Genomic DNA, 71,666 nt, shown 5'->3' with positions numbered 1-71,666 from the left:
AAAGGAGAAAAGGTGACCTTTGGGCAGGTAAAGAGCCCCACTGTACTTTTGCAAAAGCCACTCAGTGTGGATTTAATCTCACAATGGTTGCAACGAAGCTGAAGTTAGAGCGAATACACAAATGGATTTTTCTACAGGACTCTGCCTGTTCTTAGCCATGGGTTTCCCCCCACCCCTCCCTGACATGGCTTCCCTTCTTTTTTTTGCTCTTGAAACGAAAGGAGGAAAAAACTGCAGGAATAGACCAAGTCTGAAAAGCACAGCATGAAACGATGTGGGTCACTAGAGAAGCGGTAACCAACCACCAGCTTCTATAGAGAAGTGCTGAATTGGTTCGTGTACCTCTTGTCAGTTCTGACTTCCCCTTTGACTCACTGGCTACTGTGTGTTCTGTGAAGGACCCGAGTGAATGTTACCTATGCGATTCAGGTATATTTAGCACAACGAAAGGTCTGTCGTCCTGAAGAGGCCGAATTCCCCACAGAGCCAGTGTCTTCTAGCAGCTAGAATGTTACACTAGGCAGACCTGAGGTAAAATTCTTGTCCAGGCCCAAACTAGATGTGACAGGATTCCCAAGTTCACCAGGGGAATGCTGGCACCATTTAGGGAAGAAATTCCCTCTGTTTACACAAGCTGAGGGGCCCAATCCTGATTCAGACTGCAGCAGGTGCTCCTGCCCAACCCCCCCCCCCCCCGCCCCGGCCAGTGTTTGGCTCTCCCCAGTGTTTGGCTCTTGAAAGTGAGACTTGTGGGAGAGAAACAGGAGCCCCTCCTTTCCCTGCACCTAAGGTTGCTGATTCTGGGTCAGGAAATTTCTGGAGATTCGAGGATGACCTCTGTGTGGTATAATGCTATAGAGTCCCATGGTGGGGTTTGCGGAGGGACCTCGGCGTGGTGTAATGCTGTAGAGTCCACCTTCCAATTTCCAAAGCAGCCATTTTGTCCAGGGGAACTGATCTCTGTTACCTGGAGACCAGCTGGGGTTCTGGGCGGTCTCCAGGCCTCACCTGGCTAGAGTTTGGCAACGCTAGCTGAGGGGTCCTGATCAGGATTGTGCACCCTGTGCCTTTTGTAAACAGAGGGAATTTCATTCCTAAAATGGTGCTGGCAGCCCCTCAGTGGATTGAGAACACTGCCACGTCCAGTTTGGCTATCAGCCTTGAAGCGCACTGGGTGGTGGTGCGGCTGGGCCAATCATTCTTTTCTAGCCAGACTACCTCACAGGGGATGGAGTCACACACGCTAAATAATGCACTTTCAGTCCACTTTCCAACTGGATTTTGCCAGTTCACACAGCAAAATCTAGCTGAAAAGTGCTTCGAAAGTGGATTGATAGTGCATTGTGTGTGTGACTGCACCCAGGGTTTTCAGAACAAAATGGAGGAGGAGGAACTGCATGTGCCACCTTTAACTTCCAGGGGGAAATATGAGGTAAAAGCAGATTTAGTCTCTGTTTACCAGGAATAGCCTCAGTGGCCTGACTATGGTTGCCAGCTCCAGGTCAGGAAATACCTGGAGATAAGGGAGGTGGAGCCTGAGGAAGACAGGGTTTGGGGAGGGGAGGAGCTTCAATGGAGTCCAATGCCAGGGGGTACCAAAGCGGCCATTTTCTCCAGGTGAACTGATCTCTGTAACCTGAAGATCAGTTTTAATCTGATGAGATCTCCAGCCACCACCTGGAGGTTGGAAACCCAAGGCCGGATTCATGCTCATCACATGTTGAGCAGGGGTTTTTTTTGTTTGTTTTAATTTTAAGATACTTATAACCCACAGTTTTTAATGCAACAGGTGGCTGACAATAATTGCAAAACCATTAAAATAATAAAATACATAAGAACAGTGAAGGACTGTAAGGTTAGGGCAGAAGTTCAGTGTAAGTTCCAAATATCTATATCACACCACTTGGCACCTTGCCTTAGAGGCATTTTCCAAGAAGTGTGAAAATAAATGAAAAGTTGGTTAAAACCAAAAATAGAATCAAACTAAATACAAACCAGAAATAAAATCTGAGATTTTTGGCTATCATAAAACCTGCTGTTGAATGCAAGCATAAGGGAGAAATGGGAGGGGGGGGGTATCCAAGTGCATTGGACATCATGGGTGGGGGGAGATGTTCTCAGCTTGCACTCAAGTTCAGAAGGGTTAGCATCAAGTGAATTTGGGCAAAGAGAAGAGAGAAAGGTTGCCAGCAGTGCTTTTTTTCTAGGAAAAACAGGCACCTGAACTCTCAAGAGGGAAATCATAGAGTTGGAAGGGACCTCATCTAGTCCAACCCCCTGCACAATGCAGGAAACTCACAAAGACCTCCCCCTAAATTCACAGATCAGCATTGCTGTCAGATGGTCCTCTAGCCTCTGTTTTAAAGCCCCCAAGGAAGGAGAGCCCACCACCTCCCAAGGAAATGAAGGAGAAACACATTGAGTTGGGTGCCCCTCATGAACTTTTATTAAACATTTTTTTTATACTTTTGTTTCCACAAAGAGGTTCCGGAACTCAGTTCCACCACATTCCCCCAGAACAAAGCCCTGGTTGCCAGCCTCCAGGTGGGGCCTGGAGATCTGCTTTTACAACTGATTTCCAGCTGGCAGAGATCAGCTCATCTGGAGAAATGGCTGCTTTGAAGGGTGGGCTCCATGGCATTGTCCCATGCTGAGGCCCCTCCCCTCCCCAAACCCAACCCTCTCCACCCCAAAGTCTCCAGGTATTTTCTAACACAGACCTGGTAACCCTAGCCTGGGTAGAGTTACCAGCCTCCAGATGGGGAAGTAGATATCGCCTAGAATTACAAGAACTCATTTGCATATCAGGCCACACCCCTGATGCCAAGCCTGTCAAGCATGGTAAAATTCCATTGGTAATTGATTATTTTAGGGTCCTCCATAAAGCTGCTCTGTGAAATACCATGGAGGACCAAGGTCTGTTAGTTCTGTTATTCTTTCCCCCTCCCCCTTCTTACTTTATTGCTTGCAAAGTAGAAGTAGAGAGAAACAAAACTAACTTGAGAAAGAGTAATCAGTACCTTCCCATACATTCCTGTTAGGGAGTGTGACATATCTGGGGAAAGCAAGGACGGAGTCCTGATAACGCCATGAGAATGTAGACATTTATGATAGTTTGTGTGTGAGAATGCATCCCTCGCCCCCACCTTTTGGAATCCTTTTGAAGTAAGCCTTAAAAGTATTGTATCAATGTATCTTTAGCATCACTCCCAAGAATCTGTTACACTGAAAGTATCAGTCTATCAATAAACGTAGTTTTGTATCAAACTCGACTCATCATTGAAACCGCATGCTTGACAAAGCCAGCCTGAACTGCTTTCCTGAGCTTTCCTGCTCATAAAGGCCTTGCAAATAAATATATTATATTGCAGGGCTTTTTTTTTTTTTTTTAGCAGGAACGCACAGGAATGCAGTTCCAGCTGCTTGGTGTCAGGGGTGTGGCCTAATATGCAAATGAGTTTCTGCTGGGCTTTTTCTACATAAAAAGCTGTGTGAAATAATAGCGATGTCAAAGAGTGTGGCCAAATATGCAAATGAGTTCCTGCTGGGCTTTTCTACCAACCCCTCCCCTAGTTAAATGGTTTAGTATGCTGCAGTCAATAACTAATAACTCAGAATACCAACAAACTTTTGCTCTGACCATGTAAGCCACTGTTGGACCAGGTTGCTAGTGAGGTGAGTGTGGTGGACTAGTACCTAGGATACCCATAAAAGCATAAGAGAAGCCATGACGGATCATGTCAATGGCCCATCCAGACCAACATTCTGTGTCACACAGTGGCCAGAAAACCAGGTACCATCAGGAGGTTCATCAAGTGGGGCCAGAATACTAGAATCCCTCCCACTGTTGCCCCCCCACAAGCACCAAGAATACAGAGCGTCATTGCCCCACACAGAGTTCCCTCAGTAGCCTGTGGTTCATAGCCACTGATGGACCCAGATTCGAATCCCCAATGAAGGCTTGCTGGGTGACCTTGGGCCAATCATACTCTCAGCCTGATCTACTTCACAGGGTTGTTGTGAGCATTAAAGGAAAAGGAGAACAGTGTAAGCCACTCTGAGTTCCCATTACAGTGAAAGGCAAGGTAAAAATGAAATAAATAGATGAACAAACTCTAGGGAGGTCTTGGTAATTTAGAGTTTTGGAAGGGGAGGGAGCTTCTAGGGGGAAATATGAGGTAAAGGGAGATATATAGTGCAAACCTAATAACCTTTTTCCGGGGAGTCAACACCAATGAACAGACCTCAATAGGATTCTGAGTAGGGTTGCCAAGTCCAATTCAAAAAATCTCTAGGGACTTTGGGGGTGGAGCCAGGAGACTTTAGGGGTAGATCCAGGAGACTTTGGGGGTGGAGCCAGTAGCAAGGGTGTGACAAGCATCATTGAACTCCAATGGGAGTTCTGGCCATCACATTTAAAGGGACCACACACCTTTTAAATGCCTTCTCTCCAATGGAAATAGTGAAGGATAGGGGCACCTTCTTCGGGGGCTCAAAGAATGGGACCCCCTGGTTTAATCCTTTTGAAACTGGGAGGGTATTTTGAGGAGAGGCACTGGATGCTATACTGAACATTTGGTGCCTCTACCTCAAAAAACAGCACCCCTAGACCCCCAGATACCTGTGGATCAATTCTCCATTATTTCCATAAGAAATAATGGAGTTCCCAGCAGACATTTCCCTCCCCTCCTCCCGCTTTCTGATGACCCTGAACGGGGGGAGGGCCTCCAAACCGGGGGATCCCCTGCCCCCACCTGGGGATTGGCAACCCTAATTCTGAGCATTCTAGCAGAACCGATTCGGATTCTTCTCATTGCCTCTCTTTACTAGAAGAAGCCCCAGGGCCTAATCCCTGAAACCCCTCGGTCAGCATTTTGCTTTATTTTAAGATATTAAAACCCATAACACTTAATGCGTAAGGTGGCTGACAATAATTAGGAAACTGTTAAAATAATACAAAAACACTTTCGGGCCCTTAGAGAAGAGTAAAGAACCATAAAGGAAGAAGGTTAAGGCAGAAGTTTAAGGGTGGTACTTCTTTGAAGTATTTTTGCCGCTCCACTTGGCACCTTGCCCTAGATGCATTTTCCAAGAAGCGTAAAAATAAATGAAGAGACACTGGTTAAAACCAGAAATAGAGTCAAATGAAATACAAACCAGAAATAAAATCTGAGATTTTGGCCATAATAAAACCTGCAGTAGAATGCAAGCATAAGGGAGAAACAAGGGTGGGGGAGAGAAATCCAAGGAAAGTGATGGTATTGCTTTACTCTGCTCTGGTTAGACCTCTCCTGGAGTACTGTGTTCAGTTTTGGGCACCACATTCTAAGAAGGATACAGGCAAGTTGGAACCTCCAGAGGAGGGCAACAAACATGGTAAGGGGTCTGCAGAGCAAGTCCTATGAGGAACGGTTGAAGAAGCAGGATATATTTACCCTAGAGAGGAGACGACTGAGAGGTATGATCATCACCATCTTCAAGTACTTGAAGGGTTGTCATAGAGAGGAAGGTGAAGAATTGTTTTTCGTTGCCCCAGAAGGTCAGACCAGAACGAAAGAGTTGAAATTATATCAGAAGAGTTTCCAGCTAAATATTAGGAGGAATTTCCTAACAGAGCAGTTCCTTAGTGGAACAGGCTTCATTGGTGGTGGTGGGCTCTCCTTCCTCGGAGGTTGTTAAACAGAGGCTAGATGGCCATCTGACAGCAATGCTGATCCTGTGAATTAGGCAGATCGCAAAGAAGGAGGGCAGAAAGGGTTGCATCAGTGCTTAGTTATCTTAGTTACTTAAACATCCAGGGAAAGGCTGATTGCCACTTTGGGTTCAGTCAGCAATTTTTCTCCATTCCAGTTTGTCCATGGATCCTGGAGGGTTTTTTTTTTTATTATTGTTGCCATCTTCTGGGCATGGAACAGGGGTCACTGGGTATGTATGTGTGTGTGTGGGGGGGCTATTTGTGAAGTTCCTGCATTGTGCAGGGGGTTGGACTAGATGACCCTGAAGGTCCCTTCCAACTCTTTGATTCCTGGTGGCTCAAGAATTCCAGGCTCTACCTGGAGACTGTGGCACCACATTATGGAAACTCTTCCGCACATCAGTATACTCAGAGGTGAAGAAAGATCAGGCAAACTGGCCCAGGAACCCACAAGGATAAGGGCTCTCCTTGTATTTGATTTTCTCCTTGCACTTGGTTTTTTGAGGGGGCCACTGTGTGACACAGAGTGTTGGGCTGGATGGGCCATTGGCCTGATCCAACATGGCTTCTCTTATGTCCTTATGTATTGGTTCATGTTGCTAAATAAGTCTGTATCCCTCCGCCACCTTTGACTATCAGTTTATACATACATTTACATATAAATTGCAATTTATATAAATTGCAAACAAAAAATGCAACGGAACACCAAGTTAAACAAAACTATTAAAAAGAATTCAAAACCTGTTATCAATAAAAATGCAAATCTCATTTCAGTTGTGCGTTAAGATTTTTCCAACCCACGTTCCCTCCTGCCTCCCCCAAAAAGAAAATAATTAAAGGAATTACCTGATTGGATTGCACAAGACAACCATTGTATATTTATGTAAATTCCTTTCTTTTTCATCAGTTGTTAAGCAGGCTATTTAGTGAAGAGAGGCAAGTCAGGAAGAGTATGTCTGATAAATCAACCATTCAGTCAGGTCGAGGTGAATGTTTTGATCTAAACAATTGGGCTGGGCTGGGAAAAGACTCAAGATAATATCCAGCTCAACCGATTGATCAAATCAATCAACTCTATCTTGATGGATTGAATCTATCTTGCCCCAAAGATGCAGTCAATGGAAAGGAAAAAAAAGACCATAGAGGTATACCCGTCCTTCACTCTGAATCAGTGTCTCAGAGCAGCTCACAATCTCCTTTATCTTCCTCCCCCACAACAAACACCCTGTGAGGTAGGTGGGGCTGAGAGGCTCTCTCAGAAACTGCCCTTTCAAGGACAACCTCTGTGAGGAGCTATGGCTGACCCAAGGCCATTCCAGCAAGTGCCAGTGGAGGAGTGGGGAATCAAACCCGGTTCTCCCAGATAAGAGTCCGTACACTTAACACTATGCCAAAAGTTGCTTCTGTATATTTGTCAATTTTTTTTTTTAAAAAATGTCTTTTCGTAGGAATCAATCCATGCGACGCCATATGCTGGCTGACCCCCTCGCGATATTCGGAGCCAAGCATCATCTGTGAAGTTTAGCTCCCAAGACAGGCGTCAATGATCCTGTGTTGCCACTGCTGAGCAAGCGTATCAGTCTGGCGTTGGCCACAATGCTACCTATCAGTCCTATTGTTCTCCCTGCCTCCTTTTGGCCTCACAGTGGTCCTGTGACTTAAGTGAGGCTGAGAGATACACTGCCATCCTAAATGGAGTTAGACCTTTCTAAGCCCATTGCTAGCGGTAGCCAAAAGTCTCTGTATCACTTTGAGGACCAAGTGAGAGGTTCAACCTCATTTGAGTCTGCCACTTTAACCCTTATTATTTTTTTAAATAATAAATTATCATAATTACTTTATTTATTTATTCGGGATTTATATCCCGCCCTTCCCACAAGTGGCTCAGGGCATTTGTTTGCTGGTTTTCTCCCTGTTGGGATCCAAAGTGGCTACAAATATAACCAACAGTGACAATGGAGGGGGGGGGCTTCTGGAGTTCTGGCCCAGCTGGTGGACCTCCTGAGGGCACCGGGGTTTTAATCGCTATGTGCGACAGAGCATTGGACTGGATGGGCTGGCCTGATCCAACATGGCTTCTCTTTTGTTTGGGGCAGTGATACTCTCTATATTTGGTGCTTGGGGAAGAACAGTGGGAGGGCTTCTGTAGTTCTGGCCTCCGTAGTAGCCCTCCTGATGACATCTGGTTTTTGGCCACTGTGTGACACAGTGTTGGACTAGATGGGCCATTGGTCTGATCCAACATGGCTTCTGTTATGTTTGGGGCAGTGATGCTCTTTATTTTTGGTACTTGGGGAACAACCGTGGGAGGGCTTCTAGTGTCCTGGCCCCACTAATGGACCTCCTGGTGGAACCTGGGTTTTGGACACTGCATGACCCAGAGTGTTGGACTGGATGGGCCATTGGCCTGATCTAACAGAGCTTATGTTCTTAACTTCAAAAACCAAATAAAGACAATAATACAAAGAAAATGAACAAAAAGCATTCATCCTAGGGCAGTGCTAAATATTAGGGCTGCCAAGTACCAGGTGGGGCCTGGAGAGCCCCCAGAATATAAAACTGATCTCCAAACTCAATGGCATTGTGCCACACTGAGGTCCCTGTCCTCCCCAAGCTCCACCCCCAAATCTCCAGGAATTTCCCAACCAGCATCTGGCCATTCCCACATCCCCCGCCGGTGGCCAGGAGTGACCTGGCACTAGGGTTGCCAATCCCCCGGGGGGGGGGGGGGGTTGCAGGGGATCTCCTGCTTTGGAGGCCCTCCCTCTGCTTCAGGGTCATCAGAAAGCGTGAGGGGTGGGGGAAGGAAGTGTCTGCAGGGCACTCCATTAATCCCTACGAAGACGAATTCCCATAGGGTAGAATGGAGAATTGGGTATCTGGGGCTCTGGGGGGCTGTTTTTGAGATAAAGTCACCAAATTTTCAGCATAATGTCCAGTACCTTTCTCCAAAATGCCCTCCCAGTTTCAAAAGGATTGGACCAGGGGGTCCCATTCTTTGAACCCCCAAAGAAGGTGCCCCTGTCCTTCACTATTTCCATTGGAGAGAAGGCATTTAAAATGTGTGTGGTCTTTTTAAATGTGATGGCCAGAACTCCCTTTGGAGTTCAATTATGCTTGTCTCAACCTTGCTCCTGGCCCCACCCCCATGTCTTTTGGCTCCACCCTCAAAGTCTCCTGGCTCCACCCCCAAAGTCCCCAGATATTTCTTGAATTGGACTTGGCAACCCTACATGGCACCCCTAATTTGGGGGGGGGGGCACACAAATTCTCTCTCTGCCTTAAAGCTTACCCGGTATATTTGGGGCAGTGACTCTCTCCATCTAACCTACCTCACAGGATTGTTGTGGGGATAAAACAGGTGGGAGGGAAGCTTATGCCACTGTATACCACCGTAGGGTTTAAAATAGGGATTAATTTCTTGAGGTTCCGGATCCAACTCACTTCCCCTGCAGCCAGATATCAGCTTAGAACACTACAACAGTCCAAATCAGAGTGGTACCAGAGCATTGGAGAGAGGAGTCTTCAGTCTCTTCCCCCCTTCCCAGCGCCATTTTCCAAATCCAAAATGGCCCCTGAGAGGGATGTAATTTGCCCTATTTTGGAGTTGCATGCACTGTTCCCTCTAAGCTGATTTAGTGTGAGCTAGCTCACATTTTTTAAGCCTCCAGTTCAAACATTTTTGTCTCCACAGTTTAGAGGGAGTATTGGTTGCATGTAGAGTATTCAGTGGACATGTTTACCCAAAGTGGGACAGATAACACCCCCCATGGCACTGAGGATAGGGTGAAGACCATCCCTTCCCTGTGCCACTTAGGGTTGCCAACCTCTAGGTCAGGGGTGGGGAACCTCTGTCCCGAGGGCCATATGCGGCCCTAGAGGTCACTTGGTGTGGCCCTCGGGGATTGCTGGACAGATACATAGATTGCCATGTGGCAGCCTCCCTGGGGCCTGGCTGGCCAGCAAGGATCGTGGGGCCCAGCCGCGCTGTGCAGCAGCCTCCCCAGGGCCAGGCAGGGATCACAGGGCCCAGATGCACCGTGCGGCAGCCTCCCTGTGGCCTGGCTGACCGGCCAGAATTGCTGCAGGGCCTGGAAAAGTTACTGTCACCATTCAGTTTGCACTTGATTATCCCAGATGGTGTGGCCTAATATGCTAATATTAGGGGATGTGGTCTAATACGCTACTGAGTCCTGCTGGGCTTTTTCTACAAAAAAAGCCCTGGACCTATGCATTTGCCTAGGGTGGCGGGCCGGGTGTGTGTGCCAGATTAGGCTCTCCCCACATGACTTCAAATAGAAAAAAAACCCAATTATTTGCATTAATTTTGCTGACCTGAATGATTGTCCCTCGGCAGAGCGTTGTTTAAGTTGATAATTTTTTATGGCCCGCGAATGATGTTATAAATATCCATATGGCCCTTGGCAGAAAAAAGGTTCCCCACCCCTGCTCTAGGTGGTAGCTAAAGATCTCCTGGGGTTGCACCTAATCTCCAGGCGACAGAGACCAGTTCATCTGGAGAAAAGGACCACTTGGAAGGTGGGCTCTGTGAAATTATATTCAATTGAAGTACCTGCCATCTTCAGGCACCCACCCCCAAAGTACCTGCCCTCCTCAGGCTCCACCCCACATCTCCAGGCTTTTCCCAACCAGAGTTGACAACCCTAGGCTACAGACCTGATCCAAATTAAGCTCTACTGCACTTAAAATTTCCCCACAGATCCTTTATAGAGGAGGAGGAGGAGGAGAATTGGATTTATACCCCACCCTTCACTCAGTGTCTCAGAGTGGCTTACAATTTCCTTTCCCTTCTCCTCCCTACCAGAGACAGCCTTTGTAGGTAGGGCCGAGAGAGCTTTCAAGAACTGCTCTTGAGAGAACAGTTCTGAGAGAACTTGTGACTGAGAGACCCAAGGGCACTCCAGCAGTTGCATGTGCAGAAATGGGGAATCAAACCCCAGTTCTCCTGGATAAGAGTCCACGCACTTAACCACTATCCCGAACTGACTCTCAGCATACTGACTCTCAGTATGGGGGGAAGCATTTGTCCCCTCTAGTTTAGCCCTAAGGGGGAAGGGAGGGAGACGATCAATAAATAGGGTGGCTCTTAAAGACTCAGAGCCCTCTGATGTTAACATTTGCTCAACAGAAATCAGGAGATTGACTTTTTAAAAAGGAACTAATGAAAACCAATGTTCTTTAAATATGCAGCAACGTTTTAAATAATTCAATACAGAGGTATGTGGCCGTTAATGCAAAACCAGTCCTGAAGCCCCAAAAGAGGAGGGGATGAAACATGATTTTTACCTTTCGGGTAACGTTTTATTGATGTACAAAGAACATCGGAGCACGACCTTTGGAGGAGAGAATTAAAATTCATCTGAAAGCCTGGCCAGCCTGTGCCGTCCTTATCAGAATGTTCAAGAAACGGTTGAAGCCAGGAAACATCACTCATCTCATGTGCGGGGCATTAATCATGCTTTGGTGGATGTTTGGAATTTTAGAAAGGCGCTCACATGACATTGGGTGGCGTAGCACAGTTCTGCATAGCTCAGGGGGCGAGCGCACAATCTTCGCATGCAGAAGGGCCCAGATTCAATCCTTTTAGAAGGACCTCGGGGCAGCAGGCGCTGGGAGTGACCGTGTTCAACATGAGACCGCAGAGAACCTGTTTCTCAGAGACTGTACGTAGTAGTCAGACCTTAGTAAAAGACAGCTTTATAGGAGAGCGTTCTACTTTTTCTGGAACAAGCTTGCTAGAATCTATCCAGGGGAATGTTCCATGGGAAGCATGGAAGACAACAATCTCAGATTAGGTAATCAGGGTGCCAACTCTGGATTGGGAAATTCCTGGAGATTTGGGAGTGGAGCGTGGGGAGAGCAGGGTTTGGGTGGGGGGGAGGGACCTCAGTGGGATATAATCAGGGCCAGATTAACAATTAGGCCAAGTAGGCACTTGGGGCGCTGGGCTGACTCTTCCCTTTGGCTTTTCCCCTGCTTGCAGCCCTCCCAGCCTCCACACGCAGCCAGCAACTGTGCTGCTCTTTGCCCGACTTGCCTGGTGCGGCTGCTGCTGGCGTTGTCGCCAAGTTTGCCTCTCTCTGCCTCTCCCCCGCAGCTTTGTCAAAGGGGCTTTTAGGAAAAGCTGCAGGGGAGGCCACAGGCGGCAGGGCAGGTGCTCCAACTCAGACAATTTGCAAGGGGACCCCCAAGATTTTGACTTACCTAGGGGCCTCCACAGGGTTTAATCCAGTACTGGGTATAATGTCATAGAGTCTACCCTCCAGAGGAAGAAGAGGAGGAGGAGGAGGAGATTGGGTTTATACCCCACCCTTTGCTACCCAAAGGAGTCTCAGAGAGGCTTACAGTCTCCTTTCCCTTCCCCTCCCCACAACAGACACCCTGTGGTGTCTGATCGTTGGATCGTTGGCCTGATCCAACATGGCTTCTCTTATGTTCTTATAGCAGACAGGTTAAAACGGATAAAAGGAAGTGCTTCTTCACCCAAAGGGTGATTAACATGTGGAATTCACTGCCACAGGAGGTGGTGGCGGCCACAAGTATAGCCACCTTCAAGAAGGGTTTAGATAAAAATATGGAGCACAGGTCCATCAGTGGCTATTAGCCACAGTGTATGTGTGTATATAAAATTTTTTGCCACTGTGTGACACAGAGTGTTGGACTTGATGGGCCGTTGGCCTGATGCAACATGGCTTCTCTTATGTTCTTATGTTATGTTCTGTGAGATAGGTGGGGCTGAGAGAGCTCTCCCAGAACTGCTCTCGAGCAGAACAGCCTTGAGAGAACTTGTAGCTGACCCAAGGTCACATCAGCGGGTGCATGTATAGTGGGGAATCAAACCTGGTTCTCCCAGATAATAGTCTGCACATTTAACCACTACACCAAACTGGCTCCAGGGGGACAGGTCCCTGTTGTTTGTAGAACCACCACAATTTGGGGAGATCAGCCCCCACCTGGAGCTAAGCAACCCTGGCCTTCACATGCGAGTCCCAGAGACCACCATATCCCGATCTACCCATCCAGATTCAAAACTGGTACAACCAGGAGCTGTCCATTTAGTGGCTAATCGTATTATACCAGCTGTTTCCAGCTTAGGGTTGCCAACTACCAATTGGGGCCTAGAGAGGCCCAAAAACTGCAACTCATATCTAGACTACAGAGATCAGTTCCCCTGGAGAAAGTGGCTGTTTTGGAGGTTGGACTCTATGGCAGGGGTGGCCAACGATAGCCCTCCAGATGTTTTGCCTACAATTCCCATCAGCCTCAGTCATTGGCCATGCTGGCTGGGGCTGATGGGAGTTGTAGGCAAAAAAACATCCGAAGAGCTACTGACGGCCACCCCTGCTCTATGGCATTATACCTTGCTGAGGTCCTTTATTCACGCATGCAAGCTGTCGCCCGATTTCGCAAGTCATCAAGGCTGAGTGTGTGTCTCCTGAACCTGCGCCTGGACTTCATTGTGGTCAGCTCAGCATCACAGAAAAAAAGTGCATTTTGGAATAGATGTCCTATTCTAACCTCTCCCTGACCATTATGGAGGAGGAAGAAGTGATTGGATTAACACCCTGCCCGTCACTCGGAGTCTCAGACTGGCTCTCCCCACAATAGACACCCTGTGAGGTAGATGGGGCTGAGAGAGCTCTTGAGAGAACAGCTCTGAGACAACTGTGGTTTGCCCAAGGTCACCCAGCTGGCTGCATGTGGAGGAGTGGGGAATCAAACCCAGTTCTCCCAGAGTATAATAATAATAATTTTTATTTATACCCCGCCCTCCCCGCCAAACCAGGCTCAGGGCGGCTAGCAGGACATGGTATAAACCATGTTATAACAATAAAAACAAGATAATACAGTTAAAATACAATTCATAGGTTAAATATATTAAATAAATAGTCTAAAACCAGTATAACTTAATAGTGCCAGACTAGAGTAGAGCCACAGGAGGTGGTGGTGGCCACTATAGCCACCTTCAAGAGGGGTTTAGATAAAAATATGGAGCACAGGTCCATCAGTGGCTATTAGCCACAGTGTATGTGTGTATATAATTTTTTTTTTTGCCACTGTGTGACACAGAGTGTTGGACTTGATGGGCCGTTGGCCTGATCCAACATGGCTTCTCTTATGTTCTTTAGAGTCTGTACACTTAACCGGTACACCAAATGGCCTCTCAGAAGGCAAGATTTGCTTGCTTGTTTTTAAAATCTTACTTGTTATCTTTATGGGGCACTAGATTACTGCTTCCAGGAGCTATTTCAGAAGATCAGCATTGTTGCCTGGGAGGTTGAAAAAAATGGTAACAAAATAAAAGGAGAGCTTTATACCTGCTGAGCTGAGGCCTTTGATATCCCCCACACAAACCCTTCTGCGCTGCGGAACAGACAGCAATTGAGTGCACTTTAATTTAGACATATTTTCCTTGTTAAACAAAGATAACCTTTCCCTCCTCAGGTCTGTTCTGGGAACAGATTCACATTGCATTCGCTAGCAGAGAGCGCATTCCGGGGGAAGTGAGGAGGCTTCTTAAGGTTTTTCACTCTTCCTCGGTGGTGGTGAAGTTGAACCACCCAATTGCATCAAGAGACAATTTGTTTGGATGCGCATTATACTCCCCACCACAGGGGTTCTGCAGAAAGCCAGGGGGTGTAGGAAGGAGAAGCTGCAAACCTCGAATCGCTCGATACAGTTTGAATCCCAAATGCCATCCTAGATGGTTATGTTAAAAATGTTTGCGGCCCACCAAGCCTACATGCAGAACTTCCTCTTATACACCTTGTAGCATTGGAACAAAAGGGTAAAGGTAGGTAAAAGTAGTCCCCTGTGCAAGCACCAGTCATTTCCGACTCTGGGGTGAGGTCGCATCATGACGTTTTCATGGCAGACTTTTTAATAGGGTGGTTTTTATGGGATGGTTTGCCATATGAACATATGAAGCTGCTTTCTACTGAATCAGACCCTTGGTCCATCAAAGTCAGTATTGTCTTCTCAGACTGGCAGCGGCTCTCCAGGCTCTCAAGCTGAGGTTTTTCACACCTATTTGCCTGGACCCTTTTTTGGAGATGCCGGGGATTGAACCTGGGACCTTCTGCTTCCCAAGCAGATGCTCTACCCCTGAGCCACCGTCCCTCCCATATCCCTGCCATTGCCTTTCCCCAGTCATCTACACCAGGGGTGGCCAACGGTAGCTCTCCAGATGTTTTTTTTGCCTACAACTCCCATCAGCCCCAGTTAGCATGGCCAATGGCTGGGGCTGATGGGAGTTGTAGGGAAAAAAAACATCTGGAGAGCTACCGTTGGCCACCCCTGATCTACACTTTTCACTCAGGTCATGAGCAGAGCTTAGGACTGTAGTACTGTAGCTTTACCACTCTGTGCCATGGGGCTGTTCTCTTCAAAGGTAAAGGTAGTCCCCTGCGCAAGCATCAGTCGTCTCCGACTCTGGGGTGACATCTTAACCAGGGTTGGGTTTTTTTTGCAACAGGAACCGATTTACATATTAGGACACACACACACACGATGCAGCCAATCCTCCCAAGAGCTTACAGAGCTCTTAGTACAGGGCCTGCTGTAAGCTCCAGGACGATTGGCTACATCAGGGGTGTGTGGCCTAACATGCAAAAAAATTCCTGCAACTCAAAAGCCCTGTTCTTAATAAATACTTTTTTTTTATTGTTCTCCTCCTGCATATTCCATTATCATTTGGAAGAATAAAAACCCCATTCCCTTCCCTTTTACATCTAGCGAGACAGGCTGTAACACTTGCAAATAATTAATCTGTTTCTCCCCAAGGCTCGCATCCAAACCTGCCCAGACGACAGATAAAGCCGTTGAGGAGAAAGACAGTGCCATCTCTCCTAAATTTTATCCTCCCTCTGTTGGGCTGAATATTTGTGATTTAGCCTTCCAGCCAATTTTCTGTAATTGTTTTCCTCTCCACAACTGGATGCCCTTGCTCGCTATTATCATTTTGCTTGAAATTTAAACACAGGCGCATAAATCTCGAGGTTACCGCAAGGCCCTGAGTAGAGGAGAATCGTAATTGATTATACATAAAATTCACCGGTAGCTTTACTGGAAGACTTGGCAGAGAGAAATCTTGGTGCAACAGAAACACCGGGGGGGGGGGGGGCGGGGAGAGCCTGATTTAGAAACAGCCGGTTCACACACTACGAAGTCCCTATACCCCTCACCAATGTTCCCACCAAGCTGCAGAGTCTTGTGAACAAATATTCTACTTTGTGAGCTACTGGTATTAAAGTGCTGAGCTACTAGCATAAACATTGTGAGCTACTGCATACATCATTGTGCTCTGGGACCATTTTTCCTGAGCTAAGACTAAAATGTGTGAGCTGGAGGCTAAAAATCTGTGAGCTAACTCACACTAACGCAGCTTAGAGGGAACATCCCCCATCCCCCAATGCGTCCACCATGTGTCTTGCTGCTTAAACAGGATTCAAATCGAGACCATCGTGAGTGGGCAGAGAAAGATTAAGGCCTGCACCCCCCCTGCCCAATTTTGCCAACTCGAAACAGCTCCTGGGGCTGCAATATATCTTAATGAGGAAATATGCATGTGCCAGTGGCTACATGTAAATTGTCCCGTTAAAGCAAATAGCAGTTGGAATAACAATCTTCCTCTCCCCACAACACACCCCCTGTGAGGTACGGTAATTGGGGCTGAGGAAGCTCTTGAGAGTACAGCTCTGAGAGGACTGGGACTGACCGAATGTCACCCAGCTGGCTTCATGTGAAGGAGTGGGGAATCAAACCCGATTCTCCCGGATTAGAGTCGACGCCCCTAACCACTACACCAAGACGGCTTTCCACTGTGGAAGTGATTTTAATGAAAGTGATTTTAATGGTTTTAAAGTGTGATTTTATCGTGTATGTTTTAAAAGGTTTGTCAGTGCCCTTGGTGGTCCTTGTGAGTGCAGAAAAGTAAGATGTAAATTGTGTAGACAATTTTTTTAAAAACCCAGACATTTAGAGGTGGTTTGCTGTTGCCTGCCTCTACGTAGCTACCCTAGGCCTCCTCGGTGGTCTTCCATCCAAGTAATTGGCATCCAAATATCAGTGTGATGTATGGCCATTTTTAAAATATATATATATGCCAGGTTCCATCAAGGGGACGAGAAAGGAACAGTGCAAATGCATTGAGGCACAAGGCAACGGTGACAAACACCCTGCCCTTAGAATTCATGATTAATTTGAGAACATATGAAGCTGCCTTATACTGAATCAGACCCTCAGTCCATCGAAGTCAGTATTGTCTTCTCAGACTGGCAGCGGCTCTCCAGGGTCTCAAGCTGAGGTTTTTCACACCTATTTGCCTGGACCCTTTTTTGGAGATGCCAGGGATTGAACCTGGGACCTTCTGCTTCCCAAGCAGATGCTCTACCACTGAGCCACCGTCCCTCCCCAAATTCTTCTTGTTAATCAAAAATCTACGTGTCGTTGCTCGTAAGGTCAAGGAGATGCTAGAATAGCAATCGCAATTTTTGCCCCACCGTCTCAGGACTGCATACATGCTTTTCACCTCTTTCATTTTGCTCCGACGACAACCCTGTGAGGTAGGTTAGGCTGAGAAGAAAGCCCCTCCCGCAAGTGACCGGATGAACCACATTTCAGAGAATAGTCTACTGCATTGAGCTACAGTTGAAGAGCAAGATCTGAGTCCTTAAGAGATCAAGAGATCCTTCCTCCTGTTTCATGGTTTGAACTGGACCTCCCCGATGTGAACGACTACACTCCACAGGTTCATAGAATCATAGAGTTGGAAAAGGCCTCCAGCAGGGTCATCTAGCCCACCCCCTTGCACAATGCAGGAAACTCACAAAGACCTCCCCCTAAACTCACCGGATCCTCCTTGCTGTCAGATGGCCATCTAGCCTCTGTTTAAAAACCTCCAAGAAAGGAGAGCCCACCACCTCCTGAGAAAGCCTGTTCCATTGAGGAACCGCTCTAAATTCACAGATACCTCCCCCTGAATTCACAGGATCCTCCTTGCTGTCAGATGGTCATCTAGCCTCTGTTTAAAAACCTCCAAGGAAGGAGAGCCCACCACCTCCCGAGGAAGCCTGTTCCACTGAGGAACCGCTCTAAACTCACAGATGCCTCCCCCTAAATTCACCGGATCCTCCTTGCTGTGAGATGGCCATCTAGCCTCTGTTTAAAAACCTCCAAGGAAGGAGAGCCCACCACCTCCTGAGGAAGCCTGTTCCACTGAGGAACCGCTCTAAACTCACAGATACCTCCCCCTAAATTCACAGGATCCTCCTTGCTGTGAGATGGCCATCTAGCCTCTGTTTAAAAACCTCCAAGGAAGGAGAGCCCACCACCTCCCAATGAAGCCTGTTCCACTGAGGAACCGCTCTAACGGTCAGGAAGTTCTTCCTAATGTTGAGCCGGAAACTCTGCCTTCACCCTCGACCCCCAAAATGCATTGCTAAAACCCAAAGTTGAACTGTGTGGGAAGCAACATATTTTGTGACACCCCCTCCCACATTGCAGAAACTTGCAGCAGATACCCCCCCGAAAGTGTTATTTCCTCCACCTCTGTAGCATCAAAGCACCCCAGCTTTACTTTGCTGCTCCAAACTCGCTCGGCCCAGCCTGCTTCACCAGGTGGCAGTGTTGCGCACTGTTCACCATCGAGTCCTGCGGGAGCACCACGTCCAAACCCTTCAAGCACAACTGAATTTAAAAAACCAGGCCAGCCGTCAGCAAAGAGTTGAGCTAGAGCCCTGCAAAGATGTTACTAGAGAGGCCCCGTCAACTTTCATGTGCCTCCATCTCTGGAGCTTAATTTCATTAGCAGATCAAAGCAATTGACCCCGCTCAAGTGATTAGAAATGGAGACGTTTGAATGTTAATGTCGCTTTCCCCCAATAGAAACAGACAGTTCCATTTACGGCCCAGGGCAGCCATTTCAGGCCTGTCAGCCAGCCAAGCTCCCAATGGCAGTATTGGCCCTCCTGTCATTTTAAAATCTAACTGCGGGGGGAGGGATTTCATGGTGGCCTATTTTGAGAAATATCCTCTTTTCACACAAGTGGTAGAGTGAGTGCCTTGCAGGAAAAAAGGTAAAGGTAGTCCCTTGTGCAAGCACCAGTCGTTTCTGACTCTGGGGTGACATCGCATCATGACGTTTTCACGGTAGACTTTTTACGGGGTGGTTTGCCATCGCCTTCCCCTGTCATCTACACTCCCCCCCCCCCCCAGCAAGCTGGGGACTAATTTTACCAACCTCGACAGGATGGAAGGCTGAGTCAACCTTGAGCTGGCTACCTGAACCCAGCTTCTGCCGGGATCGAACTCAGGTTGTGAGCAGAGAGCTCGGACTGCAGTACTGCAGCTTTACCACTCTGCACCACAGAGCTCTCGCCCTTGCAGAACTTTCCCACAAATATCCCATTCCCCCCTCTAAATTAGAGCTGCCTGCTCAGGGTTAGGAAATACCGGTGGACTTTGCAGGTGAATCCAGGAAAGGGTGGGGTTTGGTGAGGAATTTCAACAGAGCTGAATGCAGGGGCGGCCAAACTGTGGCTCAGGAACCACATGTGGCTCTTTCACACATATTGTGTGGCTCTCAAAGTCCCATCAGCCAGCTTGGAGAATGCATTCAAAGTTAAAATAGCTTTCTTTCCACCTTTTTTCTCCCTCCTCCATCCCCATCTATCTGCCTTCCTTCTGGCTCTCAAACATCTGACACTCATTTTCTCGCAGCTCTCAAGCATTAGACCAGGGGTGTCAGACATGCGGCCTGGGGGCCAAATCAGGCCCCACAGCAACTGGCTGTTGTCTGCTTCCTTCTCCCTCCATCTTGCTTCCTTTTGCATCACAGCTTGCCTTGCCAGGTTTGCTGAGCAAAGCCCATTTCCTCCACTGGCTGAGGCTCCTCCCTTGGGGAGGAAGGGTAGAGGATTGTTTTGTTAGGTTCTCTCAATTACACAGCAGAGTTACTGAGCCAAGCCTCTCTTCCTTTTATTGGCAGAGAGTCCATCCCTCCTGATCTCCTGGGGAAGGAAGAAAAGAGCCAAAGCTTCCTTTGCCCAGTTCCCTGGATTACACAGGAGAGATACAAAGAAAGCACCATTATTAAGACCAACAACTGCTAAAGTTTTAAGCATGTTTTAAGTTCAACCCCCCACCCCCACAAAACTTCAATTGTTTTTCTATGTCCTTTATAAAGTTTATCTCTCTGCTACCTGGCATTACATTTTATGACATACATGACCGGGCCCAACAAGGTCTCATTTATTTCAGATCTGGCCCGCAAAACATGATTTCGACACCCCTGCACTGGACGTTGATTCTATGAGGAAAGGCTGAAGGAGCTGGACATGTTTATCCTGCAGAGGAGGCGGCTGAGAGGTGATACGATCACCCTCTTCAAGTACTTGAAGGGCTGTCATTTTGAGGATGGGGTGGAATTGTTTTCTGTGGCCCCAGAAGGTTGGACCAGCACCAATGGGTTGAAATTAAATCAAAAGAGTTTCCGGTTCAACATTAGGAAGAACTTCCTGACTGTTAGAGCCATTCCTCAGTGGAACAGGCTTCCTCGGAGGTGTTTAAATAGAGGTTAGATGGCCATCTGACAGCAATGAAGATCCTGTGAACTTAGGGGGAGGTTTGCTTGTGAGTTTCCAGCAGCGGGATGGACTAGACTCTGGAGTTTCCTTCCAACTCCTGTGATTCTATGAATTCCAATGATGTCACTGCCCCAAGGGAAGACGGAAAGGAGGCAGGAAGAGGAGGGAGTGCCAGTAGGATGGTACCCTTCGTTGTCCTCAATCAAAAGCCTGGTGCAACATCTCTGCCTTGCAAACTCCCCAAATCTCCAGGAGTTTCCCCAACTCAGATCTGGCAATTCCCCCCAGCTCCGCAATGCCCTTTTTGAGATGCAGTTACGAGAACGGTACACGCTACAAAGCCGGGCTTTTTCTGTAGCAGGAACTCTTTTGCATATTAGGCCACACCTCCCTGATGTAGTCAATCCTCCAAGAGCTTACAGTAGGTTCTGTAGTAAGAGCCCTGGAAGCTCTTGGAGGACTGGCTACATCAGGGAGGTGTGGCCTAATATGCAACGGAGTTCCTGCTACAGAAAAAGCCCTGCTTACACAGTATTCCTAATGAGGCTGCACCAGAGATCAATACAGGGGCATCAGAGCAACAAGATTTCCAGGGAAGAAGCTTTCGAGAATCAAAGCATTTGACGGAGGGATCTTGGATTCTTGAAAGCTTCTACCCTGGAAATCTTGCTAGTCTTTAATGAGCTACCAGGACTGAAGCTTGTCCCACCAAATTCAAGTGTCCCTGGGATTTGGTTTGCTCCAAGCATCTCTGGCCAAGAACAACCCCCTCCCCACATTCAGCTCACACAATGGGATCATTACAGATAGTGGGTGAATTTTGGGGCACTTGAGCCCCCAAGGGTGCCCAATGCCTGCTTTGGAACGTGCTCCCAAGTAACGTGCTCCCAAGTCACTCCCTTAAGAGTAGCCGTGTTAGATCAGGTCAATGACCCATCTAGTCCAACACTCTGTGTCACACAGTGGTCAAAACCCAGGAGCTATCAGGAGATCCACCAGCAGGTCCAAAGCTCCAGAAGCCCTCTCACTGTTGCCTCCTATGCACCAAGAATACAGAGCATCTGCCCCAGACATTAGAACATAAGAGAAGCCACGGTGGATCAGGGCAATGGCCCATCCAATCCAACACTCTGTGTCACATAGTGGCCAAAACCCCAGGTGCCATCAGGAGGTCCAACAGCAGGGCCAGAACTCCAGATGCCTTCCCATGGTTGCCCCGTCCCAGCCACCAAGAATACAGAGCATCACTGCCCCAAACATAAGAGAAGCCATGTTGGATCAGGCCAATGGCCCATCCAGTCCAACACTCTGTCACAGTGTGGCCAAAGAAACCAAGTGCCATCAGGAGGTCCACCGGTGGGGCCAGGACACTAGAAGCCTTCCCACTGTCCCCCCCCCCCCCACTCCAAGCACCAAGAATACAGAGCATCACTGCCCCAAACATAAGAGAAGCCATGTTGGATCAGGTCAATGGCCCATCCAGTCCAATACTCTGTTACACAGTGGTCAAACCAGGTGCCATCAGGAGGTCCACTAGTGGGGCCAGGACACCAGAAGCCCTCCCACTGTTGCCCCCCCAGCACCCGTCAACTCCCCCCACCACCCACTTTTTAAAAGAGTTCGAGACAAACTGCCTTTAAAAAACCCTCACACAGTAACAGGATTTTATTTCAAAATTATAACCCACAAAATAAGAGGGTATCATTTTCAGAAAAAAAGGAAGCACCAAGTCACATTCCTGAACACAAAAGATTTGACTTTCCCTTTTAAAAAAATGTAAAGTACAATGATTTTGTGCAGAGTACACTCACAGTATAGGCTGTTTTCAGACAGTGATTTCTTCGTTTCCCTTCCTGTAAGGCACAATGATTAACTTTTAAAATCTGTCAGTATTTTTAAGCCTGTATTTCCTTTGGCAGTCAGAAGTTTAAAAAAAACCCCACACAAATCTGTTCAGCAAAGAAATGGGAGATAAGAGATATTAACTACTGGAGAATTCAGAGCTAGATTTCTAAGCAAAGACATCTCTCTCTCTGCCCTTGAGAAGAAGAGAGATTGGATTTATACCCCGCCCTTCACTACCCAAAGGAGTCTCAGATTGGCTTACAAATCTCCATTCCCTTCCCCTCCCCACAACAGACACTCTGTGAGGTAGGTGGGGCTGAGAGAGCCCTGACAAAAACTGCTCTTGAGCAGAACAGCTCTGAGAGAACTTGTGGCTGACCCAAGGTCACATCAGCAACTGCAAGTGGAGGAGTGGGGAATGAAACCCTGTGCTCCAAGGTAAGAGTCCACACACTTAACCACTACACCACTGACAGGGAGCAAAAGGGTGCCTCCATGGGGGCCATTTTAATCTTAAACAAGCCTGTTAAGTTGGGTCCTGAACTCAAATGATAAGGGGTGGAAGGTTTGCACCACTTTTAGGCAGCAGATGAGAAGAGACAAATTTGAATTCTCTCCCCACCAAAAAAAGCCCACATTCATCTTTCACATGCCAGCCTGCCAGGGTGAATGGGCTGGCCTAGCCTTCTCCCTTAACAGCTATTTTTCTACATGTGTGGAACTTCACAAAACGAATTAAACCAATTCTCGGTATGATAAGGCCAATGCAATGAAGAAGAACAGGTTTTTATTCCCTCTCTTCTCTACCTGAAGGAGTCTCAAAGCAACTGACAATCGCCTTCTCTTCCTCTCGGCACAATAGGCACCGTGTGAGGCAGGTGGGGTTGAGAGAGTTCTGAGAGGACTGTGACTAGCCCAAGGTCACCAAGCAGGCTTCATGGGGGGGGAGGAGTGGGGAATCAAATCTGGCTCTCCAGATTGGAGTCTGCCACTCTTAACCATTACCCCATGCTGGCTTTCCAAAATAATCTCTAAAGTAGGCCCAGGGGTGGAATTCTAGCAGGAGCTCCTTTGCATATCAGGCCACACACCCCTGATGTAGCCAATCATCCTGTAGCTTACAGTAGGCCCTGTACTAAAAGCCCTGTATGCTCTTGGAAGATTGGCTACAGCAGGGTGTGGGTGGCCTAATATACAAATGCGTTCCTGCTTTAAAGAAAAAAAGAAGCCCTAACAAAGCTTCTTCAGTTACGGCTTAGTGTGATGTCTTAGCGGAGCTAATGCAAGAAGCCAAGGACACCAAATAAGGTTCGTAACAGACCAATTGTTCTCAACCCAAAGCCTGCCTTCAACAAACTCAACGCTCTACCCAGTTCACCGCACTGCCCCTTCAACAGAAGCACCAAACTCTCGTATCCCTTCCAGCGATGCAAGCCTTGCCAGACTGGTTTTTTTAAAAAATTAAGGCTAATTCTTGTAAGGCAAATAACGTTTTCCATCATTTCTTATGATTCGGGGAGGAGAGGGGGAGATGCGATCTCGCTTCCTGGGAAGGCACTGCCTAAAACTCCACCGCTGCTACACTCTAGTTATGGGAGAAGCGGCCACAGCGATACTCTCGACAGCGCACTCGTCGGAGCCTCTGCGGATCCGGAAGTAGCCGTCTTCACCCCAGGAGGCTCCCCAACTGTTCTTCACGATCCAAAAGGGCGCGCCGGTATGCGGGTCGCTGCCGTACCCCACGAGCAGGACGGCGTGGTTGGCCTCTTCGAAGGGGTTGAAAGGATCCATCAGCCCCGTGTGGTGATAGATCCCTCCGCGGTAAGTAAGGAAGTCCGGATACACCTGGAAACTGATGGCCATCGGCCCGTTTTTAACAAGTTCAAGTTTCATCCGCGCTTCGTTGCACCCGCCGTAGAACCCTCCGACGTAGTGGTAGTCCGAAGTGTAGTAGCGGTAACAGTTCTTCTTGAGGGAGCAGGCGGAAGAAGCAGCGGTGTAAGGCAAGCACGCCTCCTCCACCATGCCGAAATCTTGAGCGTATTTCCCGACGAGGTAGGGGAATCCTCCATCGCAACCTGCGGAGGGAGGGGGAGAGGAACCAGAAGACCGCTTTAGAGCACGGCTCTGAAAGACAATATATCAAGTCCAGGGGTCAATTTGTAGAAAAAAAGGTGCCGGAGCTCATTAGCACAACTCGTTCGCATACGCCACACACTCTTGACATCCCTGGAAGGTGTACTAAATTTTATCAGCTCAGCATCTACCTTCAAATGCTTCTTGAATTAGAATTGTTCTAATAAAACCTCACTCCCGTCATACCTTCAAAAATCACTTTCTCCTATGTGGCCACAGTAGCACGCATGATGAATATTTCCACCTGTCTACTTTATATGTTTTGGTTGTTTTCCCATTTTTTGTGTGTGTGTGTGTGGGGGGGAATATTAGTGTGTGTCACATCTTAAGACTGCGGAAGGACCCACCCCGTAAAAAGTCTGCCGCAAAAACGTCGTGAAAGCAACGTCACCCCAGAGTCAGAAACGACTGGTGCTTGCACAGGGGACCTTTCCTTTCCACATCTTAAGAGTTCAGAAAAATTCTCACAGGGATTTTGAACAACGGAGCCCAGAAGCAATTACTGTGGGGGGGATTAAGAAAGAAAGAGAACAATAAAATTTAGAGGTTCCGAAGCTCCGCTCCTGTGAGATCCTGCCCAAAATGAGGCCTGATCAAGATGGGTAGCCATGTTAGTCTGTCTGCAGCAGCAGAAGAGAATTAAGAGTCCAGTAGCACAGTGGCCCCCAACCTTTTTGGCACCAGAGATGAGCGCCAGGGCCAGCAGGGTGGGAGCACCGAATTCGGCCTCCCCTCACCCCACCTTCTGTGGCACCTTCTCCTCCCTCCGTTTTCACAAGTTTAAGACCTGGGAAGGGGCCGTGAAGCACCTCCCGGGCTCTTTAAAGGCCACCCCACCCCCCCCCCCCGGTGATCAGCTGATGGGCAGGGAAAACCACAGCTGCAAGCGACCTGCTGAAAAAGCGCCACTGCCCTTGTCTCCTCCCCACTTCCTTCCTGGGCAAGTGGTTTAGGTTTTATTAAATTTATACCACGCCCTCCCTGCTAAGGCAGGCTCAAGGCGGCTTACAGCAATCATCTTATTACAATCAGTTAGATTTAAAACACTTTAAAGACAGTTGGCACTAGTAACATTCTGATGTTGTTCAGATCTGGTGGCGTCAGCATCCCCTGGATTCCTCCTGCTGTTAAAATCTCAAAGTCAGCTGGAAGAGTTATGGTCTTGCGGAATTGGGCGAGGTCCCGCAAGGCCCTAACCTCTTTTGCCAGCTGGTTCATTGAACATATGAAGCTGCCTTCTACTGAATCTTCTGAATCAGACCCTCGGCCCATCCAAGTCAGTATTGTCTTCTCAGACTGCAGTGGCTCTCCAGGGTCTCAAGCTGAGGTTTTTCACACCTATTTGTCTGGACCCTTTTTTGGAGATGCCGGGGATTGAACCTGGAACCTTCTGCTTCCCAAGCAGATGCTCTACCACCGAGCCACCGTCCCTCCCCTAGTTCCACTAGTGGGGAGCTGCTACTGAGAAGGTGTGATCCCTGGTAGCCGCCAGTCTCGCGTCTCTCGGCCCAGGGATCACTAAAAGATACTGAGTTCCTGAACTTAGTGCCCTCTGGGGAACGTGTGGGGACAGACGGTCCCTCAGGCATGCAGGTCCTCGGCCATAAAGGGCTTTGAAGGTAATAACCAGCGCCTTGTAGCGAATCTGGTATATTATCGGCAGCCAGTGCAGTTCTTGCAGTGCCGGCTGTATGTGCTCCCACCTGGGCAGCCCCATTAATAGCCTGGTCACCGCATTCTTCACTAGCTGCAGTTACATGGGCAGCCCCATGTAGAGGTCATTACAGTAGTCCAATCTTGAGGTGACCATTGCCAGGTCGTTACGGTCAAGGAAAGGAGTCAACTGTTTCACCCGGCTAAGGTGGAAAAAGGTGGATTTCGCAATTGCTGCTATCTGGGCCTCCATTGTCAGGGAGGACTCCAGTAGCACCCCCAAACTTCTGATCTTGTGAGCCATTGTTAGTGGCGCACCGTCAAAAGTTGGTAGGGGAATTCCCCTACCCAGACTGCCATGACTCAAGCAAAGGATTTCGGTCTTCATCGGATTCAGCTTCACCTTCTTCTCCCTCCGTTTTCATGGCAGGGACCACCCAGCTGCGTACCTGATCTTTTGGAAACAGCCTCACCCTGTCCAGGACAAACTGACACCCAGGGCTTTTTTTTGTAGCAGGAACTCCTCTGCATATTAGGCCACACACCCCTGTAGCCAATCCTAAAAGAATTTACAGGGCTCTTCGTAAAGGGCCTACTGTAAGCTCCAGGAGGACTGGCTACATCAGGCGTGGTGTGGCCTAATATGCAAAGGGGACTCCCTGCTACAAAAAAAATAGCCCTGCACACAATAGAGGTTAACGCTTGACACTGCCTCCCACAGGAAGCAGTCTTGCGGCTTTGAAGCTGTTCTTGTCTGCCTCCAGTTAAAATTAGCCATTTGCAAAACTCCCAGTAGTACATAGGATCAGTTGTGTACAAGTGAAGAGATTTTGTACGCTTTGTCTCTCCCCCACTCCACAAAAAGCACCGCATGTTTCTTCATTTCAACCACAACTGTATATTAAGGGGAACTTTGGAACGGCAAAGTGGTTCAGAGAGATACAAGGAAAAAAAAATACAAAACGGGGTGGGGCGGGGGGAGAGAAGAAGCATCTTGAGTACCAAGTAGTGATGGTTGTGGTATCAGGAGCGGCTGCCTTGCCACTAACAGTCAACCTGAGAAAGCATCTTAAAGGCTCCTGTTTCCCACAGTTCTTATGACCTTCGCTACACCTCCTTCTTCGGAGGTTTTTCAGCAGAGGCTATCTGACAGCAATGCTGATTCTGCAAATTTAGGCAGATCGTGAGAGGCAAGGCAGGAGGCGATGAGTCCATGGTTTGGCTCTTGGGGCTCTTTCTTAACACGCCAATCGGCAATTTGGGGTCAGGAAGGAATCTGGCCAGGGATCCTGGAGGTTGTTTGCCTTCCTCTGGCCACGGAGCAGCGGTCACTGGGAGAATTGGGGAAGGTCGTTGTGAATTTCCTTATGATCTGCAGTGGGTTGGACTAGATGCCCAGCTTTACGTTTCCACGCCTGTTTCCATCTCTCCCTGCTTACCCGAATCTCCTATTTCCTGTGTCCGTCATTATTCCCGACTCTTATCAAAATCCAAAAGCAAAGGTCTTGCAGGCCATCTGCTTCTGCTTCCAGCTCAGGGTGGAAAATTCAGCGCTTGAACACTCTCGACTGATGGCTGCCCGGTCTGTGCCCAAATAATAGCACAAAACCTTCCTTGGAGGTTTTTAAACAGGCTAGATGACCATCTGACAGTAATGAGGATCCTGTGAATTCAGGGGGAGGTATTTGTGAGTTTAGAGCAGTTCCTCAGTGGAACAGGCTTCCTCGGGAGGTGGTGGGCCCTCCTTCCTTGGAGGTTTTTAAACAGAGGCTAGATGGCCATCTGACAGCAATGAGGATCCTGTGAATTCAGGGGGAGGTATCTGTGAGTTTAGAGCGGTTCCTCAGTGGAACAGGCTTCCTCGGGAGGTCGTGGGCTCTCCTTCCTTGGAGGTTTTTAAACACAGAGGCTAAATGGCCATCTGACAGCAATGAAGATCCTGTGAATTTAGGGGGAGGTGTTTGTGAGTTTCCTTTGTTGTGCAGGGGGTTGGACTAGATGACCCTGGAGGTCCCTTCTACCTCTAGGATTCTATAACTCAGCCTGGAAAACCCACCCTGACACCAGTGCCCCCTCCTATTTTGCCAAGGCCATCTCAAAAAGCAGGAAATGCTTTCACTCCAGCTTATAGTAGCTCTTTTTCTCCAGGCTATGGGACATACGGAAATTCCTTTTATGGGAGCTGCAGCCGCCCCTCAGGCAATAGTCCCTTCTAAGCTGTGAAGTCTTGCGAGCAAAAATTCTACTTGGTGAACGAGTGGCGTTAAAGTCGTGAGCGACTGCATAAATTAGTTTGCTCTGGGGCCATTTTTCCTGAGCCAAAACAAAAACGTGTGAGCCAGAGGCTAAAAAAACCCTGTGAGCTAGCTCACGCTAACTCAGCTTAGAGGGAACACTGCCCCTCAGGTAATTTGTTCCACTGTTCTCTGCTGCTTCTAGATGTAATCTTTGCCTCTTTCTAAGGAAACAGCTCAAGCACTCTCTCATCCAACACACTGCTAGAAAAGTCAGCCACTTTTCCCACAAGCCGAACTGTGTGGTGAAAGGTTCTTTAACCTCCTTTCTCCCCCTAGTAGGAACAGACTGACAGCATTTTCCACCTCCAGGAGTACCTTTGCTCCTGCCCACCCCGGAACAAGCCTATGCCTCAGCTCAAATTTTAGTTCCCCTTAGAGGCTGCATGCCACATCTCAGCATGAGACCCTGTCCTGAAGGACGGTGTCCATCTCCAGCTGTCCACCTCCACCTCCTGCCCACCCTGGAACGAGCCTGTGTCTCTTGCTCAAATTTTAATCCTCCTTAGAGGCTGCATGCCGCATCTCAGCATGAGTCCCTGTCCTGAAGGCGGCTGGCTTCTCAGCCCTTGCGTGACTCAAAATTAAGCAGTAGTTAACCACGGTTTCTCTCGTAGCCTCCCTGATTACCTTGAGCATACTCCGCACAGGAAACAATCTGCTGGGGACTCAGAATTGGAGCCTGCGTATTGTTGGAGAGGATGCGAATCCGTGCTTCCAGCATGCCCATGGTGGCGAAGGCATAGCAGCTTCCGCAGCTCCCTGACAACAACAGAAAGTAGTACCGGTGGTTAGTCAACCATTATGTCTGAGATCAGCAATTCCCAAACGGTATGCTGGGGCAACTGTGAGTGCGCTAAAGAACTATTAGTGCACTGTGAGAAAAGGTAAGATAGTTAAGAAGATTACTGCCCCCCTTGTTGCAAATCCGGAGAGGAAGCTGGCCACTGCATCTCTGCATGATGTACTGTTCTGGCCTTGACTGTGTCCAATGCCAGGACCAGATATGGGTTTCTCTGCTTTGAGATCACCAGAATGGGATATACTAGGTATGCAGTGTAGAAAGGCACACGTTTTGTGCATAGATAACTCCAGGTTCGGTCTCCAGCAACATGTGCTCCGTTTGCTTCCCGTTCTTTGATGCCTCGTCAGTTTGACAGCCTGCAAGGCACTTGGTTGCCCTGCTTGGCTTTGCAGACATGCAGAGAGCCAACCCATAGTAATTGCTTTCCTTAATACCAACAAAAAAATAAATTGGTTATTCAGCTCAGCGGCACATTCATTTGCTAACTAGGCAATATCGACGTCTCGGGGAGTGGGGAAGAAAACCCTGACCCAAACCAACCCGGGTTATCAAATGCAATCTAAGCTAATTTATAAAAGCAACTGCTTTCCCGATGTTCTCCAAATTCAATTTTAACAGAGTTTAAATTGCATTACAGACCTCTTGATCCATGGCCGATGGGATCACTTAAAACAAAAAAAGGCTGATTAACAGGCAGAAAGCACTCTTTAGAAAGTGATCATTCAGGAGGACGGTTCTCTTTTTAAGGCTGCTATTTTTTCCCCAGCTGGTTCTTCAAGGCAAAAGAAAGGATAATTCCTAAATAAGGGTTTTCAACAGCAGTTCAGTGTTAAGTTAGTAAGAATTCAGTCTCCTCCACCCCAAAGAACCTTGTCCCACCTTTACAGTGGTGGCTTTCAACCATTAGAACATAATAACGTAAGAGAAGCCGTGTTGGATCAGGCCAAAGGCCCATCCAGTCTGACACTCTGTCACAGTGGCCAAAAAAAACCCAGGTGCCATCAGGAGGTCCATCAGTGGGGCCAGAACTCCAGAAGCCTTCACACTGTTCCCCCTCACCCCCCCCCCCCCCACCATGCACCAAGAATACAGAGCATCACTTGCTCCAGACAGAGAGTTCCAACAATATGCTGTGGCTAATAGCCACTGATGTACCTCTGCTCCATATGTTTATCTAATCCCCTCTTGAAGCTGGCTATGCTTGTAGCTGCCAGCACTTCCTGTGGCAGTGAATTCCATGTGTTAATCACCCTTTGGGTGAAGAAGTACTTCCTTTTATCTGTTCTAACCTGACTGCTCAGCAATTTCATTGAATGCCCACAAGTTCTCATATTGTGAGAAAGGGAGAAAAGTTCTTCTTTCTCTACTTTCTCCATCCCATGCATAATCTTGTAAACATCTATCATGTCACCCCTCAGTCAATTTTTCTCCAAGCTAAAGAGCCCCAAGCATTTTAACCAATCCAGATGCAGGCCCCACTGAATGTATCCCACTGAGCTGTAAGCACCCATACTGAGACATCAATCATGTGACAGGAAGAAGGGGAGACAGGGCTATGCTCTGGGCAGGAGACCAATTGGGGTCATTATTTATGTTCCGTGTTTCTTTCTGAGACTCAAGGCAGATTTTGGACTAGAGGAACCACTGGTCTGATCCAGCAGGCCTCTTCTTTATGTTCTTCCATATGCCTTGGCATCTAAGACCTGTTTGTTGGCTGCCCAGAGGAACTGACTGGTCACTATGTGAGACACAATGCTGGACTAGATGGACCACCGGTCTGATCCAACAGGGTTCTTATGTTTTTATGAAGGTCTCAGCCTCTATGCCCTGTGGTTGGCCCTCCAGAGGAACTGGTTGATCACTGTGTGAGACAGGATGCTGGACTAGATGGACCACTGGTCTGATCCAGCAGGGCTCTTCTGAAGTTCTTATGAAGGCCTCAGCCTCTGTGCCCTGTGGTTGGCCCTCCAGAGAAACTGGTTGATCACTGTGTGAGACAGGATGCTGGACTAGATGGACCACTGGTCTGATCCAGCAGGGCTCTTCTGAAGTTCTTATGAAGGCCTCAGCCTCTGTGCCCTGTGGTTGGCCCTCCAGAGAAACTGGTTGATCACTGTGTGAGACAGGATGCTGGACTAGATGGACCACTGGTCTGATCCAGCAGGGCTCTTCTGAAGTTCTTATGAAGGCCTCAGCCTCTGTGCCCTGTGGTTGGCCCTCCAGAGAAACTGGTTGATCACTGTGTGAGACAGGATGCTGGACTAGATGGACCACTGGTCTGATCCAGCAGGGCTCTTCTTATTTAGGTCTTTGTCTCTAAGCCCTGTTTGTTGGCTGCCTAGAGGAACTGACTAGCCACTATGTGAGACACAATGCTGGACTAGATGGACCATTGGTCTGATCCAGCAGAGCTCTTCTTTATGTTATTATGTAGGCCTTGGCCTCTAAGTCCTGTTTGTTGGCTGCTCAGAGGAACTGACTGGCCAGTATGTGTGACATGATGCTGGACTAGATGGACCACTGGCCTGATCCAGCAGGGCTCTTCTGACGTTCTTAGGAAGACCTCGGCCTCTGTGTCCTGTTCTTGGCCCTCCAGAAGAACACGTTGGTCAATGTCTGAGACAGGATGCTGGACTAGATGGACCGCTGGTCTGATTCAGCAGGGATCACTGGTCTGATCCATGCTTTTATATGCAAATACAACATGTGTGTGAGAACACACAGACCCAAGGCAGGTTTGTTACAACTTACACTCTCAAACAGTTTTAATGACACCCAGAAGTGAGTGAGGAAGACAAGCTGCGTGAAATCAGCACAGTCTGTTTAAACTAGAACTTGTCATTCCTTTTCCCACAGGGCTTCCTGCCTCCCATCCTAAACGCCCCCAAAGTTAGAGGCCTTTGAAAAGGACATCAACCCTGTAAGTGCGATGTTCTAGAACAAAACAATACACGGGCATGCGCACACACACAGAGATCAAATCCTCCCCCATACTTATTTCATCTTCTTTTGTTTCTTAAGAAAAGAAAGGTTTGCAGAGATAACACATTACAAATGTTCTCTCACAGAGGGACTGATGTGTTGATATCTCTGCAGCTCCGCTATAAGCTGGAGATAACTTTGAATCCGGGCAAAAATGTCCAAGCAGGTCTGTTTTTATCAGGCACTCTTGCACCTCCAGAAGTTATAAACAAGTTTTAATAGATGTTTCAGCTCTACTCAATGTTTTCTTTTGTGAGGGTTTAAAACAAGGAAAAGGCATGCAACAGCCTGCTGAAGCAGAGTTTGGAAAGATTTCCATGTTCATAAACAACAACAACACCACATTTTATTTATATCCCACCCTCCCCGCCGGAGCAGGCTCAGGGCGGCTGATAAAGCCAATCGCTAAATTTTAGAGGCAGCCAAGCACGTCGTTCTTTTCAAATACTAATGGGAAGGGTGGACACTTCACTTCTGGACCCCATTATGGTATGGTATGATGTATGGCAGGGGTGTCAATCATGCGGCCCGTGGGCCAAATCAGCCCCCTGGAGGGCTCCTATTAGGCCCCCAAGCAACAGGCTGTCATCTGCTCCCTTCCGCATCTCAACTTGCTTTGCAAGGCTTGCTCAATAGCACAGGAGCTACACAGAAACCTGTTTTCTCCATTGGTTTGAGGTCCTGGTTCCCTGGAGAGGGAGGGAAAGAGCCAGAGCTTCCTTTGCCCAGTTCCCTGGATCCCACGGGAGAAATACAAATAAAGCACCTTTAAGACCAACAAGTGCTAGTGTTTTAAGCATGTTGTATTTTAAGTTTTTTTTTAAAAAAAATCTTTAGTCATGTTTGCCTGTGTCCTTTAAAAAAAGCTTATATCTCTGCTGCCTAACCCTAAATAGGTACACACATGGCCCGGTCCAACAAGGTCTCATTTAGGTCAGATCTGGCCCTCATAACAAATGAGTTTGACACCCCTGCATATGGTCTCTTGTCTGTTTAACACTTTATGCTAAGTTTTTCTTCATTTTCTCTGGCTGGCCTGAGAAACGGTGGCAGACCCTGATGAGAGCCGTTTCCAGGGCTTTTTTTTTTGTAGCAGGAACTCCTTTGCATATTAGGCCACACACCTCTGATGTAGCCAATCCTCCAAGAGCTTACAGGACTCTTAGCACAGGGCCTACTGTAAGCTCCAGGAGGATTGGCTACATCAGGGGTGTGTGGCCTAATATGCAAAGGAGTTCTTGCTACAAAGAAAGCCCTGGCCATTTCCATCCCCAACTTGACAGGATTTGGAGCCAAATTAAGAGGTCAAACAAGTGCTTCTCGGCCTAGTAAAGGCACCACACAAGCTGTTAGGTCTTCTTTATCAGCCATATTTTTGTTCCATTCTTTCTTTAAATCAGCTTTCAAGGCACTCAGTTTTGCCTCAAAACCAGCCCATGAAGCTGGGGCCATCCAGGAAGCTCTACGGCAGAGCAGCTAGTTGTACCTAGGTCCTCTCACCCCTAGCTTAAATTTTACACTATCATCTCTCATATTTCCATTCTCTTCTCACATACACAACTTCCAACGACGCTCTGAAGTCTCTTATTTTTAAGAGTGAAGAGAAAACCGCAATGTAAGAACCAAACTAAAATAGACCAAGTCACAAGAGGAAGATTCCACCTTTGATATATTCTGTGTCCTTTCCAGACCGGGCCTTTTCAACAAGGAGCCTTTCTGAAAACAGGCCTTACCTTGGTCTCGTACAGGACTGACATAGTTCACCCCATTCACATTTCTCCAGTCCCAAGAAGTGGGCAGGGAGGAGGTGGCCTTGGTCACTTCAGAGGTCAACGGAGCAGTCTTTGGCCTACTGGAAAAAGGAAAAGCATTTTGCATGATGAGATGGGGAGGTACTGGGTGGGTGGGCCTGCACTGTGCAGAAGGTTGGATTACATGACCTTGGAGGTCCCCTCCAACTCTATGATTCTGTGATTCTTTGAGGTCATCACTCAAACACGGGGAGATTATAGATGGCAGGGAAACTACAGAATGCAGCTGTCAGTCTTCAAATCACTTTCAAGCTTCCTCGTCTAGCCTGCCAGTTAAGATCTGCCTCCAGAGAGCCAGTTTGGTGTAGCGGTTAAGTGCGCGGACTCTTATCTGGGAGAACAGGGTTTGATTCCCCACTCCTCCACTTGCACCTGCTGGAATGGGATGGAGAAAGCAGAGAAAGAAGTCTTTTCTCCCTTTCTCACAATACAAGAACTCGCGGGCATTCAATGAAATTGCTGAGCAGTAGGGTTAGAACGGATAAAAGTACTTCACCCTGTCAGTGTCCTCTTTAAGATGAATTGGAACTGCCAAAGGATTGTGTCATCCTTGAGTACAGGTGTCAAAGTGTCATCAGGTGTAAACCTTTAACCAATTTGGACTGGGATTGGCTAAGGGGACTTGAAATGCAGGGGCCTGCTATCCGTTCAGTGTGGGATAGGAACGGACGGATACAGCGTGGCATACTGTTGGACTGATATTGAAATTGATGACTGTGGACTGTGTATTGACTATTCTATTGGACTGTATCTGTACCTCTGACTGGCTTCATTGATTGTAAGTGTATGACTCTTGGACTGCTTCTTGACTTTGATATCTGCCTGACCCTAATACAATTTGTTGAACCGGCTGTAGTTGCGAGTGTCTTCATTAGAACTGCAACTGAGACTGGTCTGACCAGAGTGGCCCAGCAGGACGCTTCTACTACTACTCTGTCACACCCAAAGGGTGATTAACATGTGGAATTCACTGCCACAGGACGTGGTGGCGGCTATGACCATAGCCAGCTTCAAGAGGGGATTGGATAAACATATGGAGCAGAGGTCCATCAGTGGCTATTAGCCACAGCATATTATTGGAACTGTCTGGGGCAGTGATGCTCTGTATTCTTGGTGCTGGGGGGGGGGGGGGGCGGGCAAAGTGGAAGGGCTTCTAGCCCCACTTGTGAACCTCCTTTTCTTTGGCCACTGTGACACAGAGTGTTGAACTGGATGGGCCATTGGCCTGATCCAACATGGCTTCTCTTATGTTCTAATGGCCTCGAGTCAGCCACAGCTATAGCAGAGGTTGTCCTTGAAAGGGCAGCTGCTGTGAGAACCCTTTTAGCCCCACCCACCTCACAGGGTGTCTGTTGTGGGGGGAGAAGATGAAGAAGATTGTAAGCCACTCTGATTCAGAGAGAAGGGCAGGGTATAAATCTGCAGTTCTTCTTCTTCCAAAGCCCTGCTTTGTGCCCCCAACTGCAGAGGCCGAGCCAGTGAAAAGCTGTAGGCATTTTCATGGGGAGGGAATAAATGGGGATTTATTGCATTTTTTGTGTTTAATTTTTGGAACTGAAAGCCACTTTGAATGACAAGGAAAAGGTTCAGCATATATCATAGAATCATAGAGTTGGAAGGGACCTCTAGGGTCATCTAGTCCAACCTGCTGCACAATGCAGGAAACTCAAACACCTCCCCCTAAATTCACAAGATCAAAATGCCTGTCAGATGGCCATCTAGCATCTGTTTAAAAACCTCCAAGGAAGGAGAGCCCACTACCTCCCGAAGAAGCCTGTTCCACTGAGGAACTGCTCTAACGGTCAGGAAGTTCTTCCTAATGCTGAGCCGGAAACACTTTTGATTTCATTTCAACCCACTGGTTCTGGTCCTACCTTCTGGGGCCACAGAAAACAATGTTTTTAAGAAGTGTTTTTAATAAATTATCTCCTGCAAACGTAATTCAGGTTTCTAGCTTCCGTGTACTATATGACAACCACGCTCCAAAATTAAGTGGGGAGGGCAATACAGCTGTTTTGTGTAGCTGCAGGAAAGCAAAATAAGCAATGCTGACCAGGTACACTCTAATTTATTCCTTACTGGATTCAAGCATGTTTGAGAAGGCAGATGGGCAAAACTCACTCGGAGGCTTGACAAGAGCAGCAGGCCAGGCAGGAAGACTAAGTAGGTTGCCAAATTCCAGCTAGGGCCTGGAGTTCTCTAGGAATTACATCTTATCCCTAAACTAGACTGCTCACCTTCCCTGAAGAAAAAAGGCTGCTTTGGAGGTTGGACCCTCTGGCATCACATACCTGCTCAATTCCCTCTCTTCCAGAACTCTGCTCTCTACAAAGCCTACCCCTAAATCTCCTGGTAACCCTAAAGGCAGGGTTGCCAACCTCCAGGTGGGACCAAGAGAACTCCAAGTATTACAATTGATCTCCAGACAACAGATCTGTTCCTCTGGAGAAAATGGCTGTTTTGGAGGGCGGAGTCTATGGCACTGTACCCTGATGAGGCCCCTCCCCTCCCCAAACCCCTCCCTCCCCAGGCTCCACCCACCAAATCTCAAGGTGTTTCCTAACCCAGAGCTGACAATCCTACTTACAGAATAAGTTTGGACTTTTTATTGGTTGTGCGCCTTCTACCTTAAAAAGGTAAATGTAGTCCCCCAAGCACCAGTCGTTTCCGACTCTGGGGTGACGTCGCATCACAACTTTTTCACAGCAGACTTTTTACGGGACGGTTTGCCAATGCCTTCCCCAGTCAGCTGGGTACTCATTTTACCGACCTTGGAAGGATGGAAGGCTGAGTCAACCTTGAGCCTGCTACCTGAACCAGCTTCCACCGGGATCGAACTCAGGTCGTGAGCAGAGAGCTCGGACTGTAGTACTGCAGCTTTACCACTCTGCGCCACGGGGCTGCTATAGCCTTCTACCTTACGGTCAACTAACGGTCAACTAAATTATCCCCTGAACTCTGCTTACGGGGCCAAAAAGACCCGTAGCTTCCACAAGAGTGCCTTTACAAATCCACACCCACCCACAAATGAGATTGCCCAAAGCACAGAAAAGACTTTCTATAGCTCTGGGCTACAAAAAAAATCACAGCAAACACATACATAAGAGGAAGCCTTGTCGCTTGTGCGTGACAGTCCCCTGCAAAGATTCCATTTCAGAGGTTAAAGAGAGAGTTGCCGGGCAGAACAAAGCGAAGAATCTGCCGCAATCACAATGCCACTCGCACCAGCTTGTTGTTAGCATTATACTCGAGTGCTCAACAGCGTGGAACTCCTGGACCTCTCTCCTCTTTGCTAGCAAATTGCCTTCAGCGGTGGACACAATCCAACCACAGACAACAAAGAACCGGAATGATACTCACTGGGGGCATCATCAGGGACTAAAAAATCCTTCCAAGCAGCCGTTTGGGGAGAACGTTAACAATAGTTAATGAACCTGCTGCTGGAGGAGGTTTGTCCTTGTCTGCTTACCGCTAAGCCACTTTCCCCCCTCCAAGACGTCAGGCTGAAGTGAACCGTTTAGCAGCAGAATGCATTTCGGGGCAGCCAAGCCTCGCCCTGCACTACTTTTTCCCAAAAGTCACAGCTGTTCGACAACTAAAACAGTTGATGTCTACAACAGGGGTGTCAAATGTGTAGCCCAGGGGCCAGCTCAGGCCCCAGAGGCTTCCTATCAGGCCCGCGAGCAGGTCTGATTTTTTCTCTCATGCGCGCTTCCTTCTGTGTCACAGCTTGCTTTGCCAGGCTTGCTCAATCGCACAGGAGCTACAGAGCAAAGCCTCTATTTTCTCCATTGGCTGAGGCTCCTCCCTTGGAGAGGAAGGGGAGAAGGGAGAGTGTGCTTTGCCAGGTTGTCTCAATCGCACAGCAGAGTTACTGAGCCAAGCCTCTTTTTCTTCTATTGGCTGAGGTTCTGCCCCCTCCTGTATCCCCTAGGGAGGGGCAGAAAAGCCAGAGCTTCCTTTGCCCAGTTCCCTCTATCACATGGGAGAGAGACACGTATTTGTTTGTGTCCTTTATAAAGTTTACATCTCTGCTACCTGGAATTACATTTTATGACACGCATGGTCTGGCCCGACAAGGTTTATTGATGTCAGATCTGGCCATCATAACAAATGAGTTTGACACCCCTGGTCTACAATGTGAAAGCTGATCTCACAAAGCACATGCAAACATGGATCACCTTCAACAGACTCTTTTAAAACCGCAAAAAAGGTTTGCCAGCGATCAGCAGACAAGAAGTCATATGAAAGAAAGGGTCACAGAAAGGAAGGGGAAATGGCAAAATGGACCCTCCCTGCCTCTTATAACAAGGGAAGCAAAAACAAATTGGCCAGTATAATCATGTTCCTGTATAAATCTACAGTGGCTTCATTTGGAATCCTGTGTACAGTTCTGGTCACTGCAGTTCAAAAAAAAAGGAGAAGATAATACAGCATTGGAAAAGGTGCAGGAAAAGGCCACGAAAACGATGAAGGGGATAGAACACCTTCCCTATCAAGAAAGGTTAAAGCGCTTCGGCCTTGTTAGCCTGGAGAATAAGAACATAAGAACATAAGAGAAGCCATGTTGGATCAGGCCAATGGCCCATCCAGTCCAACACTCTGTATCACACAGTGGCCAAAAATTTATACACACACACACACACACTGTGGCTAATAGCCACTGATGGACCTCTGCTCCATATTTTTTATCTAACCCCCTCTTGAAGCTGTCTATGCTTGTAGCCGCCACCACTTCCTGTGGCCGTGAATTCCACATGTTAATAACAATAACAATGTAATAACAATCTGTAATCCTGAAGTTAGTGACCAATTTTGAGGTGCCTAGCCGCAACTGAACAGATCCTTTCTCACAATACAAGAACTCACGGGTGCTCAATGAAACTGCTGAGCAGTCGGGTTACAATGGATAAAAGGAAGCACTAATTCACCCAAAAAGGGATTAACACATGGAATTCACTGCCACAGGAGGTGGTGGCAGCTATAAGCATAAACAGCTTCAAGACGGGATTGGATAAACATCTGGAGCAGATGCTAGATGACCATCTGACAGCAATGAAGATCCTGTGAATTTAAGGGGAGGTATTTGTGGATTTCCTGCATTGTGTAGGGGGCTGAACCAAATGTCTCTGGAGGTCCCTTCCAACTCTATGATACTATGAACATGTGTTCAACCAAGATGAGAGGCCTTGGGGTTGAGTTCCGGGCAGGGCTGAAAATCTGACTGACTCACAGGGGTGGAATTCTAGGAGATCCTTTGCATTTTAGGCCACACCTCCCTGATGTAGCCAATCCTCCAAGAGCTTACGAAAAAGAGCCTTGTAAGCTCCTGGAGGAATGGCTACATCAGGGGTGTGTGGCCTAATATGCAAAGGAGCTCCTGCCAGAATTCCACCCCTGCTGACTCATATAGCTGTATTAGCACAGCTCTAAGGACAACTGTGCAGACTTGAGAGAACACAGTGATTTATCCTAAAATCCTGTCACTAGTCCTATGTACTGTACAGCGTCTCCTGCACACTCCTTTCTCTTTGGAAGACAACATAAAATGACCTAATTGTCTGCTGTCCTAATTAACAAAGAGATTTCATCTTCCACAGGTAAGTAACATCTTACTTTGGTATTCTGGACTTCAGCCCTCCGGCTCTCCTATGGAAGTCTTCCAAGGTGAGCAATCCGTGTTCTTTGTAGGTTGTGGCAGTCCAGGACTTCTGAACAGCATTGATTGCCTTCACAAAGTCAATACTGGAGACATACGGCCTTTTCAGATATCTGCAAACACACATGAAGAAGTGGGGGAAAAAAACGTAGAGCAAAGAACACATGTTATTTAGCTTAGCAGAAAATGCTCTGATTATAGTCCCAACAGTATACAGACACACACCTTATACTGAATCAGACCACAGGCCAATTAAGGTCAGTACTATCTGCTCCTGGAGTGGCCAAACTGTGGCTCTTTCACACATATTGTGTGGCTCTCAATGTCCCCATTGCCTGGCTTGCAGAAGGCATTGGTCTCCTTAAATTACTTCTCCAAGCCAAGCCAGCGGCTTGGAGAATGCATGTAAAGTTAAAGTTGCTTTCTTTCCACCTTTCTCTGCCCTCTCCCCCCCCCCAAATCTGTCTGTCTTCCTTCCTGTCTTGCAGCTCTCAAACATCTGACGTTTATTCTATGTGGCTCTTATGTTAAGCAAGTCTGGCCACCCCTGGTCTGCTCGAACTGGCAGCAGCTCTCCAGGGCTCAGGTCTTTCATATCACCTCCTACTAGATCTTTTCAACTGGCAGCGTAGGGAAGGGGTTCCCAACTCCCGGTCCGTGGCCTGGTACTGGTCCCTGGCTTGTTAGCAACTGGGCCGTGAGTTGTATAATTAGTTCAGTATATATTACAAAATAATAATATTAAAAATAATAATATTAATAATTAATAATAATAATGGATTGGATTTACATCCTGCCCTCCACTCTGAATTTCAGAGTGGCTCACAATCTCCTTTTACCTCTTCCCCACCACAACAGACAGCCTGTGAGGTGGGTGGGGCTGAGAGAGCGCTCACAGCAGCTGCCCTTTCAAGGACAACTCCTGCGAGAGCTATGACAGACGCAAGGCCATTCCAGCAGCTGCAAGTGGAGGAGTGGGGAATCAAACCCAGTTCTCACAAATAAGAGTCCGCATACCCCTGGCCCCTGGAAAAATTGTCTTCCACAAAACTGATCCCTGGTGCCCAAAAGGTTGGGGACCGCTGGTGTAGGGGACTGAACCTGGGACTTTTTGCAAGCAAACCAGACGCTCTACCCCTGAGCCACTGCCCCTCTCCTTCTCAAACACCCGCCCCCTAAACAAAGAGGTGAGAGTTCTCTTACATGGACAGCCACCAAGTGCTCTTGATGTACATGGTGATTCATGGGCCACCACGGCTGTAAGTCCCTACGCCATGGAGGAGCCTACAAATCTCAGATTCAAAACATATGTGAGGCTAAGTGGGGCTGAGAGAGCTCTTCCGAGAACTGCTCTTGAGAGAACAGCTCTGAAAGAACTTGTGACCAACCGAAGGTCACCCAGATGGCTGCAGGTGGAGGAGTGGGGAATCAAACCCGGTTCTCCCAGATTAGAATTTGCGCTCCGACATATTACACCAAACTGGCTTTACTAAACAAAACACATGCTGTTTTCTGTTCTTTGGAAGACCGGGCCAGGGGGGAAGGGATTTAAAAAGTCCTGGATAGATCCCCCTTTTGCTCACCTTCCATAGGTCGTCCACGCAGGCAGTGGATCTACATGAGCACCAACAGCAGGAGGGGAGACCTTCTGGCCAGTGAAACACGCCCAGTTGTGACCCAAGACATCGTGCACCCATCCTGGCATCGTCTCATTGCAGTAAGAGGTAGTTGTCCCCTTACTTGTTTCATACTGGAGGAAAAAGCAAACGGAGGAGATTTTACATATGCAGAAGAGGTGTGCCCCTCCCCCCAACATACCTAGCAGTGGCTATTAGCCACAGTGTGTGTGTGTGTGTGTGTGTGTGTGTGTATATATATATATAAAATTTTTTGCCACTGTGTGACAGAGTGTTGGACTGGATGGGCCATTGGCCTGATCTAACATGGCTTCTCTTATGTTCTTAGAACCACACTAAAGAAGAAAGACTATCCATTATTTAGGGTTACCAGATGTCCTCTAAAAAGACATCTTTTAGACATGTACCCTTTTGGGCTCTTTAAAAAAAAAAAAAAAAACCTGATGAAAATGTCCTCTTTTGGAAGAGTACAAATATTTCAAGTTAGAAGCAATAGTCCCCTGTGCAAGCACCAGCCTAAAAGGGGTATTTAAAATGAGGGCTGTCATAGTATTCGCTTGTGTGAATCTGTAATAACAAAAGGATCTGTTCATTTGCGGCTAAAAAGGTAAAGGTGGTCCCCTGTGCAAGCACTAGTCATTTCCGACTCTGGGGTGATGTTGCTTTCACAGCGTTTTCATGGCAGACTTTTTACGGGGTGGTTTGCCATTGTCTTCCCAAGTCATCTACACTTCCCCCCCAGCAAGCTGGGTACTCATTTTACCAACCTCAGAAGGATGGAAGGCTGGGTCAACCTCAAGCTGGCTACCTGAGCCCAGCTTCCGCCGGGATCAAACTCAGGTCGTGAGCAGAGAGCTCAGACTGCAGTACAGCAGCTTTACCACTCTGCGCCATGAGGCTCTCTTCATTTGTGGCTAAGCACCTCAAAATCGGTCACAGGAATCGGAGCACCAAACAAGGCCCCCATCCTTTCCAGAAAAAAAAAAAGTAAAGGTAGTCCCCTGTGCAAGCACTAGTCATTACTGACTCTGGGGTGACGTCGCATCACGTTTTCATGGCAGACTTTTGTTATGGGGTGGTTTACCATTGCCTTCTCCAGTAATCTACATTTTCCTCCCCAGCAAGCTGGGTACTCATTTGACCGACCTCGGAAGGATGGAAGGCTGAGTCAACCTCAAGCTGGCTACCTGAATACAGCTTCCGCCGGGATCGAACTCAGATTCGTGAGCAGAGAGCTCGGACTGCAGTACTGCAACTTTACCACTCTGCGCCATGGGGCTCTCTTCATTTGTGGCTAAGCACCTCAAAATCGGTCACAGGAACCGGAGCACCAAACAAGGCCCACATCCTTTCCAGAAACCACACAGCCTTCGGCTTTGCAAGCCACGAAGGATGTCTCTGGCAGGCGTAACCCATCCGATCATACCGAACTGCGGGGTATGCAAGAAAGGTGGCACCCCTAGCGAATAACCAAGCTACAAAAGTCAGCGGCAACACGATCGTGAGCAGTTACACCATCCTACGCTCCCTGAAGTCAAGGATACAATTGCGTTTAGAACACACACTGGCTCCTTCTTACAGACAGCTGTACACACACAAATGCAGCTTGCACATCTGTCCACAGGTGACCAAGGATGACACTGCCAACCACTTATGATCTACAGGACATCTATCTGGAAAGTAATTCACTGGCTGCTAATTAGTGTCACTGAGTCATTAATAAGTGCCATTGAGCATTAATTAGTGCTCAGTGTTCTTTACAGCAGATCAAATTTAGGTGTGTCTGCAGTGACCTGGATAGCCCAATCTCATCAGATCTTAGAAACTGAGCAAGGTCAGCCCTGGTTATTATTCAGGACTTTTCTTGTAGCAGGAACTCCTTTGCATATTAGGCCACCCCCCCCCCCGATGTACCTAATCCTCCTGGAGTTTACAGTAGACCCTGTACGCTCCTGGACGAGGCTCTCCTTCCCTGGAGGCTTTTAAACACAGGCTAGATGGCCATCTGACAGCAATGAAGATCCTGTGAATTTAGGGGGAGGTATCTGTGAGTTTCCTGCATTGCGCGGGGGGTTGGGCTAGATGGCCCTGGCGGTCCTTTCCAACTCTTTGATTGGCTACTATCCTGATTCGGATAGTAGATTTGCATAGTAGATAGGACGCCAAAGAATAGTGTCATAACAATGAGGCAGACAACTGGCAAACCACCCCCAAACATGTCTTGCCTTGAAAACCCTACAAGGTCGCCATAAGTCAGCTGTGACTTGAAGGGGGGGAAAAAGTACCTGGCCTTCTTGCCAACCAGCTAGCTTTCTGCATGCAGGGATCTCTGCTTGGAAGCGTATCCTATCATGCAAGTCTCCCACTTATAACTGAAGAGGTCTAGCCAAAAAAGAGGTCTCTCTTCTCTTATCCATTTGTGAAAACCAGACTCACAATCTGTGGGTAGAATTCTCGCAAGGGGCCAGAGAGCAATTCCCGAATCCGCACAGCTCACAACATCACAAAAGCGTTTGCAACCTTTGCGTAACAGAGCCGAATGTGCACTTTTGAGACACGGTACACTTCTGCAGCAGGCCACAAGACTTCAAGGGAGACCTTTGCACTGGAGACTGTCAGCAGGGATTTCGCCCCCCTCCCCACCCCTCTCTCCTCTTTCTTGCTGGCAGCCAACTTATTCAGTTGCAAGTATGAGACAGCTGAAATGGCCAGAACAAATATCAAGTTCCTCGGCTCACAGAGGAAGACCTTAAAACCCTTCCTTGTTTCAGAACCCGTGTTGTTTTGACAGCACAGCGCTAAGTGCATCTATCTATCTGCCAGAAAGGACATCAGATTACCCTTAGCAGGGACAAACAGGAAAGAATAAAAACATTTTATTTTTTTTTAATTTCCACTAGATACTAAATCGATCGCCAGCTCTTTAATTCTTCATTGTGGGCTTGCAGCCGAACAGCAGACCAATCTGCTCCGGTGTCACTCGTACAGGAAAGGCCTTAAATTAATAGCCAAAGCACCTTTCTGTTAATTGCGTTGCCACGAGCAACTTGAAGGTTGTTGGGTGAGAATCAGCATATGCTGCCGGCCAGTGAAGCTGCCTGAAACTATAAAATAAATGCCTCGCTGGATCAGACAATCACGTCTAGACAGATGTATCTGGGAAGTTTAAGGAGGCATGGAGATCTATACTAGGAGACTACTTACAATTAATAATTTGCTGTGGGGGGGGGACATGGGAGGCATACAAGCTAGCCACATTTTACAGGGAGGTTCTGCACTCATCCAGCCTCTATCCTCATAGAATCATAGAGTTGGAAAGGACCTCCAGGGTCATCTAGTCCAACCCCCTGCACAATGAAGGAAACTCACAAACACCTCCCCCTAAATTCACAGGATCTGTATAGCTGTCGAATGGCCAGCTAGCCTCTGCTTAAAAACCTCCAAGGAAGGAGAGCCCACCACCTCCCAAGGAAGCCTGTTCCACTGAGGAACTGCTCTAACGGTCAGGAAGTTCTTTCCAGTGTTGAGCCGGAAACTCCTTCGATTTAATTTCAACTCATTGGTTCTGGTCCTACCTTCTGGGGCCATAGGAAACAATTCCACGCTGTCCTCTATATGACAGCCCTTCAAGTACTTCAAGATGGTGATCATATCACCTTTCAGCCACCTCCTCTCCAGGCCAAACATGCCCAGCTCCTTCAACCTTTCTTCATAGGACCCTCCTCCCTCATATGCAAAAGCCTAACCTGTTCTGTCCCTAACCGGAAAGATTTATGAGAGGATTCAAACCAGGAAGAAGAGTTGGTTGTTATATCCTGCTTTCATCTACCTTAAGGAGTCTCAAAATGGCTTACAACCACCTTCCTCTCCCCATAACAGGCACCTTGAGAGGCAGGTGGGACTGAGAGAGAGCTCTGAGAGAACTGTGGCTGGCCCAAAGGTCACCAGGCAGGCCTCATGTGTCTCCAAGCGGCTTATGATTGCCTTCCGTCCGTCCCCCGCAACAGGCACCTTGCGAGGAAGGCAGGGCTGAGAGAGCTGTGACTGACCCATGGTTACCCAAGCAAAGCAAGCTGAGATGCAGAAGGAAGCAGGAGAGGGGGAGAAGGAAGTAGATGACGGCCAGTTGTTTTGGGGGCCTGACAGGAGCCCTCGGGGGGCCTGATTTGGCTCCCAGGCTGCATGTTTGATGCTGCCAAGCCTTCTTCCCTCCATATCTTCGCCAGGGGGTGCTCCTTCTCAGTAACCCACATAGTTAATGGGGTAGCTGAGAGCCTACCATGGGGTTGTGCTTCAAAGTGACCCAGGTTTGAATCCCCACTTGTGCCAAGGAAACTTGCTGGGTGACCTTGGGCCAGTCACACGCTGTCAGCCTATTCCTCACAGGGTTGTTTCTGAGGGGACAAACCGAGGAGGGGGAATGATGTCAGCTGCTACAGGTCCCCATTGGGGAGAAAAGCGGGGTATAAATGAATAAACACATTTGGCCAATCTGGAGTCGCAACAGTATCGATGTCAAAGGCATCCTATTTAAGAGAATTTCTCAACCAAAAAAAGCGTTAAGCCCTTTTTTGAATGCTGCCAGACTGAACTATGCGAGGTACAGGGGTGGAGCTCCTTTGAATATTAGGCTACACCTCCCTGATGTAGCCAATCCTCCAAAACCGTACAAGGCTCTTTTTTGAAAGCTCTTTGAGGATCGGCTACATCAGGGAGGTGTGGCCTAATATGCAAAGGAGTTCCTGCTACAAAAAAAGCCTTGGGCCACACACCCTTGATGTAGCCAATCCTCCAAGACCTTACAAGGCTCTTTTTTGAGAGCCAGTTTGGTGTAGTGGTTAAGTGTGCGGACTCTTATCTGGGAGAACCGGGTTTGATTCCTCATTCCTCCACTTGCACCTGCTAGCATGGCCTTGGGTTAGCCATAGCCCTGACAGAGGTTGTCCTTGAAAGGGCAGCCGCTGTGAGAGCCCTCTCCAGCCCCACCCACCTCACAGGGTATCTGTTGTGGGGGAGGAAGGTAAAGGAGATTGTGAGCCGCTGAGACTCTTCGGAGTGGAGGGCGGGATCCAATATCTTCTTTTGGAAGCTCTTGGAGGATTGGCTACATCAGGGAGGTGTGGCCTAATATGCAAAGGAGCTCCTGCTAGAATTCCACCCTGGCGAGGTACATTAAAGCACCAGGCTTGGAGGTGACACTCCTTAACTGTACCTCAACATATTTGGATCGACTTTTGAGTTGAGCAGGAGGAAGTTTCGCTTACCTTAAAAAAAGCAAACCACTTGTACTTGTTCAGCACGACCTCGAAGCCTTGGTTGTAAATGATGGTGAAAAAGCCACTGTTCCCTTCATCATCCTCAGCCACATCAAGCTTCTGGAGGTGAACCAGGACTTTTTTCTCGACAGGCCCTGAAGTAAAAAGAGGAGGGGGAGTGAAGCATTCGGAAGAGGGGCTTCAGTGCTGTTATACATCACACGGGGCAGAAGACAAGCTCTGGTACTCGCATTTTTAAAATACTCTAAATACTGTACATTCAGTGGTAGTTTTCCCCCAGCCCAGATAAGAAGCTAAGATGCATTGGTTTCAAAGCTAGGCAAAGGCACGGTTTAGCACTCATGAATGGAAATTTTCTGTGACTGGATTGTGCCTTCAGGGACAGACAAAAGGTTAGCTGACCATGACTAGAGCCCGTATTTGCTGGCAAATCAATTTCTGAGCACGAACTTCAGAGCCACAAAAGTCCCCCTCGGCTCAAGTGTCATCTCTGAGGAGAAGTCAAGCCTTCTCCATGAAGTTCACAGCCAGATCGTGGACACAGGGAGGGACACAAGCACAAATGTCCCTAAAAGGCAGTCAGACAGATTCAGGGTTGTTTCTTCTTCTCTTTCTCCTCCTTCTCCTCTTTGATGAATCGGCCCACCCCAGCTAGTGCCAGGCTCTGGGCGATGTACAACATTAAAACAGAATACATATATTAATAAAATCAGTTACATTAAAAATAAATTACAAAACCCTGATGGCGTCTCGTTTAAAGTGCTATGGTTCAGTCACTACATCAGGGGTGGGGGGGATCTGCCCAAAAGGGGGTGGGGAGAAGAAGGTGCCAGCATGGCAACCATCGCTTTACAGGCCTTGCGGAACTGTAGAAGATCCCGCAGGGCCCTGTTCTGGCAGAACATTCCACCAATTCGAGGCCAGGCCAGAAAAAGTCCTTGCCCTTGTTGAGGAAAGCCAGACCTCTTTTGGGCCGGGGATCACCAGCAGATTTCAACCAGTGGAGCAAAACACCCTTCCAGGGACATAGTGGAGGAGGCGGTACTGGTAATGTTTCCACTCCTGCAAACCCCCCAAAAAAGAAAGCTAAAGCAAGCAGTTCAGTACTTTCCTCTTAGCCATTCCTCCCTAAGAAAAAATGCTGTTTCAACAAAAGTAAAACCAAGAAAGGTTTATAATTCCCTTCGCATACTCTGTGCTCCTCATCTAGGGAAAAAAATAGCACTGAAGGCCCTAACCAGGTGTTTCTGGCACATCTGGAGGACTGGTGTTGCAATCCCACAAGCAGAAACCAGGCATCAGATCAAAAAAGAAGACTACAGATTTATACCCCGCCCTTCTCTCTAAATCAGAGACTCAGAGCTACTTACAATCTCCTATATCTTCTCCCCCTACAGGAGACACCCTATGAGGTGGGTGGGGCTGAGAGGGCTCTCACAGCAGCTACACCCAATTGGCATTCCCAGCTGACTTTGCAGATTTAGCCCTTATTTGGTGCTGGGGGTTGTCACATTGACAGACTGGATCTTTGAGCTTTGGTCCAGACCTTGTTTGCTGTTTCATGCCTTGTATCTCTTGGACTGAGACAACAAAGATATGCATGGTATTGCTTCATGCATCTGCCAAGGTATCTTCCGGCCACTGAAAGCTTGTTTACATCTTGCTTCTGTCTCCAAGGGCAACACAAAACAGCTTATAACAATCTTCCCTTCTCTGGCTTATCATTGCAACAACCCTAACCCTTCAAGGTGGGCTGAAAGCCAATGGTTGGCCCAAAGTTACCCAGTTAGCTTCCAGAGCAGAACAGAGATTTGAACTTGGCTCTTCCCGATCCTAGACTGGTATCAGACTCCTGGGACAATGGAAAAGTGGTACCCTTCTTCAATTTATCCATGCAACAGAATACCATCCCATTAGGGCTTTTTTTTTTTGTAGCAGGAACTCCTTTGCATATTAGACCACACACCCCTGATGTAGCCAATCCTCCAAGAGCTTACAGGGCCCACTGCAAGCTCCAGGAAGATTGGCTACATCAGGAGTGTGTGGCCTAATATGCAAAGGAGTTCCTGCTGCAAAGCCCTGCATCGCATTCATAAAAACCAATCTAAACACGACTGGTATGTATTCAGTCCAGTGCTCATGTCTTCAGCACTGTCATAGTGACCACTTCTCTTCTCATAGTGACCAAAGTATGAGAGTTTCAGCTTAGTTATTTTAGCTTCTAGGGAGAGTTCAGGCTCGAATTCATCTAGAACCCATTTATTTGTCTTTATCGTGGTCCACAGTATCTGTAAAACTGTCCCCAGAGACCACATTTCAAAGGAATCTAAATTTCTTCCCATTATTTTTCTTCATTGTCGAACTTTCACACCCATGCATGGTAATGTGGGGTACCCAGGGCTTCTTCTGTAGCGGGAAATCCTTTGCATATTAGGCCACACCCCCTTGATTTAGCCAATCCTCCAACAGCTTACAAGGCGCTTATTACAGGGCCTACTGTAAGCTCTTGGAGGATTGGCTACATCAGGGTTCCGTGGCCTAATATGCAAAGGAGCTCCTGCTGCAAAAAAAAGCCCTGGGGAATACTGTGGGATAAATTAACTGGATCTTGGTTACCAGCAACACCACCTTACTCTTCAGGATATTTCTACTTCATTCATGGCTGCCCTCTCCAGTTTCTCCCTCTGGTTTCTTGGCTACACTCCTTTTCGGTTGATGATGGAGCCAAGGAAGACTGAAGACAATTTCAATTTCTTAAACCTCAAAACTGTGTCATTCCCCAGTAGCCATTAATTTTGTCATCTTGATGTTCAACTGTAATCCTGCTTCGGCGCTTTCTGCTCTAACCTTCATCGGTAGTCATTTCAAGTCTTCACTATGTTCTGCCAGTGACATGGTGTCATCTGCACATCTAAAACTGCTAATGCTCCTCCCACAAATTTGCACTCCACCTTCGTCTAAATCTAATCCAGTTTTCCTTATGATATGTTTTGCATACAGACTGAACAGACTGGGAGACTACATCAATTATTGCCCAACTGGAAACAGTTATGTTTCTCCATATTCTGTCCTAACAGTTGCTTCTTGTCCACAGTATAGATTGTGCATCAAAACAGAAAAATAGTGTCACACCCATTTCCTTTAAAACCACCCGTAGCTTTCCACAATCCAAACAGCCACAAGCTTTGCTGCAATCTATGAAACACAAGCTCTTCTTTTTCCACTTCTGAAATTCTCTTTTATGCTCCAGTGTAACGAACATGAATTTCACACTATGGTCTCTATTCCCTCTCTCTTTTCTGAGCAGCTTTAACATCTGGCATTTCTCATTCCACAACAGACATTCAGCCCAGACATTACCTCAAACAACAATTAAGGACAAGTTCAGTAGCACCTTTAAGATCAACAAAGTTTTATTGAGAATATAGGCTTTCGTGTGCGTACTATCTGTTGTGTCAGAAAACAGCAAACTCAATAAACTTGTCAGAATCGAAGAGTGATGGTGAGAGCGTCACAGGCAAACTATGCTGTTTTCCGACACAACAAATGGTATCTAAACCAAACTGATTGTTCTTTCAGTTTGTTAATTGCACTATTTTGCCATAGATTCTAACTTGGCACTATTTTGCATGCTTAACCACCACCCACCAGCTATGTAACTCTGCTCATTGTACCCCATTTCATTGCTGATGAAGTGTGCACCCACATGAAAGCTTACATTTTGAATAAAACTTTGTTGGTCTACTGGATTTCCAACTTTGTTCTATTGCTTCCGACCAACACTGCTGCCCACCTGGATCTAGCTGTAAGTACGGATAGCATCATGAGACAGCATACTGCAGCCTCTAGTATTTGGGGCTAGTATTGGAAAGGCAAGGGTTCAAATCCTTCTCTAATAAGAAACTCACGAGGTGACCCTTGAGCCAGTTTCTGTCCTAGCCAAATCTACCTCACAGGGTCTTTGTGAGGATTTAAAAAAGGAGAACTAGGTGGCCACCCTGAACGCCTCAGACAAAGGACAAGATAAAAATCTAGCAGCTAAAGAGTCAGCAGACCAGCTGTTTCACTGGTCAAATAGTGTTAACTGATCACTTCTCTGACTGATTAAATCTTGTTAAATATTCTGTACAGCCAAGGGCTGTGGTTGCCTACTTAGCCCAACTGTCTTTTGCTGTTCTTTATCAACTACTCCCTACTATTGTGGTGCTGGAGAAGACTCTTGAGAGTCCCTTGGGCTGCAAAAAGATCAAATCAGTCAATCCTAAGGGAAATCAATCCTAAGGGAAATCAACCCGGACTGTGCCCTGGAAGAAGAACTGCAGATTTATACCCCGCCCTTCTCTCTGAATCAAGAGACTCAGAGCGCCTTGCAATCTCCTATATCTTCTCCCCCCACAACAGACACCCTATGAGGTGGGTGGGGCTGAGAGGGCTCTCACAGAAGCTGCCCTTTCAAGGACAACACCTGCAATAGCTATGGCTAACCCAAGGCCATTCCAGCAGCTGCAAGTGGAGGAGTGGGGAATCAAACCCATTTCTCCCAGATAAGAGTCCGCACACTTAACCACTACAGCAAACTTGCTCAAGGTCAGATGCTGAAGCTGAAATACTTTGGCCACTAAATGAGAAGGGGGCCTCACTGGAGTAGACCCTGATGCTAGGAAAGACAGAAGGCAAAAGAAGAAGGGGACAGCAAAAGATGAGATGGCTGGACAGCGTTACTGATGTGAGTAATGTGAATTTGAGCAGACTTCGGAGGATGGTGGAAGACAGGAGGGCCTGGCATGACTTGGTCCGTGGGGTAACAAAGAGTCGGACTCGACTGTGCAACTGAACAACAATTGTTTCATTTGTGCCTTATTTTTTAGACGTTTTTCTAAATAAAGGCAGGTTTCAGAATCAATGCCCCCAGGAAGGGCCACCATACACCCCCAGCCAAACAATCACAAGGTTGTTAAGAGGATGAAATGGAAGAAAAGAAAACAACCTGAACTGCTTTGCCACTGGGGCAAAGGTGTAAAATGATCCCCTTTCTTGTTCAGCCATGTTTACAGGCCTGTACCCAGCATCACGTTTATTTTACTTATATCCCACCTTTCTCCAAATGGAGAACCAAAGCAGTTTATACAATTCTCTGCTCCTCCATTTTACCCTCCCCACAACCCTGTGAGGTAGATTAAGTTAAGAGTGAGTTACTGGCCCGAGGTCATTATAACTTGTAACCTGTCACACCGTCTTGTGTAAATTTCATTGTTCCATAACAACAAGTCAGCAATACATCAAATTTGATGACAGTAAAAAAAAAAATGGGCGGCCTAGGAAAACGTTAGAAATGTTTCACAATTGACAAATCAAAGAAAGATATGACTCAAACCCTTATCAGTATAGCGATTAATAGCATTAAAATGGAAAGATACTAAGGTGCCAAATCTGCAAATGTGGACAAAAAAGTTGTGTGATTATGTTATACTTACCAAGCTAGCCTTTTTAACGTCAAACTGTTCTCCAGAAAAATATGAAGCAAGAGTTATAAACCCCTGGTTTCCAATAATCACATATATGTTGCAAAATAATTATGTACCAAATAATCCTTTATATGAAAAGTTGATTTTTAGAAGAAACCTAGTTGGTTGTAAAAGTAGTACCATAATTCTCTGAATCTTAGATTGCTAACTTTATCTAATGCTGTAATCCTTAGTTTTAGTCTGATTTTGTGTTGTTAAAAATATGTAAAATTTAATAAAGTTCAAATTGGAAAAAAAAAGAATGAATGCATGCAAGCTACACTGTGGGAGTAAATGAAAAAATATATAAAAACACTATTTGTTATCTTTTATACAGCGTGAAAAGCGGTGTTTTTAAAGAGGAAAGAAGACTGATTAGAATTTCCACAGCACTTTCAATTTCAAGTGATTTTGTACTTACAGCAGAACTACATAAATAAATTATTTAAAAACTGTGAAAAAGAAAAAAGAGAAATGTTTCATGATCACCCAGTTCACCCACCCTTATTTGTTCTGAGCTCCAGTACCTCAAAACAGATGTATTTTTACACAGAAGTGTTGAGCAAACTCATGTGACAGCCCTCAAGGGGGGGGGGGGGACTTCACTATTTTTGCTCTTGTGCAAGTTTCTGAACTCGTGATTTTGAGGGGGGGAAATCAGAGGAACCTGCGGTGTGTCATCTGAAGAGGAGGAAGAAATCACAGTTTCCTCTTCTTCTGAGGAAATTTTACTGGGACGTCTGTATGTTTTCCTATTAACTCCCCCCCACACACACACAGATAGAATGGAAGAGTAACCAAGAGTTACAAACTAGAATTAGACAAATGCTTCCTGCTAAACTAGTTTTCTTCCTACCCCCAAGGGTGCATTTACATTACAGTAAACCTTGTTAAATATTCTATACAGCCAAGGGCTGTGGTTGCCTACTTTGGTGTCCTGGCCCACTGATAGACCTCCTGATGGCCCCTGGGGTTTTTTGGCCACTGTGTGACACTGAGTATTGGACTGGATGGGCCTTTGGCCTGATCCAAAATGGCTTCTCTTATGTTCTGCAACTGGATTTGATTCCTACACAGTAAAAACCCAGTTGCAAAACGCATTATTTAGTGCAGTGTGAACACACCCCAGGTGTGATAAGATACAAGAGTTAAAAGAGCATACAAAAGAGTGTGAAAGTGGGGGAAGTGATCACATTCAAGTTCTTCCCAGTACAGCCACATTGTCTGCTAACCCTTATCAGAAAGTGCTGTCCAAGCTTCCCGCCCGCCTTGCTTTAATGTGCCTAAATCTCCCAAGTTTAGTCATACTGAGGTTGCCAACTTTTTTCATCACACAGTACCTGCACTTTTCTTAGTCTCATGATTGCCCAGTGAAATTTCTGCCCAAGCTGTTGCCAGCACAGTGTCATGGTGGTTAGCCTAGAATCTGGGAGAGCCAGGTTTAAAGTCCATGCTGCCATAAGAACTCACTGGGGGGGAGGGGGGGCGCGCTTGGGCCAGTCACTCATGCAGAACAAGCTTTTATCTGCTAACTTCCCCAGGTTGTAGCAACCAAGAGTCACAAAGGTTGACAGACAATATTAAAAACAAAACAAAACACTGTGATATACTGGCTTGAGAACATTTAGTAAAACTTTTGAAATTCATATTCAAAGCCCCCCCCCAAAGTCAGTTGGCTTGGAGAAGACATTTAAAGTTAAAGTTGCTTTCTTTCCACCTCTCCCTCCCCAATCTATTTTCCTTCCTTTCTGCTCTCAAACATCTGACGTTTATTCTATGTGGCTCCTATGTTAAGCAAGTTTGGCCACCCCTGCTTTATTATACCACACTGAAGTCTTTTCTCATTGGCCTGATCCAACATGGCTTCTTTTATGTTCTCACTTTCCTCAAGCTCCACCCCCAAATCTCCACATACATCCCAACTTGGAGTTGACAATCATACATGATGTTATCTCATTTTATTCCTTGCCCTGAACATTTTCAGCCCTTAATCAGATCTAGAACTCAGCCCTGAACATATAAAGCAGCACGGGGGGGGGGGGGGGGGGAGGTAGAGGAGATTGTGACCGCTCTGAGACTCTGAGATTCAGAGTATAGGGTGGGATATAAATCCAATATCATCTCCTTTTTCTTCAGTTAGTTTGAAGCTAACAGAAAACCACTCTGCATATTCTTTAGCGCTAAGACCTTTTCCAAGTATAAGACTAGAGACAGATCAAGATGGGTAGCCATTTTAGCCTGCCTACTGCAGTAGGATTGAACAAGAGGCCAGAAGCACCTTAAAGACTAACAACATTTGTGGCAGATCATGACCTTTCATGAGTGACTCACAAAACTCATCATACCCTGTCACAAATTTTATAGGACTGGAGAGGCAAGCTGATAGGCCAAGAGACCTCTTTCCAAGGTGCTTTACAATGCAGTAAGAGCCAATAAAATGCTAAGACGCAATCAAAAAGCTGACATAAAAAGAAAATAGGCAATAAACACCATGAAGTCAATAAGACACAGTAACCCCCAGCTACACCACTCACTTCCACTCTCAGTTTTACAATCTTAATGCCCCCGTAGTGAACCCAAAGAAAAATTAAAAATAAAACAGTGGCCCAGTGCTATTTCACAAGTCATGAACGTCAGATGTTCGAGACTTTCACAGACTTTACCCCACAGATCCAGATTTTCACAGATTTTATTCCATAAATTCAGGTGGGTAGCTGTGTTGGCCTGAAGCAACACAACAAAATTCAAGTCCAGTGACACCTTTAAAACCACTAAAGTTTTATTAAAGATGTAAGCGTCTGTGCTCACTTCTTCAAATACAGTGAAATGAAAGTTAACAGTCCACACATATAGCTAGAGCAAGGGTGGTCAAACTGTGGTTCAGAAGCCACATGTAGCTCTTGAAGCCGGGCTTGGAGAAGTTATTTGTCTCTTTAAATCACTTCGCCAAACCAGCTGGCAGCTTGGAGAATGCATTAAAAGTTAAAGTTGCTTTCTTTCCCTCTCCCTCCCTATCTATTTGGCTGCCTTCCTTCCAACTCTCAAACATCTGACGTTCATGACTAGCGGCTCCCAAACATCTGAAATTTATTAAAGCAAGTTTGGCCATCCCTGAGCTAGAGATTGAGCAGCAAATTAGCAGCAATTTTAATCCAGTTTAAACTTTCCAAGTCAGAGCTCAGTGTATCAGATGTACACAAAGCTCCCGTCCACAAAACTGATGTACAACAACAAGAAGACTGTAGATTTATACCCCACCCTTCTCTCTGAATCAGAGACTCGAGTGGCTTACAATCTCCTATATTTTCTCCCCCACCACAACAGACACCCTGTAAGGTGGATGAGGCTGAGAGAGGTCTCACAGCAGCTGCCCTTTCGAGGACAACCTCTGCGAGAGCCATGGCTGACTCAACGCCATTCCAGCAGCTGTAAGTGGAGGAGTGGGGAATCAAACACGGTTCATCCAGCTAAGAGCCCGCATACTTAACCGCTACACCAAACTAGCTTGCTAATGTTAGTTCAATCTATCTGGAATAAATCCCGTCCCCGCTCTCCAACTTGGTTCCCGTTTAATTTTGGAAGATACACGCGGCTCCAAAACCCCCCCGCAAACACAGCTAACTCAGCGCCAGCCCCCTCGAACCGAACAGGACGGACCCTGGAGTAAACCCAGCCCCAAATAACGCGCAAAGGCTTCCTAGAAGTTTATGGGAAAGCATTTTACGCACATATAAGCAAACCCGGGAGTTGGAAGGTGGACTTTTTAAAAGTCTTGGGGGGGGGGGGGTTACTTCGTTGCAAACTTTCCAGGAAGACGGGAGGGAGTAGAAAAAACAACGCCAAGGAGAAAGGGTCCCGAGCGGTCGCCATGCGCGCTCCGCCCTCGGCACTTACCCACTTGCGAGCAGTTGAGCTGGTTGTCCGGGGCGCCTTGGCCCCTGCCCACCTGGAAGACCCAGGTGCCTTCCAAGTCTTCGAAGGTGCAGTTGGCCGGCGTGTCGGCCCCGCACGGGCGGAGCAAGAGGAGCAAGAAGCCGGCCAAAGGGAGCGAGCAGCGTACCCATCGCGCCATCTCTGCGCGCAAAGACGCCCAGGCCGGGATCAGTGCAACGCCTGGAGCGAAAGAGAAAGCGGCTCCATCGCCCCGCCTTAAATCCTCCACCGGAACCAACGGCCGGGAGAGACCCGCCCCGGGACGTCACGTGTGGAAGAGAAGCTGGTTTTGCTTCCTTTGCGGGCTGTCCCGGGCGCCCGCCTCTTGGAAATGCCTTCGGCTTCGGTTTCTTTCCTCCTGTGGAAGCGCCTGAAGCTGTGGGTTTGCAAAACGGCCCTTTCCGAATTGCAGTCGGCTCGGCTCCGGTGCTTGGGCCGGGATCATTATTACAGATTGAAGTTCAGCCTGAATGCTTACTAGGAAGTAAAATCTCAGTGGGGCTTAATTCTGAACATGCATGTGTAGGATTGTACTCCAAAGCAGTGTTTCCCAAAGTGGATGATATTGCCCCCTGGGGGGCGCTGGAACGATCCAGGGGGGCAGTAGTCGCCTTGGGTGCAATTGGGGGGTGGTGAATAAAAATAAGGGGGCGGTGGAAGCATAAAGGAAGAAGAGAAGAGGGTGGTAGGTGTCAAAACATCATGTTCCCGGGAGGTATCCAGAATTTCTAATGTAGGGAAAAATTTCCATTAACAAAGATAGTGTTCCTTTTTGTCTGCTACTTAGTGCAAATTCACATAATTTGACTAGTAATGAGGACCAGAACTCCTTTCACTTAAAATATAAGAAGGATGCAGTTTATTTACAAGACAGAATAAAAAAAAAAATTCAGGTATACAAACAAGAAACACAGAAACAAAAAACCTTGTCTATCCTAGCCAATACTTGCCACAGCTTTTCAAGGTTGCTTGCAGTTTCTCCCTGCGCAATACAATTCAAGTCAGGACAGTGGAAGCACTGAGGCAATTGCACAAACTTCTCTGAAGAGTTTCAACCTGCAGCTTTCTCCTCACAAGGTTTTCTGCAGAGTGTCAAGCATCTTACAGTCCTCTGGTTACCAGGTGGTCGCTTCTGTTGATTTCAGCCAGCTGCAATGCCCCAGACACAAGAGTGTCTTCTGCGGGGAGTGCGTGGGAGTAGGCAGGGTAGACACAATCTCGCCAGCCAGCAGGCAAGCAGAGAGCCCCGGGTGGCACTGCTGTGCTGCCACTTTTCTTTGAAGGGCAAACGTTGCCTGTGCTTGTCAGGAGCTTCCAAGGAGGCCTCCAAAGAGAGCCCTATTTCCTGCTGCCTGCTGCTTTTGGGTTGAAAGCGGCTGGGCGGCAGTACCTTCCCATTGTGCTAGTCAGAGCTGATGTGTGCAATGGGAAGGTGCCACCCGCCCAGTCGCTTTCAAACAGTAAAACGGGACGCTCTTCAGAGGCTTCCTTTGAAGCCTCTGAGAAGCACAGACAATGTTTGCCCTGTGAAGAAAAGTGGTGGTGCGGCAGCACTTGTGTGTGCGGCCCGGGGCTCTCGGCTTGCCTGCTGGCTGGCGCAATGATGTCATCACCAGTGCGCGAAGAATATCCCCCCCCTTAGGAGCACACAGAAAGGCACGCCTAGGGCGCAGAACCCCTAGCGCCGGCACTGAGCTTCTGCTCCTCTTCTTGAGTTTTGATATTTTACTAATCCACTTATATCCCTGACTGGCTGTCAAAGTGCCAGAATTGTGCAACCAATCATTGGTACAAAACAACCAGTTTAGCTGGGCCCATTTAGATCTCTTGTCATATACTTGTCAAACTAGATGGCCTCCTGTCTGTTGGAATTGACAGTTCACAGGTGATTACTATTTTACAAGTGTTTTCCATTAAGAACATGGTCTTTAGACTTGCTTAAGCTGATAGCAGCCCACACAAACACTTAGAAGTCGGGTATTGTCATTTTCCAGGTAATGATGCAGACAAACACACACATGGTTGATGAAAACCTCAATTTCTTGACAGGAGGCTTCTGCGACTTGTGGATGGGGCAACATGGCAGTCTAGTCTGCCCTCCCAACCCAATCCTGTAGATCACGGAAGGGTCAGAGGTAGATCACCAGCCCCACTTGGTCGCATGGTTTGCCAGACAGGTGTTTGGGTTTTTTGATGATTGTTTGGTGTGGTGGTATTTGATTATTGGTGCCAGTATGATGAATTCTTATTTTTACTTTTAGAACTGCATGTGTGGTTTTGGTATCATCCAGAGGTCTTCAGTTCCTGTTGATCTTTAATACTTTGGGACAGTGACAGTTTTGGACCAGACTCAGCCGGTGTTAACTTAACACCCCAGCCACTTCAGTATAACGAAGATGAGTGTTCCAAAGAAGAGCAAAACCTACCACTTTCATGATGAATGGGAAATGGACTACGTCTTCATCATGGTGAAAGACAAGTGGTTGTTGTCTACTTTGTAACGCCTCTGTATCCTTGCCCCAAAAGGGTAATCTGGAGCATCATTATAAGGCTCTGCATAGCAATAAGTTTGATGCTGATTTTCCACCCAAAAGTGAAATTCATAAACTGAAGCTCAAAGAACTTAAATCTAAATTGGCTGCAGAGCAACTGTTGACGGCGAAGCCAAGGTCACATTTGGTCAATGCAACCATGGCGTCCTTCAAGGTCAGCAACCTGATCACAAAGAAATGCAAACCTTTCAATGAAGGAGAATTTGTAAAAGATTGTTTTCTTGAAGCAGCAGACAATCTTTTTGAAGGATTTAAGAATAAGAAAGAGATCATAGCTGCTGTTCAAGATGTACAATTGTCAATTAACACCGTCGTGCGGTGAATAGAAAAGATGTGTGGAGACACAACTGAACAATTGTTGGAGGATGTTTTGGTTTGTGTTGCTTTCTCACTCCAACTGGATGAATCTACAGACATAAGAGACACAACCCAGTTACTAGTCTCTATCCAGATGGTTTTTGAAGACTTCAGTGTTAAAGAAGAACTACTTGGAATGATTTCTTTAAAAGGGAGAACTATCGGTCAGGAAATATTCAGCTCTTTCCATTCTTTTGTGATAAAGTGTAATCTTCCATTGCATAAGCTTGTTTCCATCACTACTGATGGAGTAAGAGCAATGACAGGTGAGGTTAACGGTTTCATAGGCCTCTATAGACAGCATGACGACTTTCCAGATTTGCTTTCTTACCACTGCATCATTCACCAGCAAGTTTTGTCAAGCAAGATATTCAATACAAAGACTGTCATGGACATCACTTTCAAAATTGTAAATTCAGTTCGTGGAAGATCACTTCAAAGACGGCTTTTCAATCTTACTCTTGATGAAGGGGCAGCAGAAATCATTTTGCACACAGATGTAAGGTGGCTAAGTAGGCACAAATTTCTGCAATGTTTTTGTGATTTGCTGAATGAATAAGAAGGTTTTTGAAGGAGAGGGGAGATGACAAAGCAGAGTTGGAAGATGAGGAGTGGTTATGTGATCTGGCATTTCTCACTGACTTTACAGGCGAACTAAGTGATATGAACATTGAACTACAAGGTAAAAACAAATGCATCAGCGAGATGATGAATACAGTTTCATCCTACAAGAGCAAATTTGAGCTAATGATGACTGACCTTGCAAACAATACTTTTGATCATTTTCCTAATGCGCAGGACCATCTGGGACAATATCCGAATTTTGTTTTTCAGAACGAGAAGTATGTGACAGAAATCTGCTCTGTTATCCAGGAATTCGAAAAAAAAGATTCTGTGACTTCCAAACAATTGAAAAAGTTGTGGAGTACTTGTCATACCCATTCAAAGCAGATATGGATATTAAGGAAACTGCAGCTGCTATCAGTAAAAATAACTCATTGAACAAGGCATCTCTTGAAAACGAAATAGTAACCCTTAAAAATGGCATTTTTCTCAAGACCCGTGCTGAGCAAGAGTCGTTTTGGAAGCAGAGACAAATTTCCCAACTTGAGAAGATGCAGTGAAGCTGTACATTCCTGTTTCGGTTCAACTTATTTTTGTGAATTTGCATTTTCCCATCTGAAAATGACAAAGAGTACACAGCATTCCAACATGACAGATGAATGTCTCCAGGATTCCCTGAGACTGGCCCTCACGCAATATTCACCCAACTTCAAAAAGCTGGTGGATGAAATGCAGACTCAGACATCTCACTAATTAGCATGAGCGAAGTTTTAAAGATTGCGCAAGATCAGCTTGTGTGTATGTATAAAATTTTTTGCCGCTGTGTGACACAGAGTGTTGGACTGGATGGGCCATTGGCCTGATCCAACATGGCTTCTCTTATGTTCTTATGTTCTTAAATCAATATGCTCTCCTGCATTGTTCTGATTGATGGTAGTAAAAGTTTTTTTAATTGTATAGAGTTTTTTTTTAAAAAAAAATGTCTTATCTCTTGTAACCAGTGTTCCCTCTAAGCTGAGTTAGTGTGAGCCAGCTCACACATTTTTTGTCTTAGCTCAGAAAAAATAGCTCCAGAGCACACTCATTTATGCAGTAGCTCACAACTTTCATGCCGCAAAGTAGATTTTATTTGCTCACAAGATTGCAGCTTAGAGGGAACATTGCTTGTAACCCACACTGAGCCCGCTGGTAGGGGAGGGCAAGATAGAAATACAGGGAAAGTAAATAAATAAATCAAGCTCCCCATTCGTACCCTTTAAGAAAGTGGAGCCGGAGGCATCATCAGGAAACTCCCTAGCTTTTTTAGAAAACAAATCTACAGGTTTTTTTGTTCTGGAGCAAATACTACTTACCCCGATGAAGGAAACGCTCTTGAAATGTGTCAGGATACATTCAGCTTTGCTTGGGGGCATTTTCAAAGATTTCTATCTTTTGTATCGGCCCCTCCTTTGGGGCTCTCTGTCTCGCCCATGTTCTTGCAATGTTGGCATAAAACGGAGCAGTCCTGGTGTAAGGAAGGGAAGTATCTGTGTGACCATGTTTCAAATTCTCTAAAGCCAAAAATGGTAAGGTGGTGGAAGGCAACGCCATCAAGCTGCAAGAAACTGATGGTGATCCTGCTAATTTTGCAAGGCAAGAGACTTCAGAATAACAACCTTGACATGAAGGAAGCTGATTCTGAAGAAGAAGAAGAGTGCAGATTTATACCCCGCCCGTCTCTCTGAATCAGAGACTCATAGCGGCTTTACAATCTCCTGTATCTTCTCCCCCCACAACAGACACCCTGTGAGGTAATAATAATAATAAGAGGAAGAAGAAGACTGCAGATTTATACCCCGCCCGCCTCTCTGAATCAGAGACTCATAGCGCCCTACAATCTCCTGTATCTTCTCCCCCCACAACAGACACCCTGTGAGGTGGGTGGGGCTGAGAGTGCTCTCTCAGCAGCTGCCCTTTCAAGGACAACTCCTGCGAGAGCTATGGCTGACCCAAGACCATTCCAGCAGCTGCAAGTGGAAAAGTGGGGAATCAAACCCGGTTTTCCCAGATAAGAGTCCTCACACTTAACCACTACACCAAACTGGTGGACATACGGAGTTGGAGGAGAGTTTTACAGATGCTGTGGACTGCCAAAAAAGACAAATCCGGGGTTCTAGACCTAATCAAGCCTGAACTCTTCCTAGAAACCGGAGTTTATTTTATTTATTCATTCATTCATTCATTCATTCTTCGTACTTATATCCCGCCCTCCCCGCCGAGGCAGGCTAAATGACTAAATGACTAAACTGAGGCTATCGCACTTCAGACACATTCTCCTCAGACAAGAGTCACCAGAAAAGGCAAGATGACTGACTTTTTGATGGTGCCTTTCCATTTTGGGGTACCCAGCGAAACTGGTGTGATCTCTGAGTTCTTGAAGGAAGAAGTTCCTTAAAATGTAGTATGTTTTGGTTTTCTTAATTTGGTTAATGAGGAGGAGGAGGGGATTGAATTTGTACCCTGCCCATCACTACCCAAAGGAGTCTCAGAGCAGCTTACAATCTCCTTTCCCTCCCCCTCCCCACAACAGACACCCTGTGAAGGCTGAGAGCTCAGACAGAAACTGCTCTTTCCAGAACAGCCTCTGAGAGAGTTACAACTGACCTAAGGTCACTCCAGCAGATGCAGGTGGATGAGTGGGGGAATTAAACCCGGTTTTCGCAGAATAAGAGTCTGCGCATTTAACCACTACACCAAATTGGCTGGGGGTTGGTGAAATATTGTGAGGGAACTTCAGTGGAAACAGAATTAATGTCTTCCCATTCCTTTCTGCTTCAGACTGTATAAAGATCCTGAAATAAAACATTCCCTTGTTTGTTTTTTTAAAGAATTCTAGGCAAAGGAAAACTGAAGGCAACAGAAAAAGAGGCAGACCTAAGAGGAGATGGGTTGACTCAATAAAGGAAGAAGAAGAATGCAGATCTATACCCCACTCTTCTCTCTGAATCAGAGGCTCAGAGCGGTTTACAATCTCCTATATCTTCTCCCCCCCACAACAGACACCCTGTGAGGTGGGTGGGGCTGAGAGGGCTCTCACAGCAGCTGCCCTTTCAAGGACATCTCCTATGTCCCTCGGTTTGCAAGACCTGAACCAGGCTGTTAACAATAGAACATCATGGATGTTATTAATTCATAGGGTCACCATAAGTCAGAACTGATGGCAGTTATTGCGCACACAAGCCCCATGAAGGCTTAGAAGGGTATGCCTCTGTATAGGATGATACTGTTAGGGAACAGTCCTCAGGATCTACTCAGAAGTAAGTCCCATGCTGTTGAGTCAGGGCCCATTTTGTAGATAAAGAGATGCTAGAGCTCATTAGCACAACTTATTTGCATATTTCCTGGCATCCCCCGAAGGTGTACTAAAGTATTTCAGCTCACCATCTACCTTAAAAATGCCTCTTGGATTATAAATTGTCAAAAGTATACTGCCGTCATACTTTTTACATTGCTTTCTGCTATGTGGCCACAGTGGCATGATGAAGATTGTCATCCATCTGCTTGATATATTTTGGTTATTTTCCCATTTTCTGTGAGGGAAAATATTAGAAAGTTTGTCAAATCTTAGAGTTCAGCAAAATTCTCACAGGGCATTTGAACAACGGAGCCCAGAAGTAATTGGGGGTGCAGGTGGTCAAGAAAGAAAGAGCACCAGGGGTGAAATTCTAGCAGGAGCTCCTTTGCCAGTTTAGCGTAGTGGTTAAGTGTGTGGACTCTTATCTGGGAGAACCAGGTTTGATTCCCCACTCCTCCACTTGCACCTGCTGGCATGGCCTTGGGTCAGCCATAGCTCTGGCAGAGGTTGTCCTTGAAAGGGCAGCTGCTGTGAGAGCCCTCTCCAGCCCCACCCACCTCACAGGGTGTCTGTTGGGGAGGAAGGGAAAGGAGATTGTGAGCTGCTCTGAGACTCTTCGGAGTGGCGGGCGGGATATAAATCCAATATCTTCATCTACCTCACAGGGTGTCTGTTGTGGGGGAGGAAGGTAAAGGAGATTGTGAGCCGCTCTGAGACTCTTCGGAGTGGAGGGCGGATATAAATCCAATATCATCTTCTTCTTCTTCTTCTTCTTCTTCTTCTTCTTCTTCTTCTTCTTCTTCTTCTTCTTCTTCTTCTTCTTCTTCTTCTTCTTCTTCTTCTTCTTCTTCTTCTCATATTAGGCCACACCCCTTGATGTAGCCAATCCTCCAAGAGCTTACAAGGCTCTTTTTTGTAAGCTCTTGGAGGATTGACAACATTGGGTGTGTGGCCTAATATGCAAAAGAGCTCCTGCTAGAATTCCACCCCTGAAGAGCACAATAAAATTTAGAGGTTCTGGAGCTCCGCTCCGCAGAGCTCCTCCTCCAAATGAGTCCTGCTTTTAGGAAAGTTTTCTGGGGATTGTAGCCTGAGACACTTTCTCTCCTTGATCCTTATTCCAGCACCCCCTTCCCCCTTCCTGCACTATTGATGAATCTTTACCCTCAACCAACAGATGTTTTTGCATGCATTATACGGAATCCAAACTTCTCACTTATAAATTTGCTGATTGCCAAGAGCAACAAAACGAGAACACAAGTTGAATACTGATTGGGAATTTAGCATTTCCAGCTAGAGCAAAACAGCTAAAGCAAAAATATCCCCCCGCCCCTATGGTAATTAAAACCGATATGCAAAAATCCCGTTACTCCCAAAACTGCTTAGACATGGAGTTTTATATGCAGTGCATGGAAAGAAGCTGGGGAGGGAAACTAGTTGCTTTCAGCAGCACAGCTGTACAGGTGTTCTACAAGGCGGCCAGATGCAATGACAAGAGAAAAGTGCTTGCAGATGGTGAGGCTCATGTGGTTTGCTGTGCAATACCTTTTGTGTTTTCCAAGCAGGGAAAAGGCATAATTTCTTGATTTCTTTAATCTTTTCCAGATGTTGCGATCACACATTCTGGGAACTCCACAACAACTATGAGCAATGGAAGTGCGCACTACCCACAGTCCTAAACGTGCAGGAGACTGATTCCCATAGGGTACAATGGATAATTGATCTGCGGGTATCTGGGGCTCTGGGGGGGGGGGGGTCTGTTTTTTTTTGAGGTAGAAGCATCAGATTTTCAGCATAGCATCCAGTGCCTTTCATCAAAACACTCCCCCCCCCACAGTTTCAAAAAGATTGGACCAGAAAGATTGAAACTCCATAGGAACTGGTTGACCACTGTGTGCGACAGGAGGCTGGAGTATATGGATCATTGGTCTGATCTAGCAGAGCTCGTCTTATGAGATCTCCAGGCCCCACCTGGCAGTTGGCAACCATAACTCTCAAGCTTTTTCTGCGAGGGTGATTGTGACAAGGGCTTTGCATTTTACCATAATGAATTCTGTAATATGCTTCTTGCCCCATATATATCTTATGTTGTATATTAAAGAAACCCAAAGCAATGTTATGCGTTCAAAGTATTTCACATACTTAATTAAATCCGGTCGTTTGTGCAGCTTATCTTTCCAGCCCAACCCAAGTGTGTTGCATTAAATAACAAACCAATGCTTTCATGAACAAGGGATCCACAGGCGGTCTTGTATGGGCTGACCTCTAAGCAAAATAGCAATTAATGACTGGATGCAGTTAGAAGGAATTATTATTATTTTTTTTACAAAAATGCTAGGAAAAAAAAATTGATCACTATCTCACTGGGATATGTAGTGAAGTTCTTTCCAATGCAACCCTACACATGGTTTACTCAGAAGTAACTCTGAACCAACTCGGTGGGGCTTACTCTCGGAGCCGCAGCCTCGGCTTCTTATTTTCAGCCTTTCCATTCTCTGCCGGCTCCGACGACCTGCTTGCAAATTGAGCTTTATAGAAAGATACATTTTTAAACTTGTCAGTTGCTCCCCATTTCTCTGAAACCTTGTCAGCCCTAACATACCATTTCCCCATCAGATTTGATAGCAGGGGAAGAGGAAGGGGGGGAGAAAGTTACAGCTTTCTCTATTTTCCAGTTTAATTACCTGCCTTTTTTTAAGTCATCCTGAAGAGCTTGATTGATTTTCATATTCTGACATGGCTTAAAACCAGGGGGGGGGTCTGGGACACCTCTTCAGTTGATTCATCTGTTTGCGTTTGCCCTCAAGTTGCAACCAGTTTATGGAGACCCCATAAGTAGGGTTGCCAAGTCCAATTTAAGAAATATCTGGGGACTTTGGGGGTGGAGCCAGCCGGGAGACTTTGGGGGTGGAGCCAGGAGACATTGGGGGCGGAGCCAAGAGCAAGGGTGTGACAAGCATAATTGAACTTCAAGGGAGTTCTGGCCATCACATTTAAGGGGATTGAACAAATTTTTAAATGCCTTCCTTCCATAGGAAATAATGAAGGATAGGGGCACCTTCTTTTGGGGCTCATAGAATTGGACCCCCTGGTCCAATCTTTTTCAAACTTGAGAGGTATTTTGGGGAGAGGCACTAGATGCTATACTGAAAATATGGTGCCTCTATCTCAAAAAACAGCCCCCCCCAGAGCCCCTGATACCCATGGATCAATTCCCCATCATTCCCTCTGGGAATCGTTCATGGAGGTGTATGATGGCTCTGGGGGCGGGGCTTCCCCTGCTGGCCAGCTGGCTGGGGGAGGGGGGAACCCTGTAAAACCGGGGGATCCCCCTCTGGCACCTGGGGATTGGGAAGCCTACCCATAGGGTCCTCAAAGCAAGAGACATTCAGAGGCAGTCTGCCGTTGCCTGGCTCTGTAGAACTACCCTGGGCTTCCTTGGTGGTCTCCCATTCAAGTACTAACCAGGACCGACCTGGCTTGCTTTTGAGATCTGACAAGACTGGGCTCACCTGGGCCATCTGTTGGAGTGAGCGACTCAGCATGCTTGGACGTTGGGGGTGTTATACAGGAGGGTCAAACACAGGGTCACAGACCGGTACCAGTCTGTGGCCTGCTAGCAGCCAGGCTGCAGAGTGAGGCATAGGCGCAACGCCGCACTCACTCACCTTGAACCTGGGCAGATGAAAAGGGCAGTGCGGCCTTGCTTGCAGGGGAGGCAGCCTCAGAGCGAAGCCACAGCATCTCTTTAGTCTGCTTGGATCCCAGCCCGGTGGAAGGGGCAGCGCTGCTGTGACTAGGACTGCCAAGTTCCCGGGTCGGGTGGGGGTTCCTCCGCCCCAGAGGTTACCAACCCTATTTGGCCGGCGGGGTGGATCCTCCCCCAACATCACCGGCAACGTTGTGCGCCAACTGCTCTAGGAGTTTCAGGGAAAACTCTATGGTTTTTTTGGACGTTCTACAATTTGGGAGCGAAGACTCTATGGTACCATAGTGTGCCATATTCGGGGGTGTGGCCTAATATGCAAATAAGTCCCTGCTGGGCTTTTTCTACAAAAAGCCCTGTGTGAAACAATGGTGGTGTCAGGGGGTGTGGCCTGATATGCAAACGAGTTCCTGCTGGGCTTTTTCAATCCTGACAGAAGCTGGGTTCAGGTAGCCAGGTTGAAGGCTGACTCAGTTTTCCATCCTTTTGAGGTCCGTTAAATGAGTACCCAGCTTGCTGGGGGTAAAGTGTAGATGATTGAGGAACACCATGGCAAACCACCCCGTAAAAAGTCTGATTTGACATCACCCCATGGGTTGGTAATGACTCCGTGTTTGCACAGGGGACTACCTTTATGATATGTGGTGGTTCAAACCTTATTTCAAGGTCCAGAGCTTTGAAACTATCCTCAATGTTTGCAATTGGAGTGATGAATAAGTGACAAATTGGGAACAAATCAGGAACTGGGAACCAGTGTCAGCCTCCGTCCTCACGTCGTCTGGGATGAAAGGTTTCAAGAGACAGCCTCCTGGCTGCTGAGAGAATTGGCAAGAGGAACCCCTTCTCCCTTGCCTCACGCCCACCGCCCCTCAGGAGGGCTCTCTGAAGCTGCTGGCCTGCCAGAACCTGCCATTGTTACCCAGCAGTGAACGAGGACAGAGTTCTATTAAGTGAGCATTTTCTGCACGTGTGGGTGGGGGCACATGGCGAGCAAGGCCGCCTTCTTTATTCCAAATCCACGGCAGCCAACTTAATTTCAGCAGCTGCCCCCTTCCTCTATCCTCTGCCTTGCTTTGCACATTCTCAGGGGGAGGAGACAGGAAGGGAGGGGGAGAGCCCCCCCCCCGACCATTTTGTTTCTCCCAAACCTTTGTACGGATCTTCCCACCGCTTTTGCTGCAGATTGAGTCTCAACAGGATGTTTGCGCCAAGGTGGCCTATGGAGGACAATGGGAAGGAACTGGCGTTTTAAGGTCAAGGGAAACAAAACTGACTGGAAAACGGATGTTGGGGGGTGGGGCGGGGAGAAAAGCGATTTCGAGGAACAGGAGGGACTGACAAGAGTTAGGACCCGTGGGAAGCATACATCAAACCAGGGCCTTTTTTTGAGCAGGAACGCAGCTCCGGCTGGCTTGGCGTCAGGGGGTGTGGCCTAATATGCAAATTAGTCCCTGCTGGGGCTTTTCCAATTTGGTGTAGTGGTAAAGTGCGCAGACTCTTATCTGGGAGAACCGGGTTTGATTCCCCACTCCTCCACATACAGCTGCTGGAACGGCCTTGGGTCAGCCATAGCTCTCGCAGGAGTTGTCCTTGAAAGGGCAGCTTCTGGGAGAGCTCTTTCAGCCCCACCCACCTCAGAGGGTGTCTGTTGTGGGGGAAGAAGATAAAGAAGATTGCAAGCTGCTCTAAGTCTCTAATTCAGAGAGAAGAGCGGGGTATAAATCTGCAGTCTTCTTCTTCCTACAAAAAAACCCTATGTGAAACAATGGTGACATCAGGGGATGCAAATGAGTCCCTGCTGGGCTTTTCTTACAAAAAAGCCCTATGTGAAACAATGGTAACATTAGGGGGTGTGACCTAATATGGAAATGAGGCCCTGCTGGGCTTTTTCTACCAAAAAAGCCCTGCATCACACTTTGCTATAGATGGGAATCTTGAGTTCACATAGGGACAATAACCAAAAAAGGAACCAATGAAACAAACTGGGAACGATAAGGACTGCCTTTTTGCATACATTCCTTGCATTTTTATCCCACTCTTCCTCCAGAGGAGCAGAGGGATGGTATTACGGCTGCCCTGGACAGGAAATAAAATGCCCTGTCCCTTTAAGGACATTTTAGTCTGCAAAAATGAATGGCTGAAGCTAAATAATAATTAGGGTTGCCAGCCTCTGGGTGGCACTTGGGAATCTCCCTGGAACTGCAGCTCATCTGCAGACTGCAGAGATCAGTTCCCCTGGAGAAAATGGCTGCTTTGGAGGGGGGACTTTATGGCACTGTCCCCCACTGAGGTCCTCCCTAAACCCTGCCCTCTTCAGGCTCTACCCCTAAATCCCTACGAGTTCCCCCACCTGAAACTGGCAGTCCGGGGGACCTGGGACAGGGGTGGAATTCTAGCAGGAGCTCCTTTTGCATATTAGGTCACACACCCCTGATGTAGCCAATCCTCCGAGAGCTTACAAGGCTCTTTTTTGTAAACTCCAGGAGGATTGGCTACATTAGGGTTGTGTGGCCTAATATGCAAAGGAGCTCCTGCTAGAATTCCACCCCTGCCTGGCAATCCTATTTACATTATGGAGCTAAATAATAACCCCGGCTGATCCAACTGCTGTTAAAAGGGATAGCTAGAGGGACCCGTTTAAAAGCTGGCGACCCTGTCTGCCTTCTTTCCTCCATTTTATTCTCAGAACAACCCCGTGAGGACGCTTTTGCTACTGGAAGCCCCTGCTATTTTGAGAGAAACACAAGCATCCTGCGGTTTTGTTCCTTTTAAAGCTCCTGGCTAACTGCCAGTATTTTGTTGTTGTTAGAGCCCAGAATTTGAACTGGTTGGCAATGTTAGGGAAGGCCAAGTTTGCGTTTTTAAGCAAATGTCAACAGGGGCAGGGCTCTTTTTGAGCAGGTACTCACAGGAACAGTTCTAGCTGCCTTGGCATTGGGGGTGCGGCCTAATATGCAAATGAGTTTCTGCTGGGCTTTTGCTACCAAAAAAGCCATGTGTGAAACAATGGTGACACGAGGGGATGTGGCCTAATAGTCAAATGGGTTCATGCAGGGGTAGGGTTGCCAAATCCAATTCAAGAAATATCTGGGGACTTTGGGGGTGGAGCCAGGAGACTTTGGGGGTGGAGCCAGGAGACATTGGGGCGGAGCCAGGAACAAGGGTGTGACAAGCAGAATTGAACTCCAAGGGAGTTCTGCCCATCACATTTAAAGGGACAGCACACCTTTTAAAATGCCTTCCTTCCATAGAAAATAATGAAAGATAGGGGCACCTTCTTTTGGGGCTCGTAGAATTGGACCCCCCTGGTCCAATCCTTTTGAAACTTGGGGGGTATTTTGGGGAGTGGCACTACATGCTATACTGAAAATTTGGCACCTCTACCTCAAAAAACAGCCCCCCCAGAGCCCCCGATACCCGCAGATCAATTCCCCATCATTCCCTATGGGAATTGTTCATGGAGGTGCATAATGGCTGTGGAGGTGGGGCTTCCCCCACCGGCCAGTTGGCTGGGGGAGGGGGGAAGCCTGTAAAATCGGGGGATCCCCCGCTGGGACCTGGGGATTGGGAAGCCTATGCAGGGGCGGAATTCTAGCAAGAGCTCCTTTTCATATTAGGCCACGCAACCCTGATATAGCCATTCCTGCAAGAGTTTACAAGGTTCTTTTTTTTTTTTTAAAGCCCTTGGAGGATTGGCTACATCAGGGGGGGTGGCCTAATATGCAAAGGAGCTCCTGCTACCCAAAATTCCACCCCTGAGTTCATGCTGGGCTTTTTCTACAGTCAAAGCCCTGCGTAGGGGAACATTCACTTCTTAGGCTTGCTTGAACGGTCCAAGTAAATGCTCCTAATTGCTGAGACTCTTTCTTGAAAGAAATGCACACTGTTCCTTCTCTGCTGGCGTTTTGCTGCCAGGCAAAGGCGATGCTTTTGAGGGCATCGATAGCTAGAGAGATTCTCCGGCTCCTTCGGTTCTCGACTTTGTTGCACGCTTCTGTTCTTCTCTGCGGGTTTATTAGCTTGTATGCTGCAGCGGTGGTTTTGCTTTGGTTGGGATTTTAATTGGTACTGTTTGTTTTAATTGATCACCGCGGGGTTTTTCCCAAAAAGCTGAATATTGCAGTTATTCTTCTTGTTATTATTTATGAAAACCATTTATATCCTGCCCTCCCATCCATAAATGGACCCCCAGGGCAGGTTACAGCACATTTAAAACGAAAGACGGTAAACATTGCTGTTACAATAGGGGACAAAGTCATCAGCCGGCAAAGGCAAACGGGCCTAATTCGCCTAACAAAATCACGAAACCGACAATGTTCAAGCCATCATCGTTTAAAGCCAGCATCTATTTATTATCATTATTGCCAAAGGTGGAATTCTAGTAGGAGCTCCTTTGCATATTAGGCCACACACCCCTGATGTAGCCAGAGCTTACAAAAAAAAAAGAGTCTTGTAAGCTCTTGGAGGATTGGCTATATCAGGGGTGTGTGGCCTAATCTGCAAAGGAGCTCCTGCTAGAATTCCACCCCTGATTATTGTGTATCTAACAGGGAAGGGCGGGCCACTTACAGATAATGAAATCAGTACCATGGGACCAGTGAAAACAGTAGCATAGCGGCCAAACTGGGAGCCACATGTGGCTCTTTCACATATATTGAGGGGCTCTCAAAGCCCCCATCAGCCAGCTTGGAGAAGACATTTAAAGTCGCTTTCTTTCTACTTCTCTCTTCCTCCTCTCGCCCCATCTATTTTTTCCCCTTTCTTCCTTCCCTCTTTCTTTCCTGTCTTGTCGCTCTCAAACATCCAATGTTCATGTCTTGCAGCTCTCAAACATCTGGTGTTTATTCCATGTGGCTCTTAAGTTAGGCAAATTTGGCCAGCCTTGCTTTATAGAGTTCTTCAAACCTGGGAGAATCTCTTGGATTATATAACAATATGACTTTAAGGCCGAAAAACATACTAATTTGGGGTTGACTCCCCCTCCCTCCCCAAAAAACCCTTTGTCATGCGAACCTCCACACAAAAAGCCAAACTCTGAAGTCCAGAGCTGCAGCCTCAGAAGATGGGACCAGAACCAATGGGTTGAAATTAAATCAAAAGAGTTTCTGGTTCAACATTAGGAAGAACTTCCTGACCATTAGAGCGGTTCCTCAGTGGAACAGGCTTCCTCGGGAGGTGGTGGGCTCTCCTTCCTTGGAGGTTTTTAAACAGAGGCTAGATGGCATCTGACAGCAATGAAGATCCTGTGAATTTAGGGGGAAGTGTTTGTGAGTTTCCTGCATTGTGCAGGGGGTTGGACTCGATGACCCTGTAGGTC

General features: G+C 47.2%; 1 protein-coding gene across 1 annotated transcript; it reads right to left on the bottom strand.

Annotated features, from left to right (window-relative positions):
* Positions 1 to 21,951: 21,951 nt before the first annotated feature.
* CTSC (cathepsin C) lies at positions 21,952 to 56,042 on the bottom strand. The gene is made up of 7 exons (XM_060234966.1): positions 55,798 to 56,042; positions 46,388 to 46,533; positions 41,070 to 41,236; positions 39,444 to 39,599; positions 33,750 to 33,868; positions 28,860 to 28,991; positions 21,952 to 24,224 (listed from the first exon to the last, which is right to left on the bottom strand). Exons 1-7 carry the CDS (start codon positions 55,973 to 55,975, stop codon positions 23,725 to 23,727), a joined length of 1,398 nt encoding a protein of 465 aa, XP_060090949.1. The 5' UTR covers positions 55,976 to 56,042; the 3' UTR covers positions 21,952 to 23,724.
* Positions 56,043 to 71,666: the final 15,624 nt, after the last annotated feature.

Source organism: Heteronotia binoei, chromosome 3, assembly GCF_032191835.1.
Source record: "Heteronotia binoei isolate CCM8104 ecotype False Entrance Well chromosome 3, APGP_CSIRO_Hbin_v1, whole genome shotgun sequence".
NCBI classification, from domain to species: Eukaryota; Metazoa; Chordata; class Lepidosauria; order Squamata; family Gekkonidae; genus Heteronotia; species Heteronotia binoei.
This window is presented reverse-complemented; position numbering and strand designations above follow the sequence as displayed.

Coding starts and splice junctions, on each gene's coding strand:
- CTSC (XM_060234966.1), bottom strand. CDS start 55,975: ATGGCGCGATGGGTACGCTGCTCGCTCCCTTTGGCCGGCTTCTTGCTC. Junction 46,534..55,797: donor GCTCAACTGCTCGCAAGTGG/GTAAGTGCCGAG, acceptor TTTTTACTTCAG/GGCCTGTCGAGAAAAAAGTC. Junction 33,869..39,443: donor CTGAAGTCCAGAATACCAAA/GTAAGATGTTAC, acceptor TCCTTTTTCCAG/TAGGCCAAAGACTGCTCCGT.